Source organism: Oncorhynchus nerka, linkage group LG15 (assembly GCF_034236695.1).
Source record: "Oncorhynchus nerka isolate Pitt River linkage group LG15, Oner_Uvic_2.0, whole genome shotgun sequence".
NCBI lineage: Eukaryota > Metazoa > Chordata > Actinopteri > Salmoniformes > Salmonidae > Oncorhynchus > Oncorhynchus nerka.
Genome location: NC_088410.1, coordinates 38,554,817 through 38,626,905, shown reverse-complemented (window position 1 = coordinate 38,626,905; position 72,089 = coordinate 38,554,817). Strand labels below are relative to the sequence as shown.

The 72,089-nt window shown below is 44.3% G+C and overlaps 2 protein-coding genes across 4 annotated transcripts; both read right to left on the bottom strand.

Annotated features, from left to right (window-relative positions):
- Positions 1-47,882: 47,882 nt before the first annotated feature.
- Positions 47,883-57,987, bottom strand: zgc:66455 (uncharacterized protein LOC393502 homolog). 3 transcript variants are annotated; one of them, XM_029624404.1, is made up of 9 exons: positions 57,777-57,987; positions 57,611-57,647; positions 56,384-57,451; positions 56,165-56,206; positions 55,926-56,026; positions 49,623-49,684; positions 49,266-49,432; positions 48,794-49,021; positions 47,883-48,543 (listed from the first exon to the last, which is right to left on the bottom strand). In XM_029624404.1, the coding sequence occupies exons 1-9, from the start codon at positions 57,861-57,863 to the stop codon at positions 48,155-48,157; spliced, it is 2,181 nt and encodes a 726-aa protein (XP_029480264.1). In that variant the 5' UTR covers positions 57,864-57,987; the 3' UTR covers positions 47,883-48,154. The 3 variants fall into 3 exon arrangements, with proteins under 3 accessions (XP_029480264.1, XP_029480265.1, XP_029480266.1); XM_029624405.1 differs by having other exon boundaries at positions 56,426-57,451; XM_029624406.1 differs by lacking the exon at positions 48,794-49,021.
- Positions 57,988-58,421: 434 nt separating this feature from the next.
- LOC115103850 (N-acetyllactosaminide beta-1,3-N-acetylglucosaminyltransferase 2-like) lies at positions 58,422-71,682 on the bottom strand. The gene is made up of 3 exons (XM_029624844.2): positions 71,372-71,682; positions 62,399-62,537; positions 58,422-61,531 (listed from the first exon to the last, which is right to left on the bottom strand). The coding sequence occupies exon 3, from the start codon at positions 61,505-61,507 to the stop codon at positions 60,302-60,304; it is 1,206 nt and encodes a 401-aa protein (XP_029480704.1). The 5' UTR covers positions 61,508-61,531; positions 62,399-62,537; positions 71,372-71,682; the 3' UTR covers positions 58,422-60,301.
- Positions 71,683-72,089: the final 407 nt, after the last annotated feature.

Genomic DNA, 72,089 nt, shown 5'->3' with positions numbered 1-72,089 from the left:
AACCCTGTTGCCCAAAGCTAACATTATAAGCAGCCAGCTAGCTTCTTCTGGCTAGTGAGGCTCGACCCGACCGGCTTATGTGTTGTGAAGCTAGCCACAATAAGGATTAGGCACAATAGTGGCGTTTGCGGTTTGCCTTCAACATAAAAGTACCTCTTTGAAAGTGATGCAGAAGGTTACAATTGGTGGAATCATGCCATATTTAGACTAGATCAAGGTTGGAATGTGAAGCAATGAAATGGGGTATCAGTCTACTCGGTGACACCCACAGAACACAACTGTGTGTTGTAGCTCTTATCACTGGACCGTGACTGTGTGAAATCACCTCCCAGTCAGCCTATTGTGTGTATTGACATTCATATTACACTGTGCAAATTTACCTAGGGATTGGGGATCAATGAAATGGGTAACAGTTTACTCAATACCCAAGATATTTTTTCCCAACGTCCTACTCAGAGTTATCAGACTCCAAAACATCCATTGTTTTTCCTTGGGAATAGTGTTCAGTACACATAGTTTGACAATAAATGTGGCTCAATTCACAGTTGTTTCAGAGTCCCGCAATAAGAGCTACGATGTGAATGCTCTCTGGGTGTCACTGAGTAGACTGATACCTCATGTCAATGATCCACAATCCATAGATTTGGCATGGGTCCCCAGATCCTTAAAAGGTTCTACAGCTGCACCATCGAGAGCATCCTGACCGGTTGCATCACCGCCTGGTATGGCAACTGCTCGGTATCTGACCGTAAGTCACTACAGAGGGTAGTGCGAACGGCCCAGTACATCACTGAGGCCAAGCTTCCTGCCACCCAGGACCTATATAATGGGAGGTGTCAGAGGAAAGTCCACAGTTTCTCTGCTACTGCACGGCAAGCGATACCGGAGCGCCAAGTCTCGGACCAAAAGGATCCTCAACAGCTTCTATCCTGAAGCCATAAGACTGCTGAATAATTAATAAAATCGCCACCGGACAATTTACATTTACACCCCTCCCTTTTGTACACTGCTGCTACTCGCTGTTTATTATCTATTCATAGTCACTTAACCCCCACCTACATGTACAAATTACCTCAACTAACCTGTATCCCCGCACACTGACTCGGTACCGGCGCCCCCTGTATATAGCCTCGTTATTGTTATTCTTATTGTGTTACTTTTTATTATAACTTAATATAACTTTGTAAATGTTTTTTTTAACTCTTCTTGAACTGCACTGTTGGTTAAGGGCTTTTAAGTATGCATTCCACAGTAAAGTCTACACTTGTTGTATTCGGCGCATGTGACAAATAAAGTTTGATTTGATAGGTAAGGCTGTACAGTGAAATAAGTATGCCCCCAATGCAATTCTAAAGTATAATACATCCAGTGTGATTTCAACAGATTTTTGTCAAATTAACAAATGATTGTCTTTTGTTAATTTTATATAACAACATTCCAACCTCGTTTAGCATGATCTATTAAATTATGGCATAATTCTATTATGTGTATTAATTTGCATCACTGTCAATAACATCATGTTATTTTGAAGGCGAACCACAAAGTCCACTATTGTGGCTAATCCTTATTGTGGCTAGCTCCACATAAATGGGTTCAACCACCATTAATCAAGTAAGAACTGTCTTATAAATTAGGGTTATTTAAGGTGATGAAACCTAGCTATAGAGTTAGTTAGCTAGCTAGCTATGTTTTTGGGGAAGAACATTGTTTGCATCCATGAGCTAGCTAGCTTTTTTTTAATGACCAGCACTGTAGGTGCACGAGACAACTTTACCAGCATCATAGCATACATATCAATGAATCGTTGTGACATATGAAATACGAATGATAGTGTAATCAATGTGTAATAACTATGTAAAACATTTATGAACGCGTAAAATTATTATTTGACAGTCATATTCAGATCCTGATTGGTCAACAAGCTTATTTGACACGTCAAATAGTGTTATTTGACATGTATCTTTTTTGACAGACCCAAACGGCATTCCATAGAAATCCTGATTGAGAATGAAAGACAGAACAAATGAACAACGAAACAGCACAGCAAGTAAGTGAAATAAATATGTTTTGATTGTTTTACTGGCAATGGAGACATACGTAAATGCCAACAAAATACGGTTTTGGTCAGTGTGGTGTGTGTGTGTGTGTGTGTGTGTGTAACCTTTATTTAACTAGGCAAGTCAGTTAAGAACAAATTCTTATTTACAATGACGGCCTACCCCGGCCAAAACCGGACGACGCTGGGCCAATTGTGCGCCGCCATATGGGACTCCCAATGGATGTTATACAGCCTGGATTCGAAACAGGGACTGTAGTGACGCCTCTTGCACGGAGATGCATTGCCTTAGACCGCTGCGTCCGTGTATGTGTGTTAACTATTGAACTGTACTAGAATGCTTAAAAGGATGCTACATTTTTTAAATATCGGTTATCGTATCGGTATCGGGGGTTTTTTGGCAAGGAAAATATTGGATATCAGTATCGGCCAAAAAATGTGATATCAGTGCATCACTAATACAAAATGTTTATCTTTAATTTACAATATGTAGAAACTATGAGAATAGAAAGGATCAGAACTTTTGAAAATATATTGCAAATAGAAACTGGATGGACATCAGAAATACATGGGAGAGGTTGAGGGTAGAGGAAGGACATGATTAAAAACAAACAAAATATAAATATTGTAAAATAGATTATGTCTGTAAAAGGTATATAGTGTGTATAAGCTGGAAGTAAAAGCCTAAGTGTTGTTGTTCATTAGTTTACTCCAAATAGGGGAGGGGTGGTAGGGGTAGTGGAAAATAATAAAGGAAATATATTTTTAAAAGTTATGTATATATACAGTGAATTCAGAAAGTATTTAGACCCCTTGACTTTTTCCACATTTTTTTGTTACGTTACAGCCTTATTCTAAAATGTATTACACAGTTTTTTCCCCTCTTCAATCGACACAAAATACCCTATAATGACAAAAAAAAAGTTTTTAGACGTTTTTTCAAAGGTATTAAAAATACAATCACATTTACATAAGTATTCAGACCCTTTACTCAGTACTTTGTTGAAGCACCTTTGACAGTGATTACAGCCTCGAGTCTTCCTGGGTATGATGCTACAAGGTTGGCACACCTGTATTTGGCGAGTTTCACCCATTCTTCTCTACAGATCCTCTCAAGCTATGTCAGGTTTGATGGGGAGCATCACTGCACAGCTATTTTCAGGTCTCTCCAGAGATGTTTGATTGGGTGCAAGTCGGGCTATGGCTGGGCCACTCAAGGACATTGAGAGACTTGCCCCGAAGCCACTCCTGTGTTGTCTTGGCTGTGTGCTTAGGGTTGTTGTCTTGTTGGAAGGTGAACCTTCGCCCCAGTCTGAGGTCCTGAGTGCTCTGGAGCAGGTTTTCATCAAGCATCTCTCTGGAAGGGCCTCCCGGGTGGCGCAGTGGTTAAGGGCGCTGTACTGCAGCGCCAGCTGTGCCATCAGAGTCCCTGGGTTCGCGCCCAGGCTCTGTCGTAACCGGCCGCGACCGGGAGGTCCGTGGGGCGACGCACAATTGGCCTAGCGTCGTCCAGGTTAGGGAGGGCTTGGTCGGTAGGGATGTCCTTGTCTCATCGCGCACCAGCGACTCCTGTGGCGGGCCGGGCGCAGTGCGCGCTAACCAAGGTTGCCAGGTGCACGGTGTACCCTCTGACACATTGGTGCGGCTGGCTTCCGGCTTGGATGCTCGCTGTGTTAAGAAGCAGTATGGCTGGTTGGGTTGTGTATCGGAGGACGCATGACTTTCAACCTTCGTCTCTCCCGAGCCCGTACGGGAGTTGTAGCGATGAGACAAGATAGTAGCTACTACAACAATTACATACCACGAAATTGGGGAGAAAAAGGGGTCAAATAAAAAAATAAAATATATTAAAAAGCATCTCTCTGGACTTTGCTCCATTCAGCTTTCTCTCGATCCCGACTAGTCTCCTAGTCACTGCCGCTAAAAAACATCCCCACAGCATGATGCTTCACTGTAGGGATGGTGCCAGGTTTCCTCCAGACGTGACGCTTGGCATTCAGCTCTACGGACAATTCCTTCGAACTCATTGCTTGGTTTTTGCTCTGACATGCACTGTCAACTGTGGGACCTTATATAGACAGGTGTGTACCTTTCCAAATTAAGCCCAATCAATTGAATTTACCACAGGTAGACTCCAATCAAGTTGTAGAAACATCTCAAGAATGATCAATGGAAACAAGATGCAACTGAGCTCAATTTCGAGTCTCAAATCAAATCAAAATCAAATCAAAGTCTCATGACAAAGGGTCTGAATACTTATGTAAATATGAATACTTATGTAAATAAGTTAATTCAGTTTTTTATTTGTGACATATTTATTTGTAATAAAACATTTCTAAAAACTTGTTTTGTCCAGGAAACGCAAGAAATGGACATTAGACTGGTGGAAATCTGTCCTTTGGTCTGATGAGTCCAAATTTGGGACTTTTGGTGTCCAAATTAGAGATTTTTGGTTCCAACCGCCGTATCTTTGTGAGACACAGAGTAGGTGAACGGATGACCTCTGCATGTGTGGTTCCCACCGTGAAGCATGGAGGAGGAGGTGTGATGGTGTGGGGGCGCTTTGCTGGTGACACTGTCAGTGATTTATTTAGAATTATTTATTTAGAATTCAAGGCACACTTAACCAGCATGGCTACCACAGAATTCTGTAGCGATACGCCATCCCATCTGGTTTGTGCTTAGTGGGACTATCATTTGTTTTTCAACAGGACAATGACCGAACAAACCTCCAAGCTGTGCAAGGGCTATTTGACCAAGAAGGAGAGTGATGGAGTGCTACATCAGATGACCTAGCCTCCACAATCACCTGACCTCAACCCAACTGAAATGTTTTAGGATGAGTTGGACCGCAGAGTGAAGGAAAAGCAGCCAGCAAGTGCTCAGCATATGTGGGAACATCTTCAAGACTGTTGGAAAAGCATTCCTCATGAAGCTAGTTGAGAGAATACCAAGAGTGTGCAAAGCTGTCATCAAGACAAAGGGTGGCTACTTTGAAGAATCTAAAATATATTTTGATTTGTTTAACACTTTTTTGATTAATACACAATTCCATATGTGTTATTTCATAGCTTTGATGTCTTCACTATTATTCTACAATGTAGAAAATAGTAAAAATAAAGAAAAACCCTTGAATCTGTATGTGTGTCCAAACTTTTGACTGGTACTGTATAAATATATTTACAAACATATATATGGGGAATTGGAAATAATGCAGATAATTGATGGAAGTTACAATCTCTCTGCAATATTAAAGCTGATCTACCCCCTAAAAAAAATATTATAATAACATTGTACATTGCAGGTGTGCAAAGCTCTTGGAGACTTACCCAGAAAGACTCACAGCTGTAATCATCCATAAATCTCACAACATGAATTGTTTTGTTGGGTGGGTGAATTCAGTCTTGCAGAAGAACACAGATACAGTGAGGGAAAAAGTATTTGATCCCCTGCTGATTTTGTACGTTTGCCCACTGACAAAGAAATTATCTGTCTATAATTTTAATGCTAGGTTTATTTGAACAGTGAGAGACAGAATACCAACAACAAAAATCCAGAAAAACATGTAAAAAATGTTATAAATTGATTTGCATTTTGAGGGAAATAAGTATTTGACCCCCTCTCAATCAGAATGATTTCTGGCTCCCAAGTGTATTTTATACAGGTAACGAGCTGAGATTAGGAGCACATTCTTAAAGGGAGAAGCAATCAATCAATCAGATTCCAAACTCTCCACCATGGTCAAGACCAAAGAGCTCTCCAAGGATGTCAGGGACAAAATTGTAGACCTACACAAGGTGGTGAGAAGGTGACAACAGTTGGTGCGATTATTCGCAAATGGAAGAAACACAAAAGAACTGTCAATCTCCCTTGGCCTGGGGCCCCATGCAAGATCTCACCTCGTGGAGTTGCAATGATCATGAGAACGGTGAGGAATCAGCCCAGAACTACACGGGAAGATCTTGTCAACGATCTCAAGGCAGCTGGGACCATAGTCACCAAGAAAACAATTGGTAACACACTACGCCGTGAAGGACTGAAATCCTGCAGCGCCCGCAAGGTCCCCCTGCTCAAGAAAGCACATATACATGCCCGTCTGAAGTTTGCCAATGAACATCTGAATGATTCAGAGGACGACTGGATGAAAGTGTTGTGGTCAGATGAGACCAAAATGGAGCTATTTGGCATCCATTCAACTCGCCGTGTTTGTAGGAGGAGGAATGCTGCCTATGACCCAAAGAACACCATCCCCACCATCAAACATGGAGGTGGAAACATTATGCTTTGGGGGTGTTTTTCTGCTAAGGGAACAAGACAACTTCACCGCATCAAAGGGACGATGGACGGGGCCATGTACCGTCAAATCTTGCGTGAGAACCGCCTTCCCTCAGCCAGGGCATTGAAAATGGGTCGTGGATGGGTATTCCAGCATGACAATGACCCAAAACACACGGCCAAGGCAACAAAGGAGTGGCTCAAAAAGAAGCACATTAAGGTCCTGGAGTGGCCTAGCCAGTCCCGTAGAAAATCTGTGGAGGGAGCTGAAGGTTTGAGTTGCCAAACATCAGCCTCGAAACCTTAATGACTTGGAGAAGATCTGCAAAGAGGAGTGGGACAAAATCCCTCCTGAGATGTGTGCAAACCTGGTGGCCAACTACAAGAAACGTCTGACCTCTGTGATTGCCAACAAGGGTTTTGCCACCAAGTACTAAGTCATGTTTTGCAGAGGGGTCAAATACTTATTTATTTGTTGTTATTCTGTCTCTCACTGTTCAAATAAACCTACCATTAAAGTTATAGACTGATCATTTCTTTGTCAGTGGGCAAACGTACAAAATCAGCAGGGGATCAACTACTTTTTTCCCTCACTGTACATACATTTAGGCATACTCACACGCACGCGCACGCACACACACACGCGCGCACGCAAACACACACACACACACACACACAGGAGGGGATTTTCCTCTACTAAAACCTTTCACTGTTTCAAATGATGTACTACAATGTAAAGTTGTTAGACCAGATTCAATTTAGTTCAACATTCTATACCTCTCTTCTTCAGTTTGTATAGCCCTAGTATACTACATAGGAAAAGGGAAAGAGGGTAAATGAATTCATTCATTCAAACATTTTTCATTTTTCTACGACCGAGAGAGATCGCTTTATTCATTTCCCTTTTCCTCCTGCCTCTACCTACCTTCTGTAGCTTTTGGCTTTGTCGAAGATGATGACAGATTCAAGGGTCTTTAGTGGGGAACCGAGCACTTGAGATTTTCCTGAGGGTGTAGTAGATGGGAGACCCCTGAGCAGAGCTCACCTGATAGAGCCCTGAGAGGTGTCTCATCAAAAGACCCCTTTTACCACATAAACCAGACAATGAGCGCAGGGAGACGATTCTAGGGGCTTGTGCTCAACAGGCACCGGTGACAACAGAACCCTTAATAATCTCATGACAAAAGCCAAAAGGCATCATCCTATTAACCAGTGTGCCTGGGCGCTAATATGAGCTACTGCCCAGGAGCCTTTCATAGGGCTCAGTGCTATTAAAGGGGGTCTAAAACAGCCAGCGGGAACCTAGGGCCCATTCACCTTTCATCTGCCAGGCTGTTGTTTGGCCCACTATAGCTGAGGCCGACTCAAGATGTTAGTGATCTCATTATGGTGCTTGTGAGAAACACCCGCCAAAATTTGACCATCATCTCTTTCTTTTTCTTTCTTTCTTTCTTTCTTTCTTTCTTTCTTTCTTTCTTTCTTTCTTTCTTTCTTTCTTTCTTTCTTTCTTTCTTTCTTTCTTTCTTTCTTTCTTTCTTTCTTTCTTTCTTTCTTTCTTATTTAAAATCTCAGGATAATTTCTTCTTTCTTCATCAGTGGCTCCAGTGCCTTGTGCACCCATAAATCGATTATCGGCAAATATGTCCATTTTTCGTAGAAGTTTAGTCATCCTTACCCCCTGTTGCACCTCTTTCTTATCTTTTCTTTTCATGGAGGGAATATTCAATGAACAGTCCGAGCCTGAAAAGCAAGCCGCCACCGAGAGTCCCGGCTCCACAAAAAAATGTTCAGATTTCTCATTTAGTTGTCTTTATGCTGCAAGCGCCATGTGGTCCTTGAAGGTGTTGAAAACATGGGAAGCGCCGGAGGGATCAGAGCGGCCTCATTAGCATCGGCTCAGAATTGGAGTGGCCGGGGCTGTATGGCGAGGCCTACTCCTCCGCTGGGTCCGAGACAGCCGCCAGTGGTGCGCCTTGCCTTCGTCCCTCATTGTGCTTTTGTGTCCTTTCAAGTTCTTTTTTTGTCATGTCGTCTGGGTTGTTTTCCTAAGACCCGAGGTTGCCAAAAGGATCATGGGAAAAAAACAATAACATCATCGCCTTCCTGTACTTTGACCGCGTTCTTAATGAGAAATTCCTTGGGTTTTGTTTCTAAATGATTAAAGAAGTCCCTTTCAGTGAATGCTTGTGGCTCCTCTTCACACCATTTTGCGATATATGGTCCGATAGCCTTATGTGTATCATAAAGAGAAGTCAAGATCAGTCAAAATTGCCAACGGTGCAAGATGGACAAGCATGGCCGAAGGTCTATTCCAAAGGGTCCAATATCAGACAAAATACGAGGCAGGTTTGCAGGCAAAGCAAGATAAATGTGAGAAGCCGTGTTAACATAGGCCTACCCGTGCAAATATATAAACTTACCTTCGAATAGCTTGACAGAACTCTTATTTATTTAACGCAGACAGCATATTGACGTCAATATTTGTGAGGGAGATAGGACGATAGAGGTGTACATTGCCAAGCATCATTTTGTTAACCTTTTCAAGTTGTGGTGAAATGTGAAATGGATAAAGGTCTCAGTGGAAGGGTTTATCTACTAAATCCTGGTGGTTGGCCCAGCTATCTTGGACAATGACCCCAAAGAATGTCAACAGCTCATTTCCACAAGAGCTGGGAGGGAGCTATAATCTGCTGCTGCTCAAAAGCCCATATCTCAAACACCGAATTAAAAAAAAACGTTCTGGTATCGTTATGCAGGCCATCTCCTCTCCCCTTGACAATCTGCATTTGATTGAGCAGCATTAGCTCCAGGTGAAAATAAAAAAAAAAAAAAGGCTTTAAAGTCACCAGACATGACATGCATCAATACAAGGTTCATTCCCTTTCCTATCTTTATCTGTAATACACAATCTATGTTCTCAGAAGTTACCGATTTTTGGGGCCTTTTAAAGGCTAACATTTCTGAATGATTATTACAATAATGTTTCATCAATGTTTACAGCAAATCAAATAAATAGGATTCCCAGCATTAGAACTGTTGTCCCCTGAACACCATTACAAAACGCATGCCACCACCACCATCAGAGAGAAAGTGCACAGAGGACGGAGGGATGAGGCAAATCCAAAAACACTTAAAAATTGTCATTAGTGTCGAGCAACATCCTTTCATTAGCGAGTTTATCAGAGCAACCAGCCATAGGAGGGAGGTTCATGCACCCTTGAGCACAAAGACTCAAGTTGTTCTACATTTACAGAATCATTTAACTTATTTTAATTATTCTTTAAATTACAATTGCAAATAAAGTCGCCGCCTGTGGTTATGCATGGCCTGGAAAAAGAGCAACATTTTTAATGATTACTTTCCTCGTTCCTAACTAATCTCCGAGGGGGAAAGAAATGAATGAAAAAGGGGCGATTTCTCTGTCTGCTACTTTAGTGGAGAGGCCATCAGTCGTCAGCTACACGGACTGCTCAGGACCAGATGTCGCAGAACTGACCAACAATTGGGCCTAAAATAGAGGGAGGGTGGGGGGAAGGGAGGAGGCTCGAATAAATTAATTGCTAATTTCTCAGTCTTTGATGGAATTAGGCTCACTCCTTTCCCCCATGTGCTATGTGAATGTCCATGCGTTAAACGTTTTTTCTTCTTCTTTCTTTCTCCCTCTGCTTTCTTGACGGTTAAGGGCCACCCAGAGGAGAGCGAGTGATGCAAAACCGAGGAGTAATCCCTCTGTTTATCTCGGCTTCGAGGCTCGGCCCCAACCCTGCTTCTATTATCCCACGGATTTAAGGCAAACTTTCATTTATTGGTTGGCCTCAGTTTTCTATCCAACTCTGTTGCCTGAGCTCGGGACCCCCCTATTCCAATGGATTTGCATAGAGCAACAATGCATGTTGCCGTGGCACTGATTAGTCAGCGGTGGGACGACGCTCCTCGTATGCGTTGTTTGCCCAGGCACACATGGCTATGGAAGAATGTTGGGCTCCGGGGGGGGAAGAAGCAGCACCTGCGTGACATATCTAGGCCCGGCCAGCCACCAGATCAGGCCTCCCTCTGCCTCAGCCAACCAGATGCAGCAAGAGTTTGGAAACGTTGGCTAGATTGACACCAATAGTGATCAAGTAGACATAATGCAACTCTGTCTATAAGCCTCTGATCACAACTGGCTAATGACTATACACTACTTTGTCAATATCTAGCAAACAAATACCTCTTCAAAGCAATTCTACTACTACAACAAATTTGAGTTTAGCTCACACATATTCCTCAGAAAGGTGGTTCTACTGATGCTCATCTGGCCGTGGCTTGTGATAGAGTCCATGGGATAGTGTATTGGGGACGGTGGCCATATGTTGTGTAGGGCCCTTGGTGTGAGACTGCAGACTATTAATTCAACAGTGCTCCAGATGAGTGCTGACAGAACAGCAGGGAACACAATGTAAAGATAGGCCTGCAGAGACCTGAATGTAAAAGCCTCTTCACCTGCAGGTAAATAAGACTCAGACCACCCATCCCCACACCCAAACATACAGGCCTTATCGCTCTCCTAGCACAGGCCATACACTTCCCATCACACTACAGATGCACAGAGAGAAAAAGAGAACGGTGGAAACGAGTGGATGAGAAAGAGAGAAGTGAACGAGAGGAGGAAGAAGAAGACATGAAAAGAGGAGCGAAAACAGAGGTGAAAAGACATTAAGGAAAAGAGCGATAGAGCGAGAGCGCAAGCAAGCAGAGAGGTGGAAAGAAGAGATAGCTAGTCAGTCAGTTCTACTACAGTCTGTTGACAGTACCAATTTAATTAGCATAATTGGCTCCGCCTCCCCCATTAGCACCGGGCTGTTTGGCTCCCCAGGGCATGTGTTAGAACAAATTTGAGCAGTGTCATATTGCACGCGTTTCAGCAGGGCCGACAGGGTTAGCCTCACATTAGCTTAATGAATGAATCTGCCGCGCTAATGGCTGCGCTAACACCATTAGTCTACGGCAAAGCATCTGGAGGAAGAATTCCAACAGGGAGTTTTTTTTCCTTTTCCATCTCCTTGAATTGTTTAAAGATAGCTAGGGGAGGGCAAAAGCTCTTCCCAAAATACAAGAGGGTAATTTCCTTCCCTATTACCTTATCTCTTATGTCATGTGCTGGTTTAACTGGTATTAGCTGCTTGTTGCACCAACATGGGCCTGGCTCGAAAGGCAAGGTACCTGGTGCTATACTTATCAAATGGGAGGGGGGCAACACCTAAAATAAATAACTTGAATGTTAACTGTTAAATTGAAGTAATAAATATAGTTTAACATTAGGCCTGCTTACCAAGAATAGCCCTGCAAAACAAAGATGTGAATATGTTTACAAGAAAACGATCAATTGCATTACAATTCCTGGAGTCTGGATGTCTATCAGTCAAAATCCACTCTAGGCTAAAGGAAATAACAACTACTTAAGGAATGGCTAGTTTAGCAAGTCAATGAAGGGGCATCATTAGCAGGCTCCCAGTCATTGACCATTAACTGATATGAGCGTCTTGATCAGTTTACATGTCAATGGATCCCTTGATGGACCACATAAATCAAATTCAATTACACTGTCAGATACATAATTTGTAAACAAAATGATGATCAATTAGGCAAAGTTACCCTGTCCTCACCTAATGATACACTATGCTTTGGCTTCTTCTACTTTAGATGTGGCAGAATGTGTAATCCTTCTCCCAAAAAACATTGAGGAAACCAATGTGGATTCAATGAACGGACTATCAAGATTAGGAAAACAGTATCACCTTTCAATTGATTAAAATGAGGGTGGTAATGGGTTGGTCAATACACATGGATTGTTCATAAAGCACATCAATGCTATGGGGGGGAATGTTAGCCTGCTTTTTATATAAAAAATTGGAGACTTGAACAAAATGCTCTGGATTGTTGTTAACAGTGATCCTTTGCCAAACAGATTTGATAGACATTGAAAACCCTAGTATGAAATTCCTATCTATGACAATATGGTCAATTCTGAAGAAGATGCTGCAAGATTAAAAGACGAAGAATCCTGTCACTATATTTCCATTAAGATGATACAATGAGCTCCAATCACTGTCCTATTTTTGGCAATGTGCTGTTACCATGCCAAATTTCACCAGCTTATTGCTGACATCAATATTCAGCAGCTGAAGAAAGCCTCACATGCAATGCAAGGTCCTTATGATAAGGGTTGGTTGGCTTGCTATATCAAAATATCAATATCATTTTTCTCAGTTGGCTCTATCGCTTCTAAGCACCCCCAAAATACCCGCCCCCACCACCACCTGCCCCCGTACGCTACGGATCCCTCCCAGTCCCACCCCCTCCAGCTCCCCTCCCATTCCACCAAACCAATGCTTTTTATCTGCAGATTTTCAGACAATGCCTGGAGGATCCCGTTGCCTAATCTTCTCTATCCCCCATCCCTTTATCCCACTGTTAAAGAATGTTTGAAAAGGGTGACATCGAAACTAAAAAAAGAAGAGTGAAAAAAATCACAGCAACATCTGTGGTAAAATGGGTTCGGGAGGATGGATGGGTGGGGAGGGGGGATGGGTGGAGAATTTGCAAATAAACAAATAAAACGGCTTTCGTTCTAGATTATATAATTTGCGTATTGCATTCCGTGTGAAATGTTGGCGTTTGTGGAGTTTATGTGTCCGCCAAACAATGCTGAAGTAATACCAAAAATACCAAACCCTATTAATCTTACTAAATGTCATTCCAGTGAATATAAAACATACTTCTTCAAACTTCTACAGTTCTATTAACACGTCTATATGTTCATCTCTTATGTTGTCTGTCTGTATGATTTTCCCTTCTAATTTTAAGAAATTCACAATTTGATATTGGTATCTCCCTCTAACAAAACATGTTCAAATCATTAGACAAAATGAGCATCTATAAACATTCTGTAATTTCATCTCCAACTTTGCCTGTTAAGGAGTTTTTAAATATTGGGGAAAAAAAAATCTAAAAAAGCTACCCCCAACAATGTCAGCATTATTTAAAAACAAAATGGTGACACAGATAAATTAATACAAAACAAATCAACTGAAAATCCCAGGCAGGCAAAAATATGTCAAATATCTAGTTAATGCCCAAATAAACAAGTAGCTATGTCAGCCCTGCACTTCACATCACATACCTTCTTCCACTCACAACTTGGAAGGGTATTATGTTTAAAACACTTTATTCCTCCCTTACTTCGGATAGATTATACTAGTTATCCCATTAAAGTTTAGTAAAAATGTCATTCTTGTGTCTTTAAGCTCTTGCATAGGAGGTCAATAAGACTAGCCTCCGCTTACAAGACTGGCCTGGGTGTAATCTGTGCCGAACTTACATTAATTAAATGGTAAGCTTCTTTAGCAATACGTTCCTAAAGGAACTTGGCTGATAATATACTTAAAGCTGGGTGCGGGCTGTTTGTTTCAGAGCCAGCAGACATTTAGCCATGCGTCTCACGTACGGCGGCTTAAACCTTGGGCTAAAACCAGGGACTTGACAATGAGCACGCCGGCTGGCACAAGAAGTGCATTTTCAACTTATCAAAGCAAAACATATTCGTGCTCAATATATGTATTTTTTTCTCATGTAGTTGTTATTTTACATAATATTCACAGTTTAAATTGTGAGAACGAATGCAAAAAACAAACAGAATTGAAATAAATAAGGATAGAAAGTAAAAACCTGAGAGTCATCTAGGAAACTTTTAAGTTGAGGGCCTGTGTAAAATTAAATTAATATACGTGTTTTTATTTTAATGCATATAGAGGTTAGGACATGTCCGTCTACCATGAAAGGTTTGCTGTGTGTGTGTGTGTGTGTGTGTGTGTGTGTGTGTGTGTGTGTGTGTGTGTGTGTGTGTGTGTGTGTGTGTGTGTGTGTGTGTTTCTGTAAAAAATACAATCCCCCAAATCTGGCATTTAGCAAATTCAACTATTGTTTTGTTATCACAATTATGAATACCTCTAATAGTATTATTTCCCAGTGTTATTTTCCAGTAACCCCTGATGAAAGACTAACAAGTTAATTAAATATGCTGGCTGCTCTGAGCTCTCTGGTGAGCATCGTTAAGGCACTACTGTAATTAACGGTAGAGTAGAGAGGGAATTCCCCAACCAACGATTAGGAAATTGAACTATTACCAATTACTATTTAATATGGAGGACAACAAAAGCAGCCACAATATCCTTAAAGGGCAATTGTGCAAAAACCTACTTAATTATGTAAAGTAGGATGTTAAATCACTCAACTTAGCCCTGAATCAAAAACCTCATACCGTCATCTTTTTTTATATCATATTCATGCAGGCAGAGAAATAGGTTTAACTGTGATACACAACTTTGTTTCTGCCTAACTACACATCAACAGTCATGGATGGAGGAAAGACCGAAATAAAAGTCTGACTTTCTTCTATGAGGAGTCTCTGTTCTGAGCCCACTCCCCTTGGCAGCACCCCCTGCCTGCTCGCTCTCCAAAGAGCCTCCACTCCCCTGCGGTCTATCAAATATCACCCCTCACAAATCAATTTTACACATGATCGCCCCCTCCCTCACTCCTCCTGCTGCCCGGCCCGCCGGCCCCTCCCCACTAATTAAGTGGCGAAATTAGCATATATATGATATCAATGGTAAACATCACTCGGCTGGTAATTCACAAACGCTCATGGATAATGGGAGGGTTGAACACCTATTAACCCTGTGCCAACAGCACTGGGGCAGGTAGGGAAATTCCCTAACCTTGCTGTATCTCCCCAAGGAGATACTAAGGAAGGCTCCTAGGATCTGGCATAGCATTGGCTGTAATGATTTCAATGATGTATCTTGGCAAAATTGAACACTGTCATGTAAATTCGGTAGTTGAACTGAATCAATTACAATTGTTCTACTATGTTTTCTTAACACAATAAACCACATTTAAAGCAGCTGCAATTGTTTCATTTTAACGATGAACATGAATAACTCTCACACAGACACACACACACACCAATGTGTTTTGATAGTAAATCACGCTGCGGCTAGGGTGCGTGACTAATGAGGCGAGCTGCAGTGGTGACACAGGCAGTTATCAGGCCCTATGCAACCTACAACATAACAACAGCAGTGGCCCTTAGCATAGGAACAATCACCAATGGAGGGCGGAGGGGGGTTCTCCCCAAGCCCCATTCTCTTGCCTCCAGGGGCATGGGGATACTCATTCCTCCTGGGGACAGGGAAGCTGTTTATCCTCCTCCTTTAGACCTAAAACCCCACAAAGAAACATTCAAGGCCCTAAGACTTTGCATAGGACCGGGCTGTGTATCTCGGGGGAGAGGGAACTACAGTACATCTAAATAAAACACTATCAACATGGTGACAAAAAACGGCAACAAAAACAGATTTGTCCTTATTTAGAGCACAAAGAGAGAGACAGAGACAGAGAGCGAGAGGGAGACAGAGAGAGACAGAGAGAGACAGAGAGAGACAGAGAGAGACAGAGAGAGACAGAGAGAGACAGAGAGAGAGAGAGAGAGAGAGAGACAGAGAGAGACAGAGAGAGACAGAGAGAGACAGAGAGAGACAGACAGAGACAGAGAGAGAGAGAGACAGAGAGAGACAGAGAGAGACAGAGAGACAGAGAGAGACAGAGGGAGACAGAGGGAGACAGAGGGAGACTTCGATCTTCAGCCTGCTGGGATTTGACAGCAAAAAAAATATTCTACATTTAAAATCAATTAACTGGCAGCCTGTCTTGACTCTGTACCCCCACACACAATCCTGGGGGCATCTTCAACCAAATCGTCCCTTTCCAAAAAGGTCACGGTCAACACGACTGCTCCGTGAGCTGCACCGAGGAGTGGGATTAGGCCTTGTTCCTGAGCTTTGCTGCTCTTTAATCTAAAACCATAATATACACTGCAACCTTCCCCGGCAGTCAGTTGCTCATCGGCATAGGAGATAAACCTCTGGCTCAAGCGCTCGGGTGCCAGAGGCCACTCAAACAAATGGTATTTGTTTAAATTCCCCCAAGCCCTCTGGAGGCCTAATGATGCAAACACCACAGAGTAGTGGAGCAATCTGAGGGGGTTAAGAACGTCCAGTGTCTACACAGGAACAGGCGTGAATCATATCACTCAGGGGTGCCTCTTGTAATGATATGCGCAGTCTTCAATTGGAGGTATTGAATATCATTCAGAGGGGATCATGAAGACCATGCATGTGATACTGATATGATCCTCTGTTGATTGGGTGGAAAATGGGTTGACTGCGTCCAGGATTCGTGGATGATGGGAGGGAGAGTTAAAGACATCATCAGCTGGGTCTGCTGGGATCCACAGGAAAGTGATGCAAAGGCTCCAGAACAATCAATAGAATAATCCAGGTGGCTGGTAGGTGATAATAACAGGAAAGCCGTGTCCCAATTGGTCCAATCTAAGACACTTAAAAGGAAGGTAAAACTAAAATAAAGTGGTACCTTTTTTTTAGACTTACCTTGGTGTTGTCCAGACAGTCAGCAATCCGGAAAATACATTTGTCATCTATGGTAACTGCATATGTCATCCAGTTCCATAGGATTGGTAGTAGTTGGCGGTCCAAAACTGGCCCAATCCAAGAGTTTAAACTGGTCCAAAACTGGCCCAATCAAAGAGTAAAAACGGGTTCAAAAAACTGACCCATACAGCAGACTGCGCTAACAAAAAGAGCAGAGTGTGGATGCCGGCTGTGTATTGGCAGGCAGCTTGGCAGAGCAGTGTGTTAACGGTGATTGATGAGCGGTTAATGATGAGCATCCACCGTGTTGGAGTCTGAGGTAGAATGGCCAGGGGTTACCAAGGTCACTGGTGAGGGTTAATGATGAGCATCCACCATGTTGGAGTCTGAGGTAGAATGGCCAGGGGTTACCGAGGTCACTGGTGAGGGTTAATGATGAGCATCCACCATGTTGGAGTCTGAGGTAGAATGGCCAGGGGTTACCGAGGTCACTGGTGAGGGCTCCCCAGTCAAAGAGCTCGTTCAGGACAACCAATAACGACTAATTAACAAGCTGATACTGTCAGTCAATGCATCTCTATTTCAATGGGAAGGAGGACAGAGACAACGTCAAAAATAGAGCTAGTGAGAAATCATTTTCTCTGCTCTCTCTCATTACAGCCACATTTTTGTGATGTACTGAGGGAATATTATCCCGGATAGTGACAGTCAAAACAACACTAAACAAGAGCGAGATGGTAAAAATAAAACATGATCGGGGAAACGGGCCAAGTCTCCAAGCTGAATGTTAAACAGGGCTGGTCATGGTTATGAAGATTGGTCGTTCTTCTGTACCACCGGTCTGGTTTGGTCATGGGCGAAGTGTCGTTAATCCCTTTCTGTGTGAGTCCAGGGATTCCCACTTTGCCTTAACGATGTAAACAAAGATGGCCGACAAGAAATTCAATAAACATGCCCAGGGTGCGTTTGGGAGGAAGGAGGTCATTTAATTCCACAAACCAAAAGGTTGTTCATTCAGCACAAGGACTGCTGTTGAGAAAGGCCCTCTTGACTTACTGTACTCTTATAAAGGTCTTCCATAACATAGCAACTGCTGACAGAAAGTTATCTTCTTCGAACATCCCAAGAACTTCACATGAACAAAGACAATGACAAAACACAATTGTATAAAGCACAGACCAATGAATGCACACTAAAAACAACACTTCAGGAACATAATACACAGGAGCATTATACTATATAGGTAAGACAGTCCTTGTATTCATCTTGCCAGTAAGACCTAACATTTAGATGTGATGTGATTAATAGCCATGCCAATACTATGTATAAGAAATATGTTCACATATATAACACTTAAAGCTGCAATATGTAACTTTTTGGGCGACCCAAGCAAATTCACATAGAAATGTGTTTTATAGATCTGTCATTTGCATTGAAAGCAAGTCTAAGAAGTGGTATATCTGTTCTATGTGCACTATTTATAGGCTTCCCGTTCTTACATCTTTATTTTTTGCTTACTTTTGATTTTGTACACCAATTTCAAACAGCTGAAAATACAATATTTTTGCTTATGAAAAATAGATTCCACTGCGGTTTAGATGGTCCCAATGATTCTCTGCACTATACTTTCTTGTTAAGTCATATAAACTGAAATTAGGGGAACCATTATAATTTTTGCAACCAGGAAATGGACTATGCAGAAATCGCTCTTTAAATGTACTTTCCTTTTATGACATGTTGCTACATTGTCCTTACAATAGTCATAGACCAGTGGAGATTGACACACACCATTCTCTTTCTCTGTGACTTTCCAGAAACCACAGCGGAGGAGGGGGGCTTTGGAACCTCGTTGAAATCCAAAGCAATTTAGCTCTATCTTTTTAGAGCTTAACAATACAAGCACAGAAAACTAATTAGGTACATTTCGCCCATTTCCATGTTAATGTTTTGTTTGTTGCCATTGTTTGGCCACACAATGGGCCCAGATGCTAATGAGGGAGTCCCAATAACAGGGGCCTAATGGGCTGGCCGCTCATGGCCATTAGCCCAGAGGCTCTGGTGGTGCAACCCTCCCCTCAGGGAGCAACGGATGCATTTTAAGGCCTAGCTGGGGCTTAACGAAGGCAGGTTACAACGCATAAAGAGAGAGAAACCCAACCGTCAACAAACCCTCTGTCTTGTGGGGGCCTGAATGACACTAGTTCATCTTTCGCTGATCAGATAGGAGTGATTGTGCATTTCTGTTGGTGCATGAGTGTGTGTGTGTGTGTGTGTGTGTGTGTGACAAATAGTGTGGGGAATGTGCTTGTGCATTAATTCTCACTTATCACCACTTCCTTTCAACGCAAACATACACGTCACCTGTTCTCACCGGGTCTAAGACGAATGGCAAACAAGAGCAAAGCTTATTGCAAACAAGCACTTCATGGACAGTAGGTCTGAAATGACACTCACCCAAGCAGTCTTCTTGACGCTGTGTGTGACCGTGCCACCGACAATCCTGCAACAACGAAAATAAGTGCAAATGGTTATATCGCTCTGAGATCAACATCTAAAGCATTTAGAATTTGAATTGCTAATACATGTTTTGCCTTCGGTGAAGAACAGGTAGAATGACAATAGTTGCTAAAGGTTTGTGTCCGTATTGAAGTGTCACTCTATGTAAATATACGGCACATCTTTAAAGAGAAAAAAAAACGTCTATGAAAAACAGCCAACCTCTCATCCCTCTGAGCCTTTTGAAGCGTGTATTGTCATGGAGTCGAGCTGGTGTGCATGTTTCCCCATTGGTAACGTAGCCTCAGCGCGGCTGTCGAGGTGTCAGCTTTAAAAAAAATGCGAAGCCTCCTGTGAAGCTAATAAGGTGCTAATCCCGGGCCTCCGCTCCCCCCTCCGGCCCGCGGAGGAGCGGTGAACACCGAGGGTGAGGCGCGGGGAGAGGGAGACGAGCCACCGCTTATCGCTGCTCTCCAGACAGTGGCCCCAGATCAATGCAGGCGCGGCGCGATCAATGCATCTGATAAGGAATTAAGACGGGAAAATAAACTGTACATGTTATCGGGGAACTCGGTACACGGCCTAATTATGATGTGGCGTGTGTGTGTGCCGATGATACGGTGGCGGGACGGTGGGGGGGGGGGGGGGGGGTGAGGCTGGAGGGGTTACAGGGGGCTGGGGGTAGACAACATGGAGGCAAATGGTGGGGGTGGTTGTGCATTCATGATGCACACTCTTCATGAGGAACAGAACAAACGTTTTACAGAGGGAATGTGATTTGTAATGTCACACGAGGGAAGACTGAGTCCCTCAACATAGAGATCTGAGAAACATGATTAAGGAAATGAACAGTGCTCTCTGCAGTTGAGCGAATTCAGTCAACAATGTACCAAATGAGCTTTGGCAACAACCCCCAAAATAACGCAAAGAGGTGCAATGTGGGGGGAAGAAAAAGAAAAACGGACGTCATCGCGCTTCAGCAGACGTCAACACACCAGGAGAGGTCAAAAGTGAAAAACAAAAAAAGTTCCCATGTTCGTTCCCGTAGTTCCCGCAGTGGTGCTCCCTGCCAGGGCGGAGGGAAACGGAAGGCACATGTGACGGCTTGATCAGCAGAGCCCGCGGGTTCGGTCGAGGAAGCAGTCTCTCTCTCCGACAGCAGGCTCTCCGTTCGGAGGGACCCTTTGATCTCCCTTCAAACCAATTCAAGAACATCAACTGACGGGGCGGCACGAAACACCCCGATGCCCAGACCCCGATGAGTCCCCCGCACCAACTATGTGCTTTCATTTAGGCCAGATTCCTCAACAGAGAGAAGAAGGAGGGAAGGGGGAGGGAGGGAGGGTGGGTGGGGGTGGAGGAAGAGCACAAAGCCGAAACCTGCCTCTAGTACGCTGAGAAAAACATGAGTGGGTGAGAGTGACAGAATATTAGATAGTACAGCTTCTTAAAATGCACTACTTAAGGAGAGACATTGCTCGACTGCCTTTGAGAGGGAAGGAGGATAATAGGGTCCTTGGTGTGTTTGTTTGTGCCGAGGACCGACCGGCGTGTGATGACCGAGGAGGTCTGCCGGCCCTAATTGGCCTGTTTAAATGTGCATTTCCAGAAAGCATGACACACCGATGGAAATTAGTTGGGGTTCTTTCTCCCTCTTCTTTTTATCATTACCTTATGACAACCAACCGTCCCAATTAGGACTATTGAAGGACTGGCGATAATTCAACAAAGCAGACACCTCAGGATGAACACATCATTGGAAGAGAGTTAAAAGTTCACGTAAAGTCTTGACAACCTGGGGAAAAGTTCAGGTAACCACACCATGTCTAATCACGTCCTCAAGAAGAGAATGCGATAATCCCATTGAAGTCATCTGCAGCAGGTGACATTAGCAAAATACCTCGTGGTCTCAGAGGAGCAGAGGAGAAGACCCAAAGGCCAGGTGTCAATTTGTTTTCAAACGTTTCTTCCAGAAAAAGACAGGAAAATGCTGTGCTCAAAAGTAGGCGGGGCAAAAGGAGTGGGTGCCACACTTCAAAGGGCTTCTCACTACCCCCTCTCCCCATTCCCCTCTCTCTGACATCGAGGTCGCTGTCAACTTTGACAAGTCACCATTCTGCCATTAAGTTAGGGGGTGGAGTTGGGTGCGTCTGTCTGTGTGAGTGCGTCTGAGTGTGTGTGGGGGGAGGGTTGTCGTCGGTGAAAATCAAACGGAGCCCCAATTAAACTGATTCTAACATGCCAGTGATCACGAGGAGGAGGCTCACCTGGACTCTCCCCTCCCTCCCTCCCCTTGCTTGCACATGCCTTTGCCTCCCTGACTCCCAGGCCTAATTGCCCAGGCCTAAAGCCTTGGGAATCTGCCGCTCCGATGTGCTAACAGCTCTTCAGCACCGAGGGCAAATTCCCACTCGGGCCAAGTCTCCACGGTGATTCCAGTCTCATCTTTAATGAGACAATTTACGAAATCAAAGGCGCTACTGGGACCAGCGGCGTGTGGAAACAGTTCCTACTTTGTTTTCCAGCTGTGACGACCGCCGACAAGACGCGAGACGTCCAATACCTTCAAAATAAAGTGACGAGAATCGAGATAGGGTCCCCGTCCGTCATTTTCAACAACGGTCCACTAATTACCTATTTTCTCCGAGCAGGGGGTCCTGACATTGCATGGGGGTCTAGGCTTTGGTGTCCGTATAGATTATTGAGCCCACCTACGAGGACCGGCTGCAGAAAAGTACAAAACAATTAACGCTATTGCGCCACTATCAAAGGCTGCTCGGAGAAACACTAGCTAGGGCCATATATGGATGGAGAGAGGGATGCGGTGGGGGGGAGAAAAAGGAGAAATTAGTGTATTCACATCAAAAGGGAAAGGCAGGAGTCCGGTTGAGGACAATGGGCCACAATTACCATGGCACATGACAAGCACATGGCAGGGGAGACCCCCTCACTGCTTGATACACAGAGGGCCCAGGGCCTGCTCTGGAGAGAGGGGCTGACAGATGTTCTTTGTGCAGGCTGTCTCAACATCATGGACCATACCGAACATCCGGTCCTTTTTTTATGGAGTAACGTTGCAGTTTGACCACAGGATAGTAGACTACACGCCTACTATGCCTACCAGCAATGATTGCCCCAAAAATGTGATTATTTACCCTTATAGGGAAGTCGGTTAAGAACAAATTCTTATTGTCAATGACAGCCTAGGAACAGTGGGTTAACTGCCTGTTCAGCGGCAGAACGACAGATTTGTACCTTGTCAGCTCAGGGGTTTGACCTTCCAACCTTCCGGTTCCTAGTCCAACTCTCTAACCACTAGGCTACCCTGACACCCCAATTGAATTGAATACTGTCCTGTATGTGCTCTATTGCAGTTTGTTCAGAGTCCATGTGGAGAGCACCTTTTCTATGGTCATTTTGAATATTGCAGAAACCTGGGTTAACGTCACCGCAATGTGTTATTTCTGATTAAGGCCCTGACATTTTAACACCTTGGAAATGTCCTCACATTCATCTAACAGTAATAAGCAGTGAGTATCGCCCTGCAGGCGTGCTTAGTCTAAAGAGCTAACACATCAGTGGAATAATGTGGCGTAGGAGAACATATGGGTCCTCATAATGAGGGGGTCATGTGTTCAAACCAGCGTATTTCCACGGATAATGTCAAACACGCTATTCATGGCATGTTGCTTTGAAGCCTTATCAAGGCTTGGATTAGAGGATGGTTGTATCTGAGATCAGCGCGTCTAAGCCCGGTGAAAGAGAGACAGACGGCAAGAGAAAAAGGCCGAGGGTGACGTGACGCTCGTTCCCTGGGAGCCAGGATTCTGCAGTGTAATCTTGTTATGCCATACAAACGTCTACTACGCTCTGGCTTCCTAAAACGAAAACGTGTAGCTAAGCACATGCACGTCAAAATGCACACGCACGTACGCACATAGCTACGCTATAGGCTTGCACACACACACACACACACACACACACACAAAAACACCGACATCAGCAATAAGATACTAGTGCACATAAATAATAGGATGGGGTGGAGAGAGGTAATTGACCAAAATGTAATCTTGATCATAAATAGCAGCGAATGCTGCTCATCTCCCTCTGTCACTGATATGAGAGGCTTATACCAACAGCTTAGAGATATCAAAGCATCCATTTTAAAGCTGCTGGCTAATGCCCCCTGTTGGTCACCCAAAGTCATTATGTTAGAGGTGACAAAATGTCAAGAGAGAATGAATGGAGGCGGTCCAGCTATCGTCCTGTCCAGTGACGACTCATCATTTACTGAGATGGGGCAGCGAGGGAAAGTGATTTGGGGACTAAGGAGACAAATGAGAGAAAGGTCCAATAGAACAAGTATCGTATGGGGTCAGTTTCCCAGAGCCAGATTGAGTCGACTCCTGGATTATCTAGACATTATTCTCAACGTCTGTTTTCTATCTAAATAGAAGGTACTGATATGGAGCATACAGTGGCTAAGCGGACAGGTCGCCCTCGAGGGAAATGAAACCACCAAAAAAGGATGTTAAATTGTAGTTAATTAGTCAATAGACCGGATACAGTAAATCTATCATATTGGACCATACGGGAATCAAACTCAATAGCAATGCTGAAGGAAGGCAGACGAGGAACCCTAAACTCCCCAGTTTAGGGGGTGCAGGAGTTTCAAGAGAAAATGGTCTAACAGATATTACTGTTTGTCTTCCTTTGGATCCCACCCCTTCTACTATGTGCATGGGAGGGGTTTGAAAGTCGACCCCTGAAGGTTACATCCTTGACAGAAAACATATGACCTAAAGTTAAGTCACCTTAATGCTTTGGTGGGTAAGATTTACATATTTGACACAACACTACAGATATGTAGGATCTCTTAAAATTGTACACAACACATTGATTACAATGCTTGCCAGCTCCCATCGTTCATTATTGAAGCCATATTTGAATTGTAAATGTATTCTACTATTATTTCACTGCTGTATTTAATTAGTTAATACTCTCCACACGCAAGCTGGAGAAGATGACCTCATCACCGTAGTGTTTATGGATCACTGGGCCGGTGGCCTTTATATCTGCTATTGAATTATGGGAATTTCATTTTTTTTATTGAAGGAGCGGCCTCCAAATCCAATAAGAGCGTCAGCACTCCTCGGCCACACGTTGATGTATGTTATAGGCCTACATTTTCCAAATGGACACAGTGTGCATAGCAGCAACAGCATCCAAGTTTGATGCATATATGATATGTTAAATTAAACAATTAGCGCTGAAATAGTTTTAGCTGTGACCAATTTACCACATACAGCAAATGAGGTCATCAAAAGCTCAAAGACAATGCCTGGTATAATGTAATGGACACACACAGGCAAAGACGTTTCTTTAAGGAGCCTTATGTAAAGAGGGCAAAAGTCATCGTCCACTGCAATGTCATGAAGTAGAAGCTTAAAGGAAAGGTATAGGCCTGAAACCAAACCATTATGGAGGGTACAATCAAACCCCGTATAGCTGCCTTCTCCATTCACTCACAAGACAAAAACTGATTCAAGCAAGTTTAAGTTGGGTCTGGATCTTCTTTACCAGAGAGAGAAAGAGATTGAGAAAGAACACTGGCCGTAATTTAATTAAAATGTGATAATGAGCACTTCAATCCACGAGGAGGATAAAGCGTCTTGGGTTAAAGGTGCGGTGTGTATGTTCCTCTGGATGTCTCTGGCCTGAGGAGCTGGATTGATCTTTGGTGGTGGGTTGCAGAAGAAGGCCTGCCTCCCCTGGGCTTAAGGGCCACACACCTGTGTGTGCGTCGGGGCCAGATAAGCCCAGATTAAGCTAAAGTTACCCGCTCTCTCTCCGCAATGTCATTCAAAACCTCAACGGCAACCATGCCGGGGACAAAGCGCCTTTTGGGCCGTCCTAATAAACGCCATTAGCTTTGAGACATCAAACATGAAGGATTATGGGATTTTCAGGAAGGGGGGAAAAAAAAGATGGAGGGTCAATGGGACTCCCTCACTCAAGCGTCCTTTTCTCTTGAGAGATTACAATACAATTTGTTTTCCTTTTTCCGCCATTTTGTACATCCCTCCTCTTTTGCAGATTCCCCCCAAAAAAGCTGTACAGTAATCCCCTGCAGATGAAACTAAGGACCCACCAAAAAGGAAGATTACACAAGGCTTTGTAAAGCGTTCCTATACCGATGTGCGTGGGTATTGGGGGTGATTTTTAAGCACTTAACACAGGAACTGTGTAAGTAAGCACACACACACACACACACACACACCCTGACACGCACAGAACAGAAAGCTGCCTTTCTTCTGTATCTACTTCTTACACTACTTCTGTTTACTGAAAACAGACGTTTAGAAATATGAAGACCGCAGAAATAAAACCCACGGACACTGAAGTCAAGAAGTGGATTCAGAAGGGGGATTAAGCCGAAAACTTGTGTTGAATGACAAGAAGTGCCACGTCAATCTGACATGCCCTGCTTCTCTCCATTTGCACAAGGAGACAAAACCCACTGTGTTGAAGGGCTCTTTCATTCCCTAAGCCTGGGAATTTCTCTTTGTAGAGTAGCAGGTGGTTTAGCTGGTATAGGTCGAGGAAAAAGGAGGATATATCTATATATTTATCATTCTTTCTCCCCACTCCTTCGTCCAAGTGGTTTGTGGAACATCATTTTCTTATCAGTCCGAGTCCAGAGAGGTGGTTTAGAGGTGAAAAGATGTCAATATCCGCCAAACTAAAAAAAAAAATTCTGTAGCCAATAGCAGTGGAAACCACAACACAAAGAACTAAGAAACCACAACCACAATTCTGTAGTAGCAGTGGAAGAATTTCTTTCCCACGATTAATGCTACCTCTGGGGACCAGGGGCATCCCTCAAAATCTTCCAAGATCACTTACCACAAAGACAAAAGGGAAGAAGAAAACTGTTAACAGTCAAGCTTCAACCCCGAGGATTTACTCTCCTAATGTTGCACAGATTAGCAGCAGCCCGACCTTTGACCTCACCGGGGAGGCCTGCGCTTCTGACTCGGTTTAAGGCAACGAGGACTCTGCCAAATGAATACAACAGAACAGGCGCCCACTTTATCTACTGCCATAGTGGACCCCAAAAGGTTTCTGTTGCGATTGAGATCCAGGACTGATCCAAAACCAGTTTTGACAAAGCTTTTAGGTATACTGCGTCACACACAGTACAAAGCGATGTGTGGCCAACAACACAAAGCAACCCAATGAGAGCAGGTGGTGATTTGAGGACAATGGAGGGGAAGAATCAACATATATTGTTTGTCTGATATCAAAGATCAATATCCGCCAAATGCATTAATGCTAATGAAGAAATAAGATTCAGTTCAGATTGATCAAATGCAGGGGTGTCAATACACAGCCCTGATCCTGGCTCTAGTTCAGCTGTGAATAAAGGTAGGCTAAGCACAATTGCTATAATCCTGAGTGTGTGATGGGCAGATCTTTTACTTAACGCAATACACCCCATGTTCGTACATCTTGTAACCTATGGATTAGATAGGAGTGGCCAATAAATCAGATAAGGATATTAGGTTGCGATGCTATCGCCTCAAATTGACGGATTAATGATTGGCGCAATAATTCAATGTATATCTTCAATAAAAGATTGGCAGGAGTTTTGAAAATATACTTTTTTTTTGGCAACTCAAGAAGACATGTTCTCTGACTGTTTACTTTTCTCCTATCGTTCCACTTAGAGCCAGGTCTGTCTTTTTTTTGCACAACATTTAAACACACACACACACACACACACACTCAGCCCTCGTAAGCGTTGCCTTCAGGCGGCGAAGGCATCAACACTCTAGCCACGTTCAGAGGAGGTTGCATCTGCCGCTCCCCTCGCCCGACGTTGGGAAGGCTTCTTCTGCCTTAATCCTCTTTGACTTTATTCATGGAAAGGTCATCTCTGATTCTCCAAATGGAGGAGGCGATGGCTGCAGCCGCTCTCTAGACATGCCAGAGAAACCATGGTAGCGCCTGGGAGAGAGAGCGGGATGACAGGGGGACACTGCTGGTTGTGCTTTTTGGATGGGTTTGTGGTTTAAGGTTGTGCCATAAAGTGGCCAGGAATTCAACGGGGCCAATTTTGGAACGAAACAGTGTGGTATGATTAGCGATTCAGAAAGGGCCATCTTGCTGGAATGGCATTGTCAAAATGGCTGACTATACAGTATGGTACAGGGGCAAAGCCACACATAACCAAGGAGAGAGAGAGACAGAAACAGAGTAAAAGTGCAAAAGAAAAGGTCACTTCTAACCAGAGACAAAGTACTAATTAAGAGGAACCAGTCCAGTGCGTTTACATGGAGACCATTAAAAAGCCCTCATCTGTCATAAGGGACCTTGTGTCAGGACTTCAGAAGCGCAGTCAATTGTATGGAAACACCACCATCGTTCCACTTGAAGAGTTTCGACCAACCTCTCTACTGTAGGACGTAGAGAGAGAGATTAGCTTCGAGGCCAATAAGACCCAAGTGCCAAAGGAATGCTGACAGTTTCAGATGACGCAAGAATATTTGTTTTGCTGAAATGTTACAGGTCTTTAAAGCAATGGCGAGCGAAAACAGGTTCAGGATTGTTGGTGTATTGTTTTCTAGTGCAGCTACAGCATGATAACACTCACAGAGGCGTCCATTTCCTACAATGATATCCAATGACATCTCTTTGTCAAAGAAACGGTTCCCATTTCCAACAAAACACATTTTTCCTTCTCTTTTTTTCTTCAAAGCACACCGCTCTGTTAATCGGCAGTTGGTGTAATTTGTCCTCGCCAAGATCTTTCCATAAACACGTGGCGTTCCCTGTTTGCCCGTTTTATTTGCTCGCATTGTTGTGTTTTTGTTCTCTCCAACTCCTCGTCCCTGCCTGCTTGATTGTTTGCGGTTTAATCGCAGCTTATTCCTGGGCCTCGTTTCCTTTCCTTGTGTTTTCATTTCATCCTTCCCCGTCTCTGAGGGCTTGTTTTCTGTTCGTGCCATGGCTCTTTTCATGTGTCCCTCGCCGGCAGAAATCAACGCTTAGATACACAGCAGGGAAGAACAAAACAAATAGACAAACACAGCCACAGAACAGATGCAAAGTGACTCTGAAAATGTCTTCCGTCTCTGATATGGCATTGGAACGAACCAGAGGAGGGAGAAGCGAGCCGATGGTACGGTTGTGTCTCATGAATATGGTACAGTACAAAGAGTACGGTTCTGAATGACAGTTTACGTTGCGTACATATGCATACTGTACATGTATAGGTACATAGACAGATGGTAGGCTCACTCGTAGGGTTGCAGTAGTACGTCTTCATAGTAGTATACCTCCATTACTCTATTCTATCAGTTACCAGGGTACCACCTGAACTAAACAATGTTACCGTGGCCGTTCCAGGCCCCGATGCGCAGAAGGGACTCCTGAGGTGCTGTGCCGCCTGACGCGGATACAGACAGACCCGCGGTGGTGCGCATGCCAGACTGGGCCACGTACCTCGCCGTGCTGAACGCCAAAGCGTAGATAACGGACGGAGTCTCGCTGTGGAATTAGGAAAGCCATCCTGATGATAAATCAGAGGAGGCGTGAGGGAGGGGGAGGGGAGGCCAGGTGTGTCAGAGGGAGCTGGTGTTATCACATATTACAGAGTCCAGGCCGAGTGAGGAATAGTGATGGTGGTGGTGGTGATAAAGAAAAGGTATTCCGGTATTCGGCCGTTGCGAAAGCACTTGACATTTCCGTTGACATTTGAGCCCCTTTGAGTCTGCTTGAAATTGCGGTGTTTCATCCCGGCGTAATGCTACACTTTAGAGAACCCATCTTATCTCTGATATTATACAGTGGTATTATGCAGCGCTAATAGCGCATGTAGATACTTCACAAATGATACAGAAAAATGCATCACATCACATATAAGGAGGATTTGGCCCGCCACTAAAGAATACTTCCGAATATGCAAATACCCCTCGGAAGAATAAGGGCTTAACAGATTTGACTCACTCAAACAATGACATGTGCCTCTTTCCCAGGATGCAACTGTCCGTCAGAGAGCGAGATTAGGGCTCTGGGTTGTGACAATGTGTTAAATGAAAGAGGACAATGAGACACCTCTTTCATTACCGGGATATGACTATAAATGTTTCTCCTATTGTTGTATCCAAAGAATGATTAAAGTCCTGCACTGGGAGGAGAGAGAAGAGGGTGTAGCAGGAAAAGGCTGTGCACTGCCCCCTATAGACTATTCTAACTGGCTGCAGCATCACACGTACAGAACTGGTAGGTCGACAGTATGTCATTGGTTCAATCTGGCATTGAGTTTAAAAGCTGGTCCTCAAGAACCCCTGAGAACTGATTAGGCTATGTTGTCGTTTTTTGGTCTAATTTATCTCCTCATTAATTTCAAGGGAAACTGACCTCAAACAAACTACTGTATCAAGAGGTATCTCAAGTCATAGCTTGAAAATGGTTCTGCAAATATTTTGGAAATGGAATCGAAGATCTAGCCAATTCAGTGACAGGGGTTGGGAATAAGATTCAATGTCCACTTATCACTATGAGCCCCACAGAGTTGCAGTAGCTACTGAGAACACTATGCCTGTATTACTACAGTTCCAGGGTATGTTCAGTAGCAGGTGAGCCATGGGGCACAAAGGCTGAAACACCAACAGATGTCCCTGTATTGATCCACAGCTGGTCCCAGTGCCAGGGGAGGAGGGGGGGGACATCACTGTTAAATGGGATAGATTTAGTGGTGGTGAGGGGTGCACTGGTTAGAGCCCCCCCCCCCCCCTCCAAGACTCTTACATTTACATTTTCTGTCACATCCTTCTCGTCAATGCCCTGGGGTCATTTTGTGAAATGTTACCAGTAAATATCCAGCCTGGATTAGTGAAGACACAAAATACCACGGCCATCTGCCCTACTTACAGCAATTCAAAAGCTTCTGATGGCCGCAGTTGATCAGCTGTGTATACACAGCACATCACAGCTTGGGGAAAATGAAGACTGTTTTGTTGATGACTTTCGAGCTCAGCCAAGGTGAGGTACTGTACGTTTATAGGGAGCTGGAACAGGAAGTCACCCCTAGTTGTGTATGGTGGAGCTTGTCTCTAGGGGGGATGGGTGGTCAGACCAGTTCCTCATATCTAGATTCAATCACAGTTGTAAAAGCGGTCCATCTGTAGCCGGAGTCACTGTGCTGTGTAGAGTATTGGACTGACTCTAGCCTTATCAGCTCGGCCAGTCCACTCTCCACCGGCCTGACCAGTTACCACTGGCTCACAGCCCAATCACACTTCAGAGGACTTGGCTAATAGAAAAATAAATTGCAGAGGCCAATTCCAATACATTGTGCCATGAGTAGAAAGGGAAAAACTCTCCCCTGCCTCTGATATAATAGCAACACAACAGTCATATCAGGTTAATACAAATCTATGGGACTATCAGTGGACTCATCCTGTTTAGGAGATGCAAGGTCAGCGGTTTTCTCCAACAGCGGCTCTCCCTCAGGACAGGCAATATGGCCGTTTCCCTATGAACATACAGACGTACTCTGGGACACACACACAGCCCTCCTGTCATATTAGTCCCCGTCCAGCTCTGCTCCGCAACAGAGGGGAGTAAAGGCCCTCTACTCAGCAGGATGCTCACTGAGGTCAGAGAGAGAAGGAAAGAGAGATGTGTTACAATCAATAGACCTACGTTGTAAATTAGACAGGCTATGGAGCAGCAGAAAAGGTGGGATCGATACTTGTGCTCAAAGTTAATACAACGGCCAAAATCCCCAAATAACTGTTCCTGTGGGGAAGGTTCTGCTTTGACAAGATGTCTGAACATTGCCTTATGTTTATGTTCAATGATAATCCACGATGAAACAGCAATGTGGGCATTAGAAGGCAGACATGTTGACCACCCAAACTGAGGCTTGCAGCTGCAGTGTGAGCAGAGGTTCATTAACTAGCCTCTTGACACACCGGATGGGTAAAGTCACTCCATCATTGTGGCGGTGCTCCCTTGTGAACCTAACGGAGCAGATCACTGGCTCCACCACAAACAGAGAGCTACAGAAGTCCACTGTCACTGTGGCCCAGAGCACAAAGACAGGCGTCAGACCCCCACGGAGACAGAGGGAGGCACGTTGTGTTCCAACTAACTGACTCACTGGGAGAGAGTCATCCAGACTGGAAAAGACAACATCACAGAGGAGTACTGTATGTGACTCAACAGTAAAACAAAACCTTCCCAGAGGAGTACTGTATCTGACTGAACAGTAAAACAAAACCTTCACAGAGGAGTACTGTATCTGACTCAACAGTAAAACAAAACCTTCACAGAGGAGTACTGTATCTGACTCAACAGTAAAACAAAACCTTCACAGAGGAGTACTGTATCTGACTGAACAGTAAAACAAAACCTTCACAGAGGAGTACTGTATCTGACTCAACAGTAAAACAAAACATTCACAGAGGAGTACTGTGAACATACACTTCCGGGTTGGAGCGAGCGGTCGCATCTGCACTCGGTCCGCAGGTAGTATTACATTTCATTACATTTCATTATAGTACAACGGTTTGATTTGTCTAATCTTAGCAATTTTTCTTCTTAGCTAGCTACATAGCCGTCTTTGTACCATAGATAATTGCGTAATTATCGTATTTCGTCGTCCTAACGCAATCTATACCGCCCTGCAGCTAGCTAGCTAGCTAACGTCTACCGTTAGCTAGTCCACCGTCTACCGATTAGCAGCACAACTTACACTCAACTGAACGACTTGATTAGTGTAGTGTTAGCTAGCTACATAGTTGTCTTTGCTGTCTTCGTATCCAAGATAATTGTGTAGTTTAGAGTGTGTAGTTTTAGAGTGATTATCTTAATTTACCGAGGTTAGCTAGCCAGCTATTCGTCGTCCTTAACGTAACAGAACTTCCGCACTCAACAATCCGGTCGCATTTCGCTTCGCTCCGCAGGTAGTATCACATTTTTCATTTCATTACAGTACAACGGCTTGATTTGTTTGATCGTAGCTAGCTACATAGCTAGCTACATAGCCGTCTTTGTATCAAAGATAATTGTGTAGTCTTGAGCGATTTCCTAGGTTAGCTAGCCAGCTATTGTCGTTCTTTTAACGCAACGTAACGTAAATCAACACTGCTAGCTAGCCAGCTAGCCCCGAATAGCAGCACAGTAGCACAGTAGAAACCATTACACTCAACGGAAATCTAGTAAGGGGGGGGGGGGGGTGAGAAGGATTACTTTATCCTATCCTAGGTATTCCTGAAAGAGGTGGGGTTTCAGGTGTCTCCGGAAGGTGGTGATTGACTCCGCTGTCCTGGCGTCGTGAGGGAGTTTGTTCCACCATTGGGGGGCCAGAGCAGCGAACAGTTTTGACTGGGCTGCGCGGGAACTGTACTTCCTCAGTGGTAGGGAGGCGAGCAGGCCAGAGGTGGATGAACGCAGTGCCCTTGTTTGGGTGTAGGGCCTGATCAGAGCCTGGAGGTACTGAGGTGCCGTTCCCCTCACAGCTCCGTAGGCAAGCACCATGGTCTTGTAGCGGATGCGAGCTTCAACTGGGAGCCAGTGGAGAGAGCGGAGGAGCGGGGTGACGTGAGAGAACTTGGGAAGGTTGAACACCAGACGGGCTGCGGCGTTCTGGATGAGTTGTAGGGTTTAATGGCACAGGCAGGGAGCCCAGCCAACAGCGAGTTGCAGTAATCCAGACGGGAGATGACAAGTGCCTGGATTAGGACCTGCGCCGCTTCCTGTGTGAGGCAGGGTCGTACTCTGCGGATGTTGTAGAGCATGAACCTACAGGAACGGGCCACCGCCTTGATGTTAGTTGAGAACGACAGGGTGTTGTCCAGGATCACGCCAAGGTTCTTAGCGCTCTGGGAGGAGGACACAATGGAGTTGTCAACCGTGATGGAGAGATCATGGAACGGGCAGTCCTTCCCGGGAGGAAGAGCAGCTCCGTCTTGCCGAGGTTCAGCTTGAGGTGGTGATCCGTCATCCACACTGATATGTCTGCCAGACATGCAGAGATGCGATTCGCCACCTGGTCATCAGAAGGGGGAAAGGAGAAGATTAATTGTGTGTCGTCTGCATAGCAATGATAGGAGAGACCATGTGAGGTTATGACAGAGCCAAGTGACTTGGTGTATAGCGAGAATAGGAGAGGGCCTAGAACAGAGCCCTGGGGGACGCCAGTGGTGAGAGCGCGTGGTGAGGAGACAGATTCTCGCCACGCCACCTGGTAGGAGCGACCTGTCAGGTAGGACGCAATCCAAGCGTGGGCCGCGCCGGAGATGCCCAACTCGGAGAGGGTGGAGAGGAGGATCTGATGGTTCACAGTATCGAAGGCAGCCGATAGGTCTAGAAGGATGAGAGCAGAGGAGAGAGAGTTAGCTTTAGCAGTGCGGAGCGCCTCCGTGATACAGATAAGAGCAGTCTCAGTTGAATGACTAGTCTTGAAACCTGACTGATTTGGATCAAGAAGGTCATTCTGAGAGAGATAGCGGGAGAGCTGGCCAAGGACGGCACGTTCAAGAGTTTTGGAGAGAAAAGAAAGAAGGGATACTGGTCTGTAGTTGTTGACATCGGAGGGATCGAGTGTAGGTTTTTTCAGAAGGGGTGCAACTCTCGCTCTCTTGAAGACGGAAGGGGCGTAGCCAGCGGTCAGGGATGAGTTGATGAGCGAGGTGAGGTAAGGGAGAAGGTCTCCGGAAATGGTCTGGAGAAGAGAGGAGGGGATAGGGTCAAGCGGGCAGGTTGTTAGGCGGCCGGCCGTCACAAGACGCGAGATTTCATCTGGAGAGAGAGGGAGAAAGAGGTCAGAGCACAGGGTAGGGCAGTGTGAGCAGAACCAGCGGTGTCGTTTGACTTAGCAAACGAGGATCGGATGTCGTCGACCTTCTTTTCAAAATGGTTGACGAAGTCATCTGCAGAGAGGGAGGAGGGGGAGGGGGAGGAGGATTCAGGAGGGAGGAGAAGGTGGCAAAGAGCTTCCTAGGGTTAGAGGCAGATGCTTGGAATTTAGAGTGGTAGAAAGTGGCTTTAGCAGCAGAGACAGAAGAGGAAAATGTAGAGAGGAGGGAGTGAAAGGATGCCAGGTCCGCAGGGAGGCGGGTTTTCCTCCATTTCCGCTCGGCTGCCCGGAGCCCTGTTCTGTGAGCTCGCAATGAGTCGTCGAGCCACGGAGCGGGAGGGGAGGACCGAGCTGGCCTGGAGGATAGGGGACATAGAGAGTCAAAGGATGCAGAAAGGGAGGAGAGGAGGGTTGAGGAGGCAGAATCAGGAGATAGGTTGGAGAAGGTTTGAGCAGAGGGAAGAGATGATAGGATGGAAGAGGAGAGAGTAGCGGGGGAGAGAGAGCGAAGGTTGGGACGGCGCGATACCATCCGAGTAGGGGCAGTGTGGGAAGTGTTGGATGAGAGCGAGAGGGAAAAGGATACAAGGTAGTGGTCGGAGACTTGGAGGGGAGTTGCAATGAGGTTAGTGAAAGAACAGCATCTAGTAAAGATGAGGTCGAGCGTATTGCCTGCCTTGTGAGTAGGGGGAAGGTGAGAGGGTGAGGTCAAAAGAGGAGAGGAGTGGAAAGAAGGAGGCAGAGAGGAATGAGTCAAAGGTAGACGTGGGGAGGTTAAAGTCGCCCAGAACTGTGAGAGGTGAGCCGTCCTCAGGAAAGGAGCTTATCAAGGCATCAAGCTCATTGATGAACTCTCCGAGGGAACCTGGATGGCGATAAATGATAAGGATGTTAAGCTTGAAAGGGCTGGTAACTGTGACAGCATGGAATTCAAAGGAGGCGATAGACAGATGGGTAAGGGGAGAAAGAGAGAATGACCACTTGGGAGAGATGAGGATCCCGGTGCCACCACCCCGCTGACCAGAAGCTCTCGGGGTGTGCGAGAACACGTGGGCGGACGAAGAGAGAGCAGTAGGAGTAGCAGTGTTATCTGTGGTGATCCATGTTTCCGTCAGTGCCAAGAAGTCGAGGGACTGGAGGGAGGCATAGGCTGAGATGAACTCTGCCTTGTTGGCCGCAGATCGGCAGTTCCAGAGGCTACCGGAGACCTGGAACTCCACGTGGGTCGTGCGCGCTGGGACCACCAGATTAGGGTGGCCGCAGCCACGCGGTGTGGAGCGTTTGTATGGTCTGTGCAGAGAGGAGAGAACAGGGATAGACAGACACATAGTTGACAGGCTACAGAAGAGGCTACGCTAATGCAAAGGAGATTGGAGTGACAAGTGGACTACACGTCTCGAATGTTCAGAAAGTTAAGCTTACGTAGCAAGAATCTTATTGACTAAAATGATTAAAATGATACAGTACTGCTGAAGTAGGCTAGCTGGCAGTGGCTGCGTTGTTGACTTTGTAGGCTAGCTGGCAGTGGCTGCGTTGTTGGCACTACACTAATCACAGAGGAGTACTGTATCTGACACAACAGTAAAACAACACCTTCACAGAGGAGTACTGTATCTGACACAACAGTAAAACAAAACCTTCACAGAGGAGTACTGTATCTGACTCAACAGTAAAACAAAACCTTCACAGAGGAGTACTGTATCTGACACAACAGTAAAACAAAGCCTTCACAGAGGAGTACTGTATCTGACACAACAGTAAAACAAAGCCTTCACAGAGGAGTACTGTATCTGACACAACAGTAAAACAAAGCCTTCACAGAGGAGTACTGTATCTGACACAACAGTAAAACAAAGCCTTCACAGAGGAGTACTGTATCTGACACAACAGTAAAACAACACCTTCACAGAGGAGTACTGTATCTGACTCAACAGTAAAACAACGCCTTCACAGAGGAGTACTGTATCTGACACAACAGTAAAACAACGCCTTCACAGAGGAGTACTGTATCTGACACAACAGTAAAACAAAGCCTTCACAGAGGAGTACTGTATCTGACTCAACAGTAAAACAACGCCTTCACAGAGGAGTACTGTATCTGACAGTAAAACAAAGCCTTCACAGAGGAGTACTGTATCTGACACAACAGTAAAACAACGCCTTCACAGAGGAGTACTGTATCTGACTCAACAGTAAAACAACGCCTTCACAGAGGAGTACTGTATCTGACACAACAGTAAAACAAAGCCTTCACAGAGGAGTACTGTATCTGACACAACAGTAAAACAAAGCCTTCCCTGAATGTATACAGGTAGGCTAACTGCCCCCCCAAAAAGTTCCAAAAACACATCATCAGTCTCTGTCTGGATTCCTGAACACTACTGTGTGTAAATCAGGCGGATTGACGTAATAAATAACATGGGAAATGCAGTGATGTGATATGGTGAGACACCATTTGGTGATGGGTAAAAACGGTCCCTGTCCACTTGGAAAAAGCAATGGAATCAGTGGAATCAAGGAAATGGGGAGGGGGGGGTTGCCTAGCCACTGTTACCAGGTTAATGAGGCCCCATTGTCGACAAAAAAGGCCCCCAAAAATGTTTATTAATCCATACAGCCTGATAATAATGAATAAATTAGATCAATAATGTATTTCCATACATAACATACATACATTTCATAACAGTATTAATATAATCCATATTTCTCATAATAGTAGAAACAAGAGTCATTAATTACCCACGGACTGGTTCAAAATAATGGACTATTCCGCCGTGGCAGAGTTCCTGTTCATTGTTTCACGCGATACGATTGCAAACAGGAATTTCCTTGATATTACGCTGCAGCAAAGAGCCACTTGTCAGAGTGGGGCAGAGAAAAGGAAAAGAAGGAAAGTAGATTTAATTTCAACAGAAAATGTAGAAGTTCACACATTTCTTTAGTAAAAACACAGGTGCTGCTGATAATACTGCCAGCGGTATCGAGAGGATGTGTATGTGTAGCCCATGTATCCGATGCTGTCTGGACAAAAATACTTTGGCTTGTCATACTCTTTTTGGCCAGACAGTATCAGATATATGCTTCAGATATATGGGCTACATCTAGTAAGACAGAGGGGCGCTGTTTCACTCGCTCAGATGCTTTGTCCAGCGAGACAGTTGCAGCCACTTGCGATTTGAAGGAAAGTTGTCAGGTGCACTGTTCGGATGCTGGAACTATTTTGGACGAATGTGCGAAGCTAACCTCCTTTTGAAGTGATTTGTTTGGCAATAAGATGAAAACATTATGACACATTCAGAGTGGCCCGTGCCTGGCACCTCCAAATCACTAAGACCCCACCTGAATGGAATATCACTAGCTAGGAGGTATAACACCAAGTCTTCAACTTAAAATGGAAAGTTTTGTCTAATTATAAAGATACATAAATCCCACTTTATTTTTTTTATAAATTGAATTGAACCAAGGATGCAAACTGGTGAGGGGCAAAAAAGGTGAGAACAATTTTGACCTGAAAACTCACGTACTGTGTAGCGGCATACACAAAAATGTGCTTCAAAAATAATAAATAATAAATAACTACCACGCCAGCTGTATGCTCTGTCTGGCTGTTAATTAAGGATGAATATTCTGCATTAGACCAGTGTCATTAGCCTAGGTTTACAAATCCCTGCAGGACTTTGCTGCATCTGTTGACCAGAATCTTCTTCCCATTCAATCTGTCTAGTAGTAGGCCTATATGGTAATAAAACATCTGAATGTGCCAATGACAAAACAATACACTACCACACACCAAACATACTATTACAATTTGTCTTTATTACTAACACAATGAAAATGATAGGCACATTTTTTGCAGAGTAAGCACAACCTCTAGTGGTGTGGGGGCTGTGCTTTGGCAAAGTGGGTGAGGTTATATCCTGCCTGTTTGGCCCTGTCCGTGGGTATCATTGGATGGGGCCACATTGTCTCCTGAACCCTCCTGTCTCAGCCTCCAGTATTTATGCTGCAGTAGTTTATGTGCCGGGGGGCTAGGGTCAGTCTGTTATATCTGGAGTATTTCTCCTGTCTTATATGGTGTGAATTTAAGTATGCTCTCTCTAATTCTCTCTTTCTTTCTCTCTCTCGGAGGACCTGAGCCCTAGGACGATGCCTCAGGACTACCTGACATGATGACTCCTTGCTGTGCCCAGTCCACCTGGCCATGCTGCTGCTCCAGCTTCAACTGTTCTGCCTGCGGCTATGGAACCCTGACCTGTTCACCGGACATACTACCTGTCCCAGACCTGCTGTTTTCAACTCTCTAGAGACAGCAGGAGCGATAGAGATACTCTCAATGATCGGCTATGAAAAGCCAACTGACATTTACTCCTGAGGTGCTGACTTGTTACACCCTCGACAACTACTGCGATTATTATTATTTGACAATGCTGGTCATTTATGAACATTTGAACATCTTGGCCATGTTCTGTTATAATCTCCACCCGGCACAGCCAGAAGAGGACTGGCCACCCCCAATAGCCTGGTTCCTCTCTAGGTTTCTTCCTAGGTTTTGGCCTTTCTAGGGAGTTTTTTTCCTAGCCACTGTGCTTCTACACCTGCATTGCTTGCTGTTTGGGGTTTAGGCTGGGTTTCTGTACAGCACTTTGATATATCAGCTGATGTAAGAAGGGCTGTATAAATACATTTGATTTGAACTCTACAAAAGACGCAAAAGTCAGTTGAAAAAGTCAAATCATGTCAAACTAATTTTAAACATTTGGTCATAGCTGATAAAAATTACTCCCATGAATGTGAACCTCTTCTGCACATGTTAAATCAGTCCTTATGCATAAAATAAATCACCTCTGAGTTGCTGTTTGCAATAATGGATCAAATAAGAGGCCAAGGGCAAGGACAAAGGAGAGGTAGAGGGGCCAACAGAGGAAGATACACTACATGGACACCTGCTCATCGAACACCTCATTGTCAAGTATACTCCCTTTCTGGCCTCTAGGTCATCAGGCTGCTGATTATCCCGCACACCTGTCACCAGCGTCTCTCACACCTGCACCTCATGACACTCACCTGGACTCCATCATCTCCTTGATTTTCTTCCCTATATCTGTCACTCCCCTTGGTTCTTTCCTCAGGTGTTATTGACTCTGTTTTCATGTTGGTGCGTTGTTTGTGTTTCGTGTTCATTGTTTCTTTTATTCATTAAAACTCTTACTCCCTGAACTTGCTTCCCGACTCTCAGCCCACTCGTTACACTCATTACAAAATCATGGGCATTAATATGGAGCTGCCCCCCCCCCTGCTGCTATAACAGCCTCAAATCTTCTGGGAAGGCTTTCTACTAGATGTTGAAAAATTGCTGTGGGGATTTGCTTCCATTCAGCCACAAGAGCATTAGTGAGGGCACTGATGTTGGGAGATTAGGCCTGGCTCGCAGTCGGCATTCCAATTCATTTCAAAGGTATTCTATGGGGTTGAGGTCAGGGCTCTGTGCAGGCCAGTCTAGTTCTTCCACACTGATCTTGACAAACCATTTCTGTATGGAACTCACTTTGTGCACAGGGGCATTGTCATGCTGAAACAGGAAAGGGCCTTCCCCAAACTGTTGACACAAAGTTGGAAGCACAGAATCGTCTAGAATGTGGACCGAGCACAACCCCATTCTCATCGACAGGGCTGCAGTGGAGCAGGTTGAGAGCTTCAAGTTCCTTGGTGTCCACATCACCAACAAACTACCATGGTCCAAGCACATCAAGACAGTCGTCAAGAGGGAACGACAAAACCTATTCCCCCTCAGGAGACTGAAAAGATTTTGCATGGGTCCTCAGATCCTCAAAAAGGTTCTACAGCTGCACCATCGAGAGCATGGACTGGTTGCGTCACTGCCTGGTATGGCAACTGCTTGGCCTCCGACCGCAAGGCACTACAGAGGGTAGTGCGAACGGCCCAGTACATCACTGGGGCCAAGCTTCCTGCCATCCAGGACCTCTATACCAGGCGGTGTCAGAGGAAGGCCCTAAAAATAGTCAAAGATTCCAGCCACCAGACCATTATACCTCCTCCACCAGATGGTGAAACGTAATTCATCACTCCAGAGAAAGCGTTTCCACTGCTCCAGGGTCCAATGGCGACGAGCTTCACACCACTCCAGCCGATGCTTGGCATTGCACATGGTGATCTTAGGCTTGTGTGCGGCTTCTCGTCCATGGAAACCCATTTCATGAAGCTGCTTCCAGAGGCAGATTGGAACTCGGTAGTGAGTGTTGCAACTGGGAACAGACAAGTTTTACGCGCCATGTGCTTCAGCTCTCTGAAGGTCCCGTTCTGTGAGATTGTGAGGCCTACCACTTTGCGGCTGAGCCTTTGTTGCTCCTAGACTTTTCCACTTCATAATAACAGCACTTACAGTTGACAGGGGCAGCTCTAGTGGGGCAGCTCTAGCAGGGCAAAAAGTAAGTCTTCAGTACGGGCAATTCTACTGCCAAAGTTTGTCTATGGAGGTTGAACGGCTGTGTGCATGATTTTATACAACTCTCAGCAACGGGTGTGGCTGAAATAGTCGAATCCACTAATTTGAAGGGTTGTCCACACATCGAGTTCATTAGAAAGTGCATTGAAGATGTCGTTCCCATAGCAACGAATAAAATATTCCCAAACCATAAACCGTGGATTGATGGCAGCATTCAGGTGAAACTGAAAGCGCGAACCACCGCTTTTAACCAGGGCAAGGTGACCGGAAACATCAAATCAAATCAAATCAAATGTATTTATACAGCCCTTCGTACATCAGCTGATATCTCAAAGTGCTGTACAGAAACCCAGCCTAAAACCCCAAACAGCAAGCAATGCAGGTGTAGAAACATGACCGAATACAAACAGTGTAGCTATTTCTTCCGCAAGGCAATCAAACAAGCTAAGCGTCAGTATAGAGACAAAGTAGAGTCGCAATTCAACGGCTCAGACACAAGAGGTATGTGGCAGGGTCTACAGTCAATCACAGATTACAAAAAGAAAACCAGCCCCGTCACGGACCAGGATGTCTTGCTCCCAGGCAGACTAAATAACTTTTTTGCCCGCTTTGAGGACAATACAGTGCCACTGACACGGCCCGCAACCAAAACATGCGGACTCTCCTTCGCTGCAGCCGACGTGAAGAAAACATTTAAACGTGTCAACCCTCGCAAGGCTGCAGGCCCAGACGGCATCCCCAGCCGCATCCTCAGAGCATGCGCAGACCAGCTGGCTGGTGTGTTTACGGACATATTCAATCAATCCTTATCCCAGTCTGCTGTTCCCACATGCTTCAAGAGGGCCACCATTGTCCCTGTTCCTAGAAAGCTAAGTTAACTGAGCTAAACAACTACAACCCCGTAGCACTCACTTCCGTCATCATGAAGTGCTTTGAGAGACTAGTCAAGGACCATATCACCTCCACCCTACCTGACACCCTAAACCCGCTCCAATTTGCTTACCCCCCAAATAGGTCCACAGACAATGCAATCTCAACCACACTGCACACTGCCCTAACCCATCTGGACAAGAGGAATACCTATGTGAGAATGCTGTTCATCGACTACAGCTCAGCATTTAACACCATAGTACCCTCCAAACTCGTCATCAAGCTCGAGACCCTGGGTCTCGACCCCGCCCTGTGCAACTGGGTACTGGACTTCCTGACGGGCCACCCCCAGGTGATGAGGGTAGGTAACAACATCTCCACCCCGCTGATCCTCAACACTGGGGCCCCACAAGGGTGCGTTCTGAGCCCTCTCCTGTACTCCCTGTTCACCCATGACTGCGTGGCCATGCACGTCTCCAACTCAATCATCAAGTTTGCGGACGACACTACAGTGGTAGGCTTGATTACCAACAACGACGAGACGGAGGAGGAGGTGAGGGCCCTCGGAGTGTGGTGTCAGGAAAATAACCTCACACTCAACGTCAACAAAACTAAGGAGATGATTGTGGACTTCAGGAAACAGCAGAGGGAGCACCCCCCTATCCACATCAATGGAACAGTAGTGGAGAGGGTAGTAAGTTTTAAGTTCCTCGGCGTACACATCACAGACAAACTGAATTGGTCCACCCACACAGACAGCGTCGTGAAGAAGGCGCAGCAGTGCCTCTTCAACCTCAGGAGGCTGAAGAAATTCGTCTTGTCACCAAAAGCACTCACAGACTTCTACACAATCGAGAGCATCCTGTCGGGCTGTATCACCGCCTGGTACGGCAACTGCTCCACCCACAACTGTAAGGCTCTCCAGAGGGTAGTGAGGTCTGCACAACGCATCACCGGGGGCAAACTACTTGCCCTCCAGGACACCTACACCACCCGATGTCACAGGAAGGCCATAAAGATAATCAAGGACAACAACCACCCGAGCCACTGCCTGTTCACCCCGCTATCATCCAGAAGGCGAGGTCAGTACAGGTGCATCAAACAGGGACCGAGAGACTGAAAAACAGCTTCTATTTCAAGGCCATCAGACTGTTAAACAGCCACCACTAACATTGAGTGGCTGCTGCCAACACACTGACTGAACTCCAGCCACTTTAATAATGGGAATTGATGGAAATTGATGGAAAATATATCACTAGCCACTTTAAACAATGCTACTTAATATAATGTTTACATACCCTACATTACTCATCTCATATGTATATACTGTACTTTATATAATCTACTGCATCTTTATGTAATACATGTATCACTAGCCACTTTAAACTATGCCACTTTGTTTACATACCCTACATGACTCATCTCATATGTATATACTGTACTCGATACCATCTACTGCATCTTGCCTATGCCGTTCTGTACCATCACTCATTCATATATCTTTATGTACATATTCTTTATCCCTTTACACTTGTGTGTATAAGGTAGTAGTTTTGGAATTGTTAGGTTAGATTACTCGTTGGTTATTACTGCATTGTCGGAACTAGAAGCACAAGCATTTCGCTACACTACACTCTGCTAACCATGTGTATGTGACAAATACATTTGATTTTGATTTGACATTCTTTTAGCCATGTAGTATAGTTCAGCTCTCAGTTAAAATGGAAAAAGGTTAAAGAAAGCCTTTTGTTCCTGGATATTTATGCTCTTGAGTGACATGTTTCTGCATTGGTCATCATTTTAGGAAAACAGAATACAGTCCATGCAGTGATATGTTTACTTGCCTTTTATGGTGCGAACTATAATTCTAGTATCAACAAATGGCACAGACATATAAAAGAGGTATAACCATGTTAGGATATATTGATAATTAGTATTTATAGTAATTGATTGAAATGACTTTTCATTAGATAACAAGTTGTATGTTTTAATGGAGGTAATTGATTTTGTGTCACTTATTTAATGTTCTGAGAGTTTTAATACACTTAGCAAATTAAAGGTGTCATTTTGGCCTACAGTTTGAGGCTGCGTGTTAATTGAAAAAATGAATTCTGTTTGGACAAATGTGCTCAAGCAATCGAGAAAAACTGTAAATGCCACACAACAAGGTAACAGCACATAGAGACACTCGTGGCATAAGCAGAGCTAGCTTGAAGTATCAACCAGAGAGATCTAGCTGGTGGCATTGGCTACTGCCATTAGGTCATCCTTTATGCTCGTAAGCATTAGCTTTATTGTGTTGGAGGCAGTGCCACTGTATTGCAAGAGACTTGGATGCAACCCACACATGAGGAAACGTCCTCTCACTGTCAACTGTGTGTATATTCAGCAAACTTAGCATGTGTAAATATTTGTATGAACATAACAAAATTAACTGAGACATACACTGAACAAGTTCCACAGACATGTGACTAACATAAATTGAATAATGTGTCCCTGAACAAAAGGGGGGGGGGATCAAAATCAAAAGAAACAGTCAGTATCTGGTGTGGCCACCAGCTGCATTAAGTACTGCAGTGCATCTCCTCCTCATGGACAGCACCAGATTTGCCAGTTCTTGCTGTGAGATGTTACCCCACTCTTCCACCAAGGCACCCGCAAGTTCCCGGGCATTTCTGGGGGGAATGGCCCCAGCCCTCACCCTCCGATCCAACAGGTCCCAGACGTGCTCAATGGGATTGAGATCCGGGCTCTTCGCTGGCCATGGCAGAACACTGACATTCCTGTCTTGCAGGAAATCACACACAGAATGAGCAGTATGGCTGGTGGCATCGTCATGCTGGAGGGTCATGTCAGGATGAGCCTGCAGGAAGGGTACCACATGAGAGAGGAGGATGTCTTCCTTGTAACACACAGCTTTGAGATTGCCTGCAATGACAACAAGCTCAGTCTGATGATTCTGTGACACACCACCCCAGACCATGACGGACCCACCACCTCCAAATCGATCCCGCTCCAGAGTACAGGCCTCCGTGTAATGTTCATTCCTTCGTCCATGACAAGGCCCCTGCTCACCTCTGGTGACAAAAAAAACACGACTCGTCAGTGAAGAGCACCTTTTGCCAGTCCTGTCTGGTCCAGCGACGGTGGGTTTGTGCCCATAGGCGACGTTGTTGCCGGTGATGCCTGGTGAGGACCTGCCTTACAACAATCCTACAATCCCTCAGTCCAGCCTCTCTCAGCCTATTGCAGACAGTCTGAGCACTGATGGAGGGATTGTGCATTCCTGGTGTAACTCGGGCAGTTGTTGTTGCCATTCTGTACCTGTCCCGCAGGTGTGATGTTCGGATGTACCGATCCTGTGCAGGTTTTGTTACACGTGGTCTGCCACTGCGAGGATGATCAGCTGTCTCTCCTGTCTCCCTGTAGCCCTGTCTTGCCTTGGCCACATCTGCAGTCCTCATGCCTCTTTGCAGCATGCCTAAGGCACGTTCACGCAGATGAGCAGGGACCCTGGGCATCTTTATTTTGGTGTTTGTCAGAGTCATTAGAAAGGCCTCTTTAGTGTCCTAAGTTTTCATAACCGTGACCTTAATTGCCTACCGTCTGTTAGTGCTGTTAGTCTGTTAAAGCTGTTAGTGTCTTAACGACCGTTCCACAGGTACATGTTCATTAACTGTTTATGGTTCATTGAACAAGCATGGGAAACAGTGTTTAAACCCTTTACAATGAAGATCTGTGAAGTTACTTGGATTTTTACAAATTATCTTTGAAAGACAGGGTCCTGAAAAAGGGACGTTTCTTTTTTTTGCTGAGTTTAGGTAGTTACATGGCTCCCAGTTCGGGTCTCCCCATGGCTACCCTTAAGAGTAATGGCCCTGACATTCAGCCGTACAGATACCAGTGAGCATCGGACAGAAACATATCACTGTAACGTCAGCCCAAATCGTAACCAGTACAATATACAGGCGTTTGCATGCAGCATATACCCCTACTATATACCGTAGTCTAGGCCCGTAAAACATACCACTGCAGATGTCATCACTGTCATCATCATACAGACCCTTATGTTGGTGCCCCCGGGGGGGCAAGCTCGTGGTTGAATACGTGTAATATCTGAGACCTCTTAATACCATTTTGTGGAACGCCTCAGAGCAGCCAGAACCACCTAAAGCCAAGCAACAGAAAATACATACCTGAGCATAACCACCACACAGAGACAAGCTTGCCACTCCCCCATTCTTAACAGAACAGTCTCACACCCACTGTTACAATGCATCTGAGCAGAGGAAGGTGGGGGGATGGAGAGGATTATGGCCAGATGACGCTGCCTGGCAGGCAGGTGAGCTCAGCGTGATTCGTTGGATGGCAGGGGGGGACCAGGCCAGGCCAACCACAGGGAGGGTGCCCTCCTCGACCCCCGGCTCCGCCAGAGGGCCCACTGTGAGCGGCCGGAGGCGTCACCTCTTCCCACTGCCCTGTGGATCGCTGCCCATGGCCCGCTGTCCTTGCCAATTCTACCTAGCAGACATGAGAGGCATTCAGAGCAGCAACAAAGAAGTCCCAGGTTCAGGGGCCCTGGCATCTGATTCACAGGAGGGGGGGGGCAGTGTGGGGTGAGGGAGGGAGGCAGCAGTGGAAGAGCAGATGCTGAGAGCACATCTGGAGAAGTGATCTGTCTGTCCCCCACCTACCAAACCACCACAGACAACATTAAAACACACAGACACACACAATATGGTGGATCAAAGCCTCAGATGAGGACTCCATATCCATTATCAAGCTTGAAATCCATTCCAACCAAAATGTTACCATATATAGCCTATTAGTTTACATTTAGTCTAGCTGTTATGCTGTACATAACTGTCAATGTGTCATAGGCCCTAAAGAAAGAGACAAAGATTCTGATAGAAGGGCTCGAGTCACTTTGTTCAAATTGTACTGCCTCAGGGCTGGAGGACTACTGCGGCGGTAAGTCTAGTCTACACATCACAGTGACAGTCTCATTTCATGTCCAGCCCTTGAACACGGACATGAAGGAAAGGGACCGGGAATTTTATAAAGGGACATTTACTCCTGAAAAGAACACAGGGTTTGAGTACAAAAGGGCTGAAGAGCAAGTGCCCTGCAATAAAATAAAGTAAGGTCAGCAGACTTCCCATGTGACAGCACACTGCCTTGGATTAGGTGGTGTAAGCCTATTAATGTGGTTTGGACTAGGTGGACCACCCTGTCTCCCCACCCTGCCTGGCCGGCCAAAGATTAGCCTGTTAAACGCACTTCCCGCCTGCATAAAATGCAAACTCTGCTCCTCATCCAATAGCAACAATTCCGATAGGGACCTGTCTGACCACCCGTAACTTAAGTTACCTTTTCTACCATTCAAATGCATGTGGGATTTGTTTCCCTTCAAAAGAGCAGTTCTCTCTTATCAGCCATATTGTATTAATGTGTTTATCTTTATTAGGGCAATGCCATGAGTAAAGGAAAATGTCAAACTTCTCAGCCTGGCATGTTGGCAATGTTTTACACTCCAATTAGAATCAAAGGACTTTTGAGAGAAAGGGGGACATGTTTTATTGTGGACATTGGTGGATCATGCAAGGAATTTTAGTAGGCCTTGCTACACAATTTGAAATAGTCCTGTCATTTCTGAAATATTAATAATTTGGCTCGGATAACTGGTTAGGCCGCTGAGCAGAGCAGGTAGCCTAATGAAATTCAGTCAGCGACCTTTATCATTATGCAATTTCCTTGCATAGCATTCTGGCAGTGGAACAAATGAAGGAGTACGGTTTGACACGGTGCCATTTCACCGACAAAACACAATCTACCACTAAGTTTTTTTCTTTCTACAGAGACTGGGGATTAACATTTCTGAGCTCGGGCCACAGATTAGGTGCGCGGGGGTCTAGAATTTCATCATCTTGCAGAGGCACAATGGCTCATTCTTACCGTTTCCCTCATCTATTCTCCGACGGTGGGGGTCATTGGTGCGTGCCTTTGCTCCTGTATTTGTTTTACGTTCAGTATACCCTTGGGTTTTTTACATATTTAAGAACCACAGGAAAAACAAACTATGTATTTACCCAATCGAAAACTAAGCTTTTTCAGAGACACTTCCTAGCACGCGCTGCCACCTTGTGGGAAAAGCACAACATCGCGTAAAAGCGCTGTGACATTGGTATTTAAGGTCCGCTTTCTGTGGCCTTTTCCCCTCACAAGTAAATACATTTTATTTAGAGGCATAATGCCAAACCGGAGATATGCCTGCATATAGAACAAAGGTTACTTTGTTATAGAAATTGTACTTTCCCAATTCAATATAAAAAAAAAAATTGTTTTAATATATAGTCAATGTAGAGCCAATTTAACATTTATTTAATTGAAGTTAATCTGTTAAATATACTATATACAATGATCCAAAGAATATATCAAGTAGCACATCCAAACTACACACAAAGACAATGTAATACAAAAAGGTAATAACAGTCAAGATATTTAAACAATAGAGAAAAGGCAAAGATAAAGAGAAAAATAATGGAACTCAGGAAACAGTGAAGTCAACCTGCCCAGAACGGGTCTCAATGCTCTAATTGCACATTCAGGACAACCACAGAGCAATCTTCTCTTCAAAGCTTGACACCCTCCCCTGGCTCCATGTACCCATCAAGAGGCAGCAGGGGGCTGAAGCGCAGCAGGGGTAGATCCACCGAGGGGCAGCAGTCCTTGGGGTGAGCCCAGCCTTCCTTAGGGCGCCGTATGGGTGGGACCGGAGGGGGCTGCTCCGAGTTGGTGTGGGTGGAAGTGTTGTCGTTGCCGTCGTTTTTGTAGTCAGGAGGGGGGATGGGGGGGACGCTCACGAGGCTCCTGCGCCGACAGTGGACCAGGAAGGCCCCCCGGTGGTGGCGGTGGTACAGCATGCCCACGGTACCAAGGAGCAGCAGGATGAGGAAGCTGAGCAGGAAGCACACCACGTAGACGCCTTTGACCATCCCGCTGGACCACGGTGAAGTACAGCCTAAGGTCAAAGGTTAGGCAAGGATTAGATGTACACAATTTACCTAGTGCAGTCACCTTCATGTCTAACATTGTTAGGTAACAATGTGTAACCCTAACAAAGCCATTTTCAGGGGTTAAATGGGGAATATTAGGGTGGTGGTCTAACTTGTCAACTTCAGTGCCACTGATTTGTTTAACTAACCAATGTCATACTGTATGTTTTCCTTGTACTTCAGAGAACAATAATTCTACCAAAATCTATGGAGTACCAGTGTTACGGTGCTGCTGCTCAGGACTATGCTGATCCAACGTAATCGTCGACTTATTGTGCCGGTCCGTATCAGTGGCCTTGGTGTCCACGCAAATGGTTCCACCTGAGCCCAGCCTAGACATGTCCTCGAACCCGGAGTGGCATCGGCATGTGTAGGAACCAAAGCGGTTCATACACTCAGCGTTGATGTCACACATTACCAGCTGAGTCTCACACTCATTCACATCTGAGACACACAGGGTGCAAACTAACATTGATTAATGGAGTTAAATATGAAAACAAAATCACTTCAAATCAATTATTTCAAGTAAAATACATTTTTCACCTCATTGAGCCTCAAGACACCTAGTTGCAAGCTATACAACACTATCTTATTAAACCTCTGCAGTAACCTTTAGTGCAAGTTGTAAATATCAGAGTACAGTGCAAAATAAGCTACAGATTTATGTTTGGAGGAAACTGAGACCTACCAGCGGTGGATACAGAGACGATGACACCCTGTGTTGAGCTGCCCCTGGGGCTAACCACCATCTGTAACAGCTCCTGTAGGGCCGGGTGCAGGGTCCTGTGATCCTTCATCCCTTCTGGCCCACCCCCAATTTGCAGCCAGAGGATGTAAAGCACTCCTGCACTCAACCTGTTGATACAACAAAACTGTTAAAAAGGCATTTCATCCATCAGTTGTAGCCTAATTCAGCAAAAGTTTGGTATATTTGATCAACTACAGCCAAGAACCCCTTTTTATGCAGTAAAAAAAAACACAATATTTGTTTGCAGTCATGAAAGACAAAATTGGAGCTCTTGGTTACAAAATGTAGTAAACCAACCTTTTTATTCTTTTGGAGGATAGGGTTTTGGGTATGTGGACAATTTCCAACTGCTCATTAATCTGAAAAACAAATTAATTATTGCAGTTCCAAATCAAATGCACCAGTCACAGAAAATAATGACCAAAAGCCATATACAGTCTTTACACATTTTGATTTGTTAAAGCCTTAGTTTAAAAATGTTACTTTTGTCATCACTGGCCTACACACAATAACCCATAATGTCAAAGTGGAATGGGTTTGTTTTTCACAAACAACATCACCTAAAAATAAAATCCCTTTGAGCATGGGGAAGTTACTAAATTACACATTGGATGGTGTATCAATACACAGTCACTACAAAGACACAGGAGTCCTTCCTAACTCAGTTGCCGGAGAGGAAGGAAACCATTCAGGCATTTCCCCATGAGGCCAATGTGACGTTAAAACAGTTAGTTTTCTCCTATTACAGCCATTACAAAGTCTGAGGATGGATCAACATTGTACACTGACCAAAAATATAAAAACGCAACAATTTCAAAGATTTTACTGAGTTAGTTCCTATGGAACTCAGTCAATTGAAATACATTTATTAGGCCCTACTATACGGACCGGGAATACAGATATGCATCTTTTGGTCACAGATAAGTTAAAAAGAAAGGTAGGGGAGTTGATTAGAAAACCAGTCAGTATCTGGAATGACCATTTGCCTCATGCAGCGAGACATCTCATTCGCGTAGAGTTGATCAGGCGGTTGATTATGGTCTGTGGAATGTGTCCCGCTCTTCAAATAGCTGTGCAAAGTCGTTAAGGGAACTGGAACACGCTGTCGTACACGTCGATCCAGAGCATCCCAAACTTGCTCAATGGGTGACATGTCTGGTGAGTATGCAGGCCATAGAAGAACTAGGCAATTTTCAGCTTCCGGGATTTCTGTACAGATACTTGTGACATTTGGCTGTGAACTATGCTGAAACGTGATGGCCGCAGAAGAAAGCCACGACAATGGGCATCAAGATCTAGTCACGGTATCCCTGTGCATTCAAATTGCAATCAATAAAAAGCAGTTGCGTTTGTTGTCCGTAGCTTATGCCTGATACCATAACCCCACCATGGGGCACTGTGTCAACGTGGTGAACATCAGCAAAACCACTCCGACACCATACACTCTGCCATATACAGTTGAAACTGGGATTCACCCATGAAGAGCACACTTCTTCAGCATGTCAGTGGACATTTAAGGTGAGCATTTACCTACTGAAGCCACTTATGACCGCAAACTGCAGTCAGGTCAAGACCCTGGTGAGGAAACGAGCATGCAGCAGAGCTTCCCCCACAACAATTTGGGTTGTGCAAACCCAGTTTCATTCACTGTCCAGATGACTGGTCTCAGACAATCCCGCAGGTGAAGAAGCTGGATGTGGAGGTCCTGGACTGGCGTGGTTACATGTGGTCTGCGGTTGTGAGGCCTGTTGGGGTTACTGCCAAATTCTCTAAAACAACATTGTATGGTAAAAGAAATTAACATTCAATTCTCAGGCAACAGCTCTAGTGGACATTCCAGCACTCAGCATGCCAATTGCATGCTCCATCAAAACTTGAGACCTCTGTAGTATTGTGTGACAACTGCACATTTTAGAGTGACCTTTTATTGTCCCCAGCACAAGGTGCACCTGTGTAATGATCATGCTGTTTAATCAGCTTCTTGATAATCCATCCACCTGACAGGTGTGGTGTATCTTGGCAAAGGAAAAATGCTCACCAACAGGGATGTAAACAAATTTGTGCACATTTGGGACAAATAAGCTTTTTGTGTATATGGAACATTTCTGGAATTTTTTATTTCAGCTCATGAAACCAACACTTTACATGTTGCATTTATATTTTTGTTCAGTATAGTTACTACACAATACAAACCTAACTGACAGAGCGAAAAGGAAGTCTGCACAAAATAAAAAAAATATTCCAAAACGTACTTCCTATTTGCAAAATCTACAGTGGGGCAAAAAAGTATTTAGTCAGCCACCAATTGTGCAAGTTCTCCCACTTAAAAAGATGATGCCTGTAATTTTCATCATAGGTACATTTCAACTATGACAGACAAAATGGGGGGGAAAAAAATCCAGGAAATCACATTGTAGGATTTTTAATGAATTTATTTGCAAATTAAGGTGAAAATAAGTATTTGGTCAATAACAAAAGTTTTCCACCATAATTTGCAAATAAATTCATTAAAATTCATGTACCTATGATTAAAATTACAGGCCTCGCTCATATTTTTAAGTGGGAGAACTTGCACAATTGGTGGCTGACTAAATACTTTTGCCCCACTGTACATGAGTTGCTTAACAAAAAGACAGTGAATGTTCCTGAGTGGCTGAGTTAGTTGACTAAAACTTGAACTTTCCTACCTGAAAATATAAATATATATATTTTTTTTAATGGTGTGGAAAGCTCTTAGAGACTTACCCAGAAAGACTCAGCTGTAATTGCAGCCAAAGGCGCTTCTACAAAGTCTCCAGTCATGTGTGGGAATACTTACGTACAGTTGAAGTCGGAAGTTTACATGCACTTAGGTTGGAGTCATTCAAACTCGTTTTTCAACCACTTCACAAATTTCTTGGTAACAAACTATAGTTTTGGCAAGTCAGTTAGGACATCTACTTTCTGCATGACAAGTCATTATTACAAAAATTATTTAGAAAGATTATTTCACTGTATCACAATTCCAGTGGGGCAAGAAGTTACAATATACTAAGTTGACTGCCTTTAAACAGCTTGGAAAATTCCAGAAAATTATGTCATGACTTTAGAAGCTTCTGATAGGCTAATTGACATCATTTGAGTCAATTGAAGGTGTAACTGGATGTATTTCAAGGCCTACCTTCAAACTCAGTGCCTCTTTGCTTGAAATCATAGGAAAATCGAAAGAAAACGCGAGTATAAACATCATGGGACCACGCAGCAGTCATACCGCTCAGGAAGGAGAAGCGTTCTGTCTCCTATAGATGAAGGTACTTTGGTGCAAAAAGTGAAAATCAATCCCAGAACAGCAAAGGACCATGTGAAGATGCTGGAGGAAACAGGTACAAAAGTATCTCTATCCACAGTAAAATGAATCCTATATCGACATAATCTGAAAGGCTGCTCAGCAAGGAAGAAACCATTACTATAAAACCACCACAAAAATGCCAGACTACGGTTTGCAACTGCACATGGGGACAAAGATCGTACTTTTTGGAGAAATATCCTCTGGTCTGACAAAACAAAAATAGAACTGTTTGGCCATAATGACCATGTTTGGAGGAAAAAAGGAGAGGCTTGCAAGCCGGTAAACACCATTCCAACCGTGAAGCACGGGGTGGCAACATCATGTTGTGGGGGTGCTTTGCTGCAGGAGGGACTGGTGCACTTCAAAAAAGAGATGGCATCATGAGGGAAAATATGTGGATATATTGAAGCAACATCAAGACAGTCAGGAATTTTCCAAATGGACAATGACCACAAGCATACTTCCAAAGTCAAGGTATTGGAGTGGCCATCACAAAGCCCTGACCTCAATTCTATAGAAAATGTGGGCAGAACTGAAAAAGCATGTGCGAGCAAGGAGGCCTACAAACCTGACTCAGTTACACCAGCTCTGTCAGGAGGAATGGGCCAAAATTCAGAAGCTTGTGGAAGGCTACCCAAAACATTTGACCCAAGTTCAACAATTTAAAAGGCAATGATACCAAATACTAATTGAGTGCATGTAAACTTCTGACCCACTGGGAACGGGACTTAAAAAATAAAAGATACTATTATTCTGACCTTTCAGATTCTTAAAATAAAGTAGTGATCCTAACTGACCTACGACATGGATTTTTTTACTAGGATTAATTGTCAGGAATTGTGAAAAACTGAGTTTAAATATATTTGGCTAAGGTGCATGTAAACTTCTGATTTCAACTGCAAATTAAATTTCACTTTGTCATTATGGGGTATTGTGTGTAGATGGGTGAGGAATTTAAAAAATATTTAATCCAGTTTGAATTCAGGCTGTAACAAAATGGTGAATAGGTCAAGGGGTATGAATACCATCTGAAGGCCCTGTAAGACATTCATTTATGAAGAAAGTTAGAGTACCACAGCCCATCATAAATCCCATAAAGCCTAGCGGTCAAACAGGGAAATGTTTCCAAACATTTCCCCACCATTCATTTCCCCCACAGGAGCCATTAGGCTTACCCTGGCGTGGCATTTTGATAACTGTGTAAATCTCTCTAGGACAAGGTGACTTAGGACAGTGCCTTCAGAAAGTATTCAGACCCCTTGACAATTTGTTACAATACAGCCTTATTTTAAAATGTAATAAATAAAAATCCTCAGCAATCTACACACAATAACAAAGCGAAAACAGATTTATATACGTTTGGAAATGTATTAAAAATAACAGAAATACCTTATTTACACATGTATTCAGACCCTTTGCTATGAGACTTGAAATTAGGCACAGGTGCATCCCGTTTTACATTGATCATCCTTGAGTTGTTTTTACAACTTAATTGGAGTCCACCTGTGATAAATTCAATTGATTGGAAATGATTTGGAAAGGCACATACCTGACTAGATAAGGTCCCACAGTTGACAGTGCATGTCAACGCAAAAACCAAGACATGAGGGCTAAGGAATTGTCCGTAGAGCTCGGAGACAGGATTATGTCGAGGCACAGATCTGGGGAAGGGTACCAAAATATGTCCGCAGCATTGAACGTCCCCAAGAACACACTGGACACCATTCTAAAATGGAAGTTCGGAACCACCAAGACACTTCATAGAGCTAGCCGCCCTGAGCAATCGAGGGGGCCTTGGTCAGGGAGGTGACCAAGAACCTAATGGTCACTCAGAGCTCCTCTGTGGCGATGGAAAAACCATCCAGAAGGACCAACCATGATCTGCAGCCCTCCACCAAGCAAGCTTATATGATAGAGTGGCCAGACAGAAGCCACTCCTCAGTAAAAGGCACATGACAGCCCGCTTGGAGCTTGCCGAAAGGCACCTAAAGGACTCTCAAACCATGAGAAACAAGATTCTCTGGTCTGATGAAACCAAGATTCAACCTTTTGGCCTGAATGCCAATTATCACGTCTGGAGGAAACCTGGCACCATCCCTACAGTGAAGCATGGTGGTGGCAGCATCATGCTGTGGGGGTGTTTTTCAGCGGCAGAGACTAGTCAGGATCGAGGCAAATATGACCGGAGCAAAGTGGAGAGAGATCCTTGATGAAAACCTGCTCCAGAGTGCTCAGAATGTGACTGGGGCGAAGGTTCACCTTCCAACAGGACATCGACCCTAAGCACATAGCCGAGTCAACGCAGGAGTAGCTTTGGGATAGGTCTCAATGTCCTTGAGTGGTCCAGCCAGAGCCCGGACTTGAACCAGATCAAATATCTCTGGAGAGACCTGGAAATAACTGAGCAGCAACACTCCCCATACAACCTGACAAAGCTTGAGAGCATGGGAGAAACTCCCCAAATATAGGTGTGCCAAGCTTGTAGCGTCATACCCAAGAAGACTCAAGGCTGTAATTGCTGCCAAAAATGCTTCAACAAAGTACTGAGTAAAGGGTCTGAATACTTATGTAAATGTGATGCTTAACAAACTACAAAATAGTAAACACTTATAAAAACCTGTTTTTGCTTTGTCATTATGGGGTAGTGTGTAGATTGATGAGAATTTTAGAATAAGGCTGTTAACATGTGGATAAAGTCAAGGGGTCTGAACACTTTCCGAAGGTACTGTATTCACCTGTATTTACCCCCCCAAAAATGAAATCTTAAATAGCTACTAATGTGGCCATCATAAAGAACAAATGCCATGATCTGGATGAGACTGTCGAATCGAGGCAAAGGTAACAATCTCTGGATTACCTCTCATGTTGGCTACATTTCTTAAAAATAGACAGTTTTGGGAACCGTCTTGTGCAAGTTTTAAGTTGATAAAATACCTGTTAGCAAAGGTGTCAGCTAGAGATGTGCAGGAGCTTACAGGGATTTGTAGTTTTGCATGTCTACTTGGATGCTTATTAGAATTTTTTATCTGTTTAAATAGAGCTGAATCTATCCCTCTTTCCATCTCTCACCTTGTCTGAGAGATTTACATGGATATCAAAACGTCACGCCAGGGTAAGACAAAACACAGCCCTGATTTTAAGTGTTTCTAAAAACTCCTATGGGAAAAATTCATGTTGGAAAAACAATTGGAACCATTTCCTTGTTTGAAAGCTAGGTTTTATGGGTATTATGACACCTCCACTGTGGGGCTCTATTGTACATGAGAACTCACCAGAGTCTTCACTGAGATTAACAGTGATCTCACAAGATGGTCCCAATTCTCCTCTGGCTCCACAAGGAAGTTGACTTCAACAGCCACTTCAAATAGGTAGTCTGAGAAATACAAGTAGGCATCTACTTTAATACTCATACACAGCTCTATAACTATTGTACAAAGGCTAGTGACTTAACTTTTGTTATAGCCTTTCAATTATATTAAAAATACCCTTTTCAAAAGAAAAAATAAATCACCTTCTGGTAAGTGTGGTACTTCGGTGTGATTTCTGTCTTTCTCTGCAAAGTAAACATGCAAGACCATTTTCATAAACCAGACAAAGTATGCAAATTAAATAGCTGACTACCTACCATAATGTCTACTGTCGAAAAACTGTTCAACCATGTTTGGGAGTTGGTTGAAGGGATCCTGGGTATCAGTGGGTGTTTGAGTGTCACTGGATGCTGTAGACTTACCCAGAGTCATTTTCAGCAATTCCTTATTGCCAGACTCCTCACCTTGGTCATCCACCGCTGTTGTGTGTGACCCGATGTTAAACTCTATAGGAGGGATGGAATCTGTAGTTTGAGCATCCACGTTCCTTCGCATAGCAGACGGAGTGCGCAATGAGGATTTTGGATTCAAAACAGGGGGCTGATGTGTGGAGGGGTCACTTCCAAGGTGTGCTGTGTGGGTCTGAGTGGTATCCCTCCCTGACCATGACGTCCCATGACGAGTGACCTCCACATCTCCACTCAAGTTACCCACATTCCAGTCCTTTGTCAAGTGGCTCTCATCTGCTTCAGTCCCCTCTGAGATTCCTCTGTTCCAATCTTCCTCCTCACTCTGAACAGGAGACAACTTGAAGAGCCCCTCTCTGACCATTTGCTCCTCTGTTTCCCATGGTGGAAGCCCATTGGACACAGAGGAAGGGAGTTGGTCAAAATAGTCAAACACCACCTCCGGGTTGGTCTGAGCTGACGGGGTGGGGCGCTCCAGTAAAATGGCCTCCGTAGGTTCACCCCCCTTCATGGGAAGAAACTTAGTGAAACTTCCCAGAGATGGAAAGGGTTCCAGTTCTATCAGTTTTGGTTCAGTCATCAGCTTCCAGTCTTCTTCAGTGGTATCACCATAAGCATTGTACGTGACTGGCGGTACGAATGCCTCGTATCGCCCATAGAAGCCCCTGTGGGGCGGACTGGGTTTACCTCTGATTAGCTGAACCACGTGGAGGATGTGAGAGAGGGATGTATACTTGGCCTCACGCCAACACTTCTCCAGGATCCTGTGACCCCCCACAACCCCCAGGGGCTCGTCCAGGTGGATCTGGTCCAGCTTCTCGCTGCATGCATCTGACTGGGTGAAGTCCTCTAGGTGGAGGAGCACACGTTTACCAGGGTCTACCTGGATGGTCCAGTTGCACCAGAGAGGTGGGTTGGAGCACAGGTAATCTGGGGAGAAGAACTCGCCGCTCTTGCCACGCATCACCTGGTGGCAGCTTCGCAGCGCGAAGAAGGCGTTGCCCTCATTACCATGACGGTCATCTGAGAAGTTGTGGACAGAGTGTGTAGAGGACAATCCAAAAATGTCAGTCATAAACCTAATCCCCAACACACACACACACACACACACACACACACTTTAAATAATTAAAACAAAGACCATAGAACAGGGCCCAAAGGCTACATAAATATTTGTCTTACCGGGAGGGTTGTAAGCGTCATTCCTAAAGTTACTTATCTAAGGACGCAATACAAACGTTGAGGTAGCATTAAAACAATAATGTTTGTCAACCACTTGAAATCTACCTACAATCTCCAGCGAAATGTAGGGGAACTGCTTATAGAAGGAAGTCAGTCATCAACTTACCCAGGACAGGTCGCAGTTTGCGGTAAATAAACCATTGGCAAGTAGTAGTGAACGTACAAATATTAACTTTGAATGATTTCGTGACATTTTAGTGTCACGTTGTGTTGACTTTCTCCAATATTTAGCAAGCAGGTCGGCTTCCTACACTGTCCCAGCTATTGTCAATTCTATCCTGCGATGTTTCTTTTCGTTTCCGCTAAAAGTGGACGTAAACAGGTGAAATATATTGCCAATTAGCTAATTAGCACGCCTTGATATTCGGATGCTTCTGGTCTATATGGGTTATATCCACTAGGTGTCAATGTAACACTGTTGTAGGTAAGATAACTTGACTTCTGCAGCTGTACATCTCAGAAGCAACAAGTATTATGTTGAACGTTTATCTTACCAGGTACTTTATAAATACAAATATATTTGACAAGAACGACAATTCCATCAATTATGAATGATCCAATGGTAAAGATGTTTATTCTAAACGTTGGATGTTTTGTATACAGTAGTGAACAGTTACTTATTTTGGTAGTAGCCAAATGCTGCTGATGATAAAAGTAGAGCAATAGTTTAGCAAAGCTTATCAAGGTATGGCATCTTTAGTGAGTGCTTTATGATTCAGATCAACTTTGAAGCACGAGAGTGATTCCAAGGTTTGATGTTTGAATTGTTTTTTTATTCACTGTCATAAAAAATGAAAATACTCCAGGTATCCATCACATAAGACACTTTCTTAAAAGATAAAAACAAAACAAACATAGGGCAGAAAATGGAGTTGGAAGTACAGACTCAGTTAATTCCATTATAGGCGTGTGGGTTACAGGAGGTTGGTGGCACCTTAATTGGGGAGGACGGGCTCCTGGTAATGGCTGGAGCGGAATCAGTGGAATGGTATCAAACACATGGTTTGATGCCACCCCATTTGCTCCATTCCAGCCATTATTATTGAGCCGTCCTCCCCTCAGCAGCCTCCTCTGTTGTGAGTATACAGAAAGAGCACACATTTAAAGCTGAGATCTACATAAAGGCGCTGGTCGCCCCAGGCACATTTGTTATTGTTTTTGTTCTGTTTATGAAATGGAGAAGAGGAGCTCAATAAGTGTGGTAAAACATTTTTTACATACGCTGAGTGTACAGAACATGAAGGACGCCTACTCTTTCCATGACACAGACTGACCAGGAGAAAGCTATGATCCCTTATTGATGTCACTTGTTAAATCCACTTCAATCAGTATAGATGGGGAGGAGGGGAGGAGACAGATTAATGAAGGATTTTTAAGCCTTGTGACAATTGAGACATGGATTGTTTGTGTGCCATTCAGAGGGCGAATGGGCAAAACAAAAGATTGAAGTACCTTTGAACTGGTTATGGTAGTAAGTGCCAGGCACACCCATTTGTGTCTAGAACTGCAACGCTGCTGGGCTTTTCACGCTCAACGCTCCTTTTCACGCTCCTATGTGTATCAAGAATGTTCCACCACCCAAATGACATCCAACCAACTTGACACAACTGTGGGAAGCATTGCAGTCAACATGGGCCAGCATCCCTGTGGATGTTCTGAGGGCAAAAGGTGGTCCAACTCGATATTAGGAAGGTGTCCTTAATGTTTTGTACACTCAGTGTACTCTGCTGTCCTATCGCGTGTGTAATGACGTTCAATATGAAGGGAAAAAAACAGCGTTTGTTGTTTTAAGTAACTTCTTTGTTGTTGTAATATCGCACAAACAGACGTGGTAGATTCACCGCTACGGATTCCAGCTTTAAGGGTTATAATAAACCAGCGATCTTTCAAATAACATAAATAGTTTGTTTCTAGAATCAAGTGCAAAGGAATGTCAGATCCATTGAGAGAACTTACAGCAATACACCACCCTGTGTATTGGCGTAACAGTCTGGAAAAACAGGTTAAGCATGACATTCACACACCACTTACCATTTTCCACAAGTAGAGAACTGTCTTGTCACTATTAAAAGTAATATGGACCCCCCCCCCCCAAATCATAGGTGATTTTCACGACTGTTATTGTGACAAATTACATTTCTTGCAAATGAAGGACCTCGCATGCAGTAGTGCCTGTATAGTACATACAGTAGTAGTACATTTGTATTAATGATACTACATTTGCCGAACACTGTCTTGGAACGTGTACATGAATGGTTGTTCATGTAAAAAATACTTTGGAATGCTTGGGATATATCAGCTGATTCTATTGAAGCCGGAACACACTGACTTGTGACGTGCTTGTCAGAACTAGGAAACTAAAAAATGCTTGACTTGTTAACTGGTTAAACGCGGCACGTGCTAACTACAACTAGTTAGCAAGTCAGACTAGCACGTGAACGCAACATTCCTACCGAACCTCGAGGATTTCGCTTAGAACACATCAAACAAATTTCTCAAAGACCCATTGGGTGCCATTTGCACCCCTATTCCCTATATAGTACACTACTTTTGACCAGGGTGCATAGGTCTCTGGTCAAAAATAGTGCCCTGTGTAGGGAATAGATTGTAATATGGGATGATGTATATGTCTCACTGACAGTCCAATTCCGGATCGCTGAGCCAGGCCCAGATTTTGATCATCTCCTGCGGCGTCCTGCTGTGCACGAGCATTAAGCTCTTATACGCGCACGGGTTGCCCCTGTATTTCTCGTCAATGTCAAACGTCCTGAAGCCCTTGTGCTTCTCTGGGACCAAGCCCAGCTTCTGGAGACACATCCCTGTGTAGACATCATCAATAGGATACAGCGCCACCTGCTGGGAGATGTTGTGCAACTGCAGTGCCAGTTCCCCAGAGTACAGGAACCCTCCTCCGCCGGCATAGGGAGGGTATGGCCCCATAAATACACTCTCTGGGATGAAGTACTTGAGCTTCTTGTCCCGGTGCGGGCCGGCGTTGGTGATTACGTCCCCTATGAACAGATCCCTGGCCCTGATCTCTGGAAGATTGTGGAGGAAGTCTAAGATCCTCCAGGTGTTGACGAAGACGTCATCATCCCCTTTGAAGACAAAGCGGGCGTCGGGGCAACGCTGGCTGAACCAGTCCAGGAAGAGCACCTCTTTGAGGGTGAGGTTGAAGAAGGAGTCTCGGTAGTCCCACTGGAGGAGGTCCCCGTAAAGTCTGGCCTCGTGACTGAGCATCCCAAACAGGTTGGGGAAGTGGTCGACTGCCGAGGCATTGCCAAGGAGGAAGACCGTGGCTACAGTCCGATTGGCCAGAACGCCCACCCGCCCCCACGACTCCCGGATGGCCTGCCGCCGGTCGAAGTGAGGCGCCAGGGACTTGACAGCCAACAGGAGGTAGGGTTTGCTCTCGCACACGCGTGGCTGGTCCATGATCATTGGATACGAGCGGCAGCGCATGTGCAGCAGGAAGTCCTGGAAGCGGGGTGGCAGGGAGTTGTAGTCCTTCACCTGCGTGGTGACGCTGTAGTCCGGTTGGCAGGGGTCCAGGGACCTGGTGTCGTTGAGCCAATCAGGTAGCTCCAGGAGGGAGTCATTGGTCAAACCCGACATGAGGATGGGGTTGTAGATGTAGTCCAGCCTCTGCTGCTCCTTATTCCAAAAGATCTCGCTGGTCATCTGCTTCCTCCAGAACCTCTTGGAGGGAATGCGCAGCTTCCGCTGGTCCCCCTTGTCCTGGCCCAGGTTCCGAGACACGCCCACGAGGATGAAGACGAAGACGTTGAGCATCATCATCACACACAGCACCCTGGTTTTCTTCCGGCAGCCGTGCATCTTGGCTCTCTGCAGTCTCCGGACCTGAACAGGAAGTGATAGAGACAAACAGGAAGTAAGAGACCAAACCCAGAAGTTACAGACTTACAACGTACAGAGTATGAAGCGACCATAACGACATCGGCAGACTTACGACAAACCTAGAAGGCACGGGCCCATTCAGAAACATAGTGAAAGGTAGTTGTGGGCCACAGCTGTTGGCCTACGGTTTTGAGGCAGTAGACTTAAGGAGAAATGTTTGAAGGTAAAGCAGGTTCGCGGGCGTTCTTGTTCCGTGTGTTGTTTGTGTCCGAGCCGGACCCAGCAGCAGCCACATACCAGCCTGCTTTTCAACCCCTAATCCTCGAGGAATGAGTTGTGCACACTTTTCTTTATCCCTTCTTTATTTCCTTCTCTTCCTCCCTCTCTTTCTACAATGCCCAGACTAGCATCATCATGCGGTCCCAATTCGAGGAACTCTCCTCGTGACACCAATTACAGGTGGCAGTGTGTCAGTGTAATCTCAGGCTAAACTGGCCTCCCCACACAAAAGAGCCACACATTTCCATGTGCATTATTCATTTCACCGAGAGCTTTCTTGAGCCTCAGTGCACTGGCAAGTAAGGAATCTCTATGGTTGTGCAATGTTAACCGAGTGTAAAATTAGCTACACGGGTCAAACTGTTGTAAGAAAACAAACAGAGCCTCGGATAGAAGCAGCAAATGCTGTGATTAATCATAAAAGTACAACAACGGTAATTACTTTATTTAACACGTATCCTTATATATTTCCAATTTGGAAGTGAGGGTGAACATACAGCTTTGTGTTTCAAGCACCATGATCCAACCCACTGAGCCATTGTAACCACCGTTCATTTCTCCCGCTGTATCAAGTGATATCTAGCATATTACCTGTGAGTAGCAGGAAATGACTAGTCAGGCTGTTGCTGTGGTCCCGACCCAGACCTTCTTAGCCCATGTGGGTCTCCTGCATGGGAGAAGGGCCCAGAAAGGGGAACTGGAACAGGACTGGTGTTCCTGCAGCAGCCACCTGGAAACAAACAACAAAAAAACACACAAACACAAGCCCACAACATGTCAACAACACAGCTGTTTTTCTTCAGGAAAGGCAGGCTTTTTCTCAAGGGGTTATTATAGGGTATACGCAAACCAAAGTGCAATTAGACATGCTTATACACTCCCTACTTTAGCTAAGCCCTACACACAAATAACTACAAATCCCAACAAACAACCTGGTTACAACCGAAGTGGTGTTGTAGTTCCTAGAGGTGTTGTTGTAGTCAACAACTATCTGGGTGTCACTATTTCTGTTTGCTGTAGATTGTCTACTCGAAACCATCACTGTAGATCATCTACTGAAAGCAATGGAATCCTGTACCTTTGACCTCAGAGTTTCTTACTCGTGAAAGTAGACGGAAGAATCTTAGCCTTTTAGGAAATGACGGTTCTGATTGGCATTGCACCTCTTTAACAAAACTAGACAGAGAGCTAGGCTACAGTAATTCAAAATATTGCTCTGCTGTGTGAGTGTGTGTGTCTGTGTGTGTGTTCAGCAGCAGCATGGTAGTCACAAGCTGTCAAATCTAACCAGACAAGTGGAGCCTTGAATGCCGAGCCCCGAACATGACTCCCCCACTCACTTGCAGTAGCAGACTAGCGTGCGCCACAAATGGCGGCCTATTCCATATATAATGTACTACTTTGACCAGAGCTCTATGGGGCCTGGTCAAAAGTTGTGGACCATATAGGGAACAGGGTGCCATTAGGAACGCAGCTTAGCAGTACAGAGTGCAGCGAGTTACACTTTTCCTCTGCGCAATCTAACTACGCAAACATTCACATCGGTTGTATATGCAAGCCGTGGATAGAGTTTGTCACTGTTGAACACTGTTGGTGAGAGTAGTAGACCTATACTGTAGATGTGGGAACACTGACATTTCATTCACTGACTGACTGCAGCCATTTTATATTTTATATATATATATATATATATATATATATATATATATATATATATATATATATAACTGTCATTAAGTAGTGATATTGGACTCAATGAAGTAAACTGATGAAGTAAATCCTATTTAGCATAAAATAATAAACGATCCCATCATAGTCTACTAAATAGTTACATAGTCTATCATGAGTTTACTTCATATGGTCAGTCATTAAGTAATTGAAGTAATATTTGAGGGAGACACGTGGGCACATGCCGGAGAGGCCACACAGACAGACACATAAAGTGCTGCTGTATTTGAGTGGGGACCCATAATTAAACATCAGACAAACGTGTTCACTGAAGCACAGGTGACTCAACAGTGTGGTATGAATAGGACTTAAGAGGCCAGCCACTGGTAAGAAAGTGAGAAGTGCTAACTTGAAGGACATTAGGGTAGAAATACATACACTCCCCTAAGTATTTATTTGGACAGTGAAGTAAAACATTTTCTTTGGATCTATACTGTAGCATTTTGGAATTGAGATCAAATGTTTTAAATGAGGCAACATTACAGGATGTCACCTTTTGTTTGAGGATATATTTTATACATATCTGTTAAACCGTTTAGAAATGAATGCACTTTATGTATCTAGTCCGCACATTTTAAGGTGTCAAGTATTTGGACAAATTCACTTATAGTGTATAACATTTAGTCAAAAGGTTAGTATCTTGGACCAATATTCCTAAGAGTTAAGGAAAGACTACGTCACTTCTTGTTTTTTTATAAGAAACATGAATTTGTTGGAAATTGGAAATTCCAAATTGTTTGCACAGTCAACTTACACAGCCCACCACACCACACATGCCACCAGGGGTCTTTTCACAGTCCCCAGGTCCAGAACAAACTCAAAGAAACGTACAGTATTTTACAGAGCCACGAGTGCAAGGAACTCCCTTCCATCTCATATAAAAGTCAACAGCCAACCTGGTTTCAAAAAACAAATAAAGCAACACCTCACGGCACAACGCCTCTCCCCCATGTGACCTACTTGTTGTGTGTATGTACTGACATGTCTGTGTAACTGATAGATGCACACACACACTACATGTTAATGCTTTTAAATGTATGTCAATTGTAAAGTCTTTTGTCTGTAATGTCTTTTGTGTTATATGTTGGACCCCACTAAGACTAGCTGGCGGCTAGTGGGAATCCTAATAAATCAAATCAAAATCCTAGTACACTACATCAAGCCTGTGACTCTACAAACGTGTTGGATGTATTTTCCAGTTTCTTTTTGTGTTTCTAGATGATGTTATGATCAATAGAAATAAATGGTAATGTATTGTGTCATTTTGGAGTCACTTTTATTGTAAATAAGAATAGAATATGTTTCTGAACACTTCTACATTAATGTAGATGCTACCATGACTACGGATTATCGTGAATCGTGAATAATGATGAGAGAAAGTTACAGATGCACAAAAGGTCATGCCCCCAAAACATGCTAACCTCTTACCATCAACAAGTTTGTAGAGTCACATGCTTCATGTAGTTATTTGCTGCTATGAATAGGGGAATCAAATACTAAACTTATGATCCAATACCATATAAGTGAATTTGTCTTCTGATACATTCAAATGGGGGGACTAGATACATAAAGTGCTTTAATTTCTAAACGGTAAAACAGATATGAAAATAACCTCAAATAAAAGGTGATGTTCTAAACTGTCGCCTCATTTAGAACATTTGATTTCAAATCCAAAATGCTGGAGTGTAGAGCCACATTTTAAGTCCAGCACTTTAAGTTTAGCTTCACTGTCCAAATAAATACGTTGGGGAGTTTACATGTGAATTATATACATTTCAAAGGTTACCTCTAGTGATGTAAGCCAATGATGTAAAAGTGACAACAAGTGAATGAGGAAAGGAAAGGGGCATGCTAACTGTTAACTCGAAGGACATTAGGCATGACAGGGGGAGAAATATACATACATTGTCATGGTTATTATGGAGCGCTAGTCTGGTTGAAGACGCCCACAAGGAGTCACTTTTGTGGGCTCTGGGGTGTTCTAAATGGAAATAATGGAGAATAGAGTGCCTCTCAATGTTCCCTCAGTGAATACAAAGGGAAACATTGATTTACTAATAGGCTAGTCTATTTTCACAGGATCTGTGAAAAGAGACTAGTCATAGGCCTACTACATATGGAGCAACAAAGCAACGGGTTTGAGATGGATGGAGTGTACAGTTGGAGTGTACAGTGTGTGTGTGTCCACGCGTCTCCCTCTGAATCATTACTTACCCTGTCAGCGAAGAATACGCAACAGACAAAGGATTTTGACAGTATCCCTTCATAACCATTTGGTTGCTATGGTGAATTTCCCCTTGGGATCCATTAGGTCCCCAAAACCTGTTTCAGTCAATGGTTCTGCCTAGTGTTCCATATCTCCAGAAATGACTAACTCTCTCTCCCCCTCCTCCTAATGCTATTAGATGAGCAACTGCTAGGAATCAGGTACTTAATGAAAACACAGACTGAGCCCCTATTATGTAGACTATACAGGCCACACACTGAGTGTACAAAACATTAGGAACACCTTCCTAATATTGAGTTGCACCCCCTTTTGCCCTCAGAACAGCTCTACAAGGTGTCGAAAGCATTCCACAGGGACGCTGGTCCATGTTGACTCCAATGCTTCCCACAGTTGTGTCAAGTTGGCTAGATGTCCTTAGGTGGTGGACCATTCTTGATACACACAGGAAACTGTTGAGTATGAAAACCCCAGGATTGTTGCAGTTCTTGACACAAACAAACGGGTGCGCCTGACACCCACTACCATACCCTCTTCAAAGGCACTTAAATCTTTTGCCTTGCCCATTCACCCTCTGAATGGTACACATACACAATCCATGTTTCAATTGTCTCAAGGCTTAAAAATCCTTCTTTAACCTGTTTTTTTCCCCCTCTACCTACAGTGCATTCGGATGGTATTCAGACCCCTTGACTTTTTCCACATTTGATACGTTACAGCCTTATTCTAAAATTGATTACATTTAAAAACAAATCTACACACAATACCCCATAATGACAAAGCAAAAACAGGTTTTTATACGTTTTTGCAAATTCATTCAAAATAAAAAAACGGAAATAACACATTTACATAAGTATTCAGACCCTTTACTCAGTACTTTGTTGAAGCACCTTTGGCAGCAATTACAGCCTTGAAGCACCTTTGGCAGCGATTACAGTCTTCTTTGGTATGACACTACAAGCTGGGCACACCTGTATTTGGGGAGTTTCTCCCATTCTTCTCTGCAGATCCTCTTAATCTCTGTCAGGTTGAATGGGGAGTGTCGCTGCACAGCTATTTTCAGGTCTCTCCAGAGATATTTTATCGGGTTCAAGTCTGGGCTCTGGCTGGGCCACTCAAGGACATTCAGAGACTTGTCCTGAAGCCACTGCTACATTGTCTTGTCTGTGTGCTTAGGGACGTTGTCCTGTTAGAAGGTGAAACTTCGCCCCCGTCTTAAATCCTGAGCGCTCTCGAGCAGGTTTTCATCAAGGATCTCTCTGCACTTTGCTCCATTCAGCTTTCTCTCGATCCCGACTAGTCTCCTAGTCACTGCCGCTGAAAAACATCCCCACACCATGATGCTGCCACTACTATGCTTCACCGTAGGGATGGTGCCAGGTTTCCTCCAGATGTGATGCTTGGCATTCAGGCCAAAGAGGTCAATCCTGGTTTCATCACACCAGATAATCTTGTTTCTCATGGTCTCATAGTCTTTAGGTGCCTTTTGGCAAATTCCAAGCGGGTTGTTTTGTGCCTTTTACTGAGGAGTCCTCCCGTCTGGCCACTCTACCATAAAGGCCTGATTGGTGGAGTGCTGCAGAGATGGTTGTCCTTCTGGAAGGTTCTCCCATCTCCACAGAGGAACTTTGGAGCTCTGTCGGAGTGACCAGTCACCTGCCTGACCAAGGCCCTTCTCCCCCGATTGCTCAGTTTGGCCGGGCGGCCAGCTCTAAGAAGGGTCTTGGTGGTTCCAAACTTCTTCCATTTTAGAATGGAGTCCAGTGTGTTCTTGGAGACCTTCAATTTTTCAGTACCCCTCCCCAGATCTGTGCCTCGACACAATCCTGTCTCGGAGCTCTACAGACAATTCTTTCAACCTCGTGTCTTGGGTTTTGCTCTGCACTGTCAACTGTGGGACGTTATATACACAGGTGTGTGCCTTTCCAAATCATGTCCAATCAATTGAATTTTCCACAGGTGGACTCAAATCAAGTTCTATGCACCTGAGCTCAATTTCGAGTCTCATAGCAAAGGGTCTGAATACATATGTAAATAAGTTATTTCTGTTTTTTATTTTCACTTTGTCATTATGGGGTATTGTTTGTAGATTGATGAGGAAACATTTTTATTGAATCAATTTTCAAATAAGGCTGTAACGTAACAAAATGTGGAAAAAGTACTTTCCCGAATGCACTGTACACTGACTGACGTTGATTTAAAAAGTGACATCAATAAGTGACCATATCTTTCTTCCACCTGGATTCACCTGGTCAGTCTACGTCATGGATAGAGCAGGTGTTCGCAATGTTATGTACACTTTAAAGGCTTAGATATCTTAATTTAAATGTATATGTACTGTACGTGCCACGTTATTGTTTAAACAGCTCTCTAATTGGCTTTTACAGTTTCAATGCATATCGCGTATGTAGTTAGATTAGGGTCGTTCCACCACAAAAAGGAAGAGGATTTTGACACCATCCAAAGGAATAGTCAAAAGCCACCCTCGGACCACCACACCCCACACCAATCCCACCGCAACACCGACTATATAGTATCTGTTCTAAGTGTCTGAAAATTATTATGGTGATGTTTCTTTCCCTGTACTGATAAATTAGTCATTGAAGTTGTTTATGTCCCATCCTACATCCAGATATTACCAGGTTCTGACCACTAGATGGTGCTATTCCTGCTATTAGGTGAACAAAGTTTGAAGACCCCCCCCTCCTGCAATGTTAAAGGGATAATTTGCACTGAGCTAAAGGCTAGAGCTGCCACTTTCAAGGAGCGGGGCTCTAACCTGGAAGCTATGCCCTCTGACAAACCATCAAACAGGCTAAGCGTTGATTCAGGACTAAGATCGAATCGTACTACACCAGCTCTGACGCTCGTCGGATGTGGCAGCACTTGCAAACCATTACAGACTACAAAGGGAAGCACAGCTGAGAGCTTCCCAGTGACACGAGCCTACCAGACGAGCTAAACTACTTCAATGCTTGCTTCGAGGAAAATAACACTGAAACATGCATGAGAGCACCAGCTGTTCCAGAAGAATGTGTGATCATCCTCTCCGTAGCCGATGTAAGTAAGACCTTTAAACAGGTCAACATTCACAAGGCCGCAGGGCCAGACGGATTACCAGGACGTGTACTGCGAGCATGCGCTGACCAACTGGCAAGTGTCTTCACTGATATTTTCAACCTCTCCCTGTCCGAGTCTATAATACCAACATGTTTCAAGCAGACCACCTGTGCACAAGAACACTAAGGTAACCTGCCTAAATGACTACCGACCCGTAGCACTCACGTCTATCGCCATGAAGTGCTTTGAAAGGCTGGTCATGGCTCACATCAACACCATTATCCCAGAAACCCTAGATCCACACCAATTTGCATACCGCCCCAACAGATCCACAGATGATGCAATCTCTATTGCACTCCACACTGCCCTATCCCACCTGGACAAAATGTGAGAATGCTATTCATTGACTACAGCTCAGCGTTCAACACCATCATCTAAGGAACGTGGGACTAAACACCTCCCACTGCAACTGGATCCTGGACTTCCTGACGGGCCGCCCCCAGGTGGTAAGGGTAGGTAACAACACATCCGCCACACTGATCCTCAACACAGGGGCCCCTCAGGGGTGCGTGATCAGTCCTCTCCTGTACTCCCTGTTCACTCATGACTGCATGGCCATGCACGACTCCAACACCATCATTAAGTTTGCCAATGACACAACAGTGGTAGGCCTGATCACCGACAACAACGAGACAGCCTATAGGGGCAGGAGGTAGCCTAGTAGTTAGAGTGTTGGGCCAGTAACCGAAAGGTTGCTAGATCGAATCCCCGAGCTGACAAGGTTAAAAATATGTCGTTCTGCCCCTGAACAAGGCTGTTCCTAGGCCGTCATTATAAATAAGAATTAGTTCTTAACTGACTTGCCTAATTAAATAAAGGTTAAATAAAATAAAAAATAGGGAGGCTGTGTGGTGTCAGGACAACAACCTCTCCCTCAACGTGATCAAGACAATGGAGATGATTGTGGACTACACGAAAAAGAGGACTGAGCACGCTCCCATTCTCATCGACAGGGCTGCAGTGGAGCAGGTTGAGAGCTTCAAGTTCCTTGGTGTCCACATCACCAACAAACTAACATGGTCCAAGCACACCGAGACAGTTGTGAAGGGGGCATGACAAAACCTATTCCCCCTCAGGAGACTGAAAAAGATTTGGCATGGGTCCTCAGATCCTCAAAATGTTCTACAGCTGCACCATCGAGAGCATCCTGACTGGTTGCATCACTGCCTGGTATGGCAACTGCTCAGCCTCCGACCGCAAGGCACTAGTAGAGCAAATGGTGTGTAGTGCAAATGACCCAGTACATCACTGGGGCCAACCTTCCTGCCATCCAGGACCTATATGCCAGGCAGTGTCAGAGGAAGGCCCTAAAAATTGTCAAAGACTCCAGCCAACCTAGTACGCAGTACACATCCTGTTCTCTCTGCTACCGCACGGCAAGTGGTACCGGAGGGCCAAGTCTAGGTCCAAGAGGCTTCTAAACAGCTTCTACCCCCAAGCCATAAGACTCCTGAATACCTAAAAAAAATGGCTACCCAGACTATTTGCATTGCCCCCCCTCTTTTACACCACTGCTACTCTCTGTTGTTATCATCTATGCATAGTCACTTTAATAACTCTACCTACATGTACATATTACCTCAACTAACCGGAGACCCCCGCACATCGACTCTGTACCGGTACTCCCCTGTATATAGTTTCGCTATTGTTATTTCACTGCTGCTCTTTAATTACTTGTTACTTTTATTTCTTATTCTTATCCATATTTTTTAAAACTGCATTGTTGGTTAGGGGGCCGTAAGTAAGCATTTCACTGTAAGGTACCTGTTGTATTCGGTGCATTTGACTAATAACTGGGTTTGGAATTCACTCAATTTACAAAAGGACATTGAATTCCTTACCCAGTAAACAGTATGTTGACAATGTATGACAGCAACCAATGCTTTGTTTTTGTTGACCACTGTTTCAAATACTAACTGTTTTCAAATGTAAGCTACTATCATTTCGAATATTATATGAACCCTATGAATTAAAAAGGCCCATTTAGGTTCAATTAATTAGCTTAATTTCTCAGAGATCAAACTGTATTTCAAGAAAAATAATATTGCAGGAATGTTATCTGTTTCTAACTACAGAAACAATTTGAGATAGTGGATGTCATGGCTTGATGAAATGACATGGAACGACCCTTTTTGAAGTTATTATCAACAGTTAATATGTTCATTACAGGTGATTAACTAAGTCACTGTCATATTTTCCTCTAGAAACAGTGTTTGATTCATGGTTAAAGTAATGATTATTCATTACTATATAATCTAACATTGATCAAATACTAGTATTTATAGGAACAAAAGTGATGGAAGCTAAATTAATAACATTCATATGTTTTTTCTATCTGGCTTACGTAGCTATGGTGGCGTTGCAATGTTAGAATATAATATAAGTTCTGCTATAGCCGCAGGACTCAAACGCAATGAATGGTCTTCTGTATAATGTGCTAACCAAAATGGTTAAACAGCATGTATTCTCTAAACCTGGTTGCTATACTTTACCTGAATAGCAAAGTTTCCAATCAAAGGAGTCCACCACATCTTGGCGCAAAGCCTATACTGTAGCCTACAAAACGAGTCTATATGAATATGATCCTTTTCCCGCAAATAGTTCACAAGAAGCGTAACTTTAGAGTGAGGCGCCTATGCTCACTATAAGCAAACCATGTTAGTTTCATACTATTTCATAGATCATAGTAGAAGTCCTGTGTAAAGTGAAAGTCCATGCATTGCCAAAAAGAGAGAGAAAGAATACGCCTTAGTAACGCTCTGTGCCTGTGTTCCTCTCTGATCTTGACTTCTACTCACACCTTCCGCATTTTCAGGAAGAGGAAAATTCCAGCCTGCGTTCAGATCATTGGGAGAAAAAATAATATTCGTATTTTTTTCTGGATAATGTTTGAGGGGCACGACTCCTCCTTGAATTAGGTGATGTAGGCCTTTGATATTAACAAGGGGATACGGGTCTCCTTTGTTTGTATACTTTACTGAATATTTTGGGAGACCGTGTGATTAGACACATATTATAAAACCCGAGGTAGAGAACTAAATGAGCGAATTCAGCTGAATGGATAGGATACCTGGCTTCAAATATGTTTTCAGTTTATGTTGTTTGTAATTGAGGATTACTGACAATGACTACCCCACATCTTCATATCACCCTCCCCCAGTCAACTCAGTTATTACAGTGTTTCTGTCGAAGGTTGGCATTTATTGTCAC

Excerpts from the sequence above, each read along its gene's own strand:
- zgc:66455 (XM_029624404.1), bottom strand. The coding sequence starts at position 57,863 with ATGTCACGAAATCATTCAAAGTTAATATTTGTACGTTCACTACTACTT. Across the intron at positions 57,648-57,776 it reads CAAACTGCGACCTGTCCTGG|ATAAGTAACTTTAGGAATGA; the intron begins GTAAGTTGATGA and ends TTGCGTCCTTAG. Across the intron at positions 49,022-49,265 it reads CGTCTCTGTATCCACCGCTG|ATGTGAATGAGTGTGAGACT; the intron begins GTAGGTCTCAGT and ends TGTGTGTCTCAG.
- LOC115103850 (XM_029624844.2), bottom strand. The coding sequence starts at position 61,507 with ATGCACGGCTGCCGGAAGAAAACCAGGGTGCTGTGTGTGATGATGATG.